The sequence below is a fragment of the Psammomys obesus genome, unplaced genomic scaffold, assembly GCF_907164565.1.
Source record: "Psammomys obesus unplaced genomic scaffold, mPsaObe1.curated_primary_1811, whole genome shotgun sequence".
Lineage (NCBI taxonomy): Eukaryota > Metazoa > Chordata > Mammalia > Rodentia > Muridae > Psammomys > Psammomys obesus.
In genome coordinates this window covers 5,256,138-5,323,596 of record NW_026596095.1, presented here as the reverse complement: position 1 = coordinate 5,323,596, position 67,459 = coordinate 5,256,138, and the positions used below count along the sequence as shown (strand labels likewise).

The following is a 67,459-nucleotide window of genomic DNA, read 5'->3' as shown; positions in this document are numbered from 1 at the left end:
TGTGTGTGTGTGTGTGTGTGTGTGTGTGTGTGTGTGTGTGTGTGTGTGAACTCACATGTGCTAGTGCAGTGTGTGCATGTGAGTGGGTCTGTGTGGTCTGATTCTATCTTCCATAGAACTTAAGGAGGTAGAAAAAGACGGCGGGTAGGCAGGTTGGGAAAGGGTGTTGCCAGGTAGAGCCAACCCACTCCATGACGCTCTAAAGATCAAAAACAAACAGGGACTGCCCCATTTCTGTCAGTTGTTGTCTTAAATATAATTTACCCAGGAACCTCTCCTTGTCCTCCCCAATTATAGCAATCCCTTCTCCATGAGCCCCACCTTTTGGCTTCTCTTTAGACTTATTTTTCTTCTATCATCTTCTACACCTAGAATGTCTTGACTTTTATACTCATCCCTTCTCCTCCTTGAAGGGCAAGAAATTAGTTGCTTTTTGTGCTTATTGCTAACAGCCCACGCCCAGGCGGTTCTCGCGTGTAGTAAGCAGTCAGTAATTACTGCAGGAACAATGGTAGCGGAGAGCTGGTGTAGGCTCGCAGCCTCCTCGCTGTGTGCCCATCTTACGCAGGTCCACTGCTCTCAAGTTCTTTGAATCCTTCCCATAGTCATGTGGAGTTTCCAAGGAAACTGCAGTGCTCAGCAGCTGCTCTTATCTAGTTTGTTAGATTTCCTTTGCTTCTGCTCACAGTATTTCACTTTGAGGAAATAATTTCCAGAATTCAAGGCAACAGTACAGTTCTCTTCAGTGGCTTTTTGGGAATTGTAGTCTCTGAATAGAATACAGGTAAGAAAACACCAGGATCTTATCACAAAAGAAAGCCCTTCCATTTCCTGTTGATACAAAACTATAGCTTATGTCAGGAACCAATCTGAGGAGGGGGACAATATTCTTCCAGCTTTATACAGGTGAACCCAGTTAATTGATGTAAGATGATAAAATATCAGTTAAGTTATTGCTTGTTTCTCAATGAATAAAAAGTTCACAATGTTAATTAAAAAAAACAGTTGTTTTCAGTTTTGCATATTTGCATTATATTATTACTTATTTTCATTTTCATAGGTATGCTTTCTGAAAAATGTAATAAGTGATGTATCAGGGTTGTCCAGATTCCTTTAACCCTGAAGTGAAATGGGCATGCAGAGGTTCTTATCATCTGTTAATAAGGTTAAAGGGGTAAAAACTGCATCTTAGACCTAGATAGATTTTCTACCAATTTGAATACTACTCAGAGTAAACATATTGAAAATTTATCAAAGAAAACGTGTTGAAGAAATAAAATATTTTCCTTGATGATAAATGTTAACAAAGATATGGAGAAAAGAAGAGCCTTTTTTCAGTGCTGATAGGGATGTAAACTGGAAGAGCCTCTGTAGAAACCATTACGGGAATTACTAGAAAAACTGAAAATAGAACTAAATGATCCTATATATCACTCCTCAGTGTATGCCACTGCAGGGTAGTACCAGATAGTCTTGATGTGAGTGAAAGTTCCTGCGCAGAACTATACCTTACATTCTTACATTTTTTCTCTCTCTTTTTTTTAATTTTTATTTTTTTAATATTCAGCACAGGTTATTTACTTTGTAAGCCGTAGCCCCCTCCCTCCTTCCTTCCCAATCCCACCCTCCCTCTCTCATTTCCTCCCTGTCCCTTTCCAAGTCCACTGCTAGGAGAGGACCTCCTCCCCTTCCATCTGACCTTAGCTTATCAGGTATCTTCAGTACTGGCTGCAATGTCCTCCGTGTGGCCTAGCAAGACTGTTTCTCCCTCGGGGGTGGGGGGAAGTAAAGGAGGCAGTCCTTGAGTTCATGTCAGAAATAGTTCCACATTCTTACTTTGAACCTTCTCCAAGGCTATGTTAACTTCAGTGGAACACTATAGGTCCAGATTCTAATTGCGATTTATACTGAGTTCTTTCTAGCACACATCCCCGGCTCCCAAGCAGCCCTTCTTTGCCCATCTCTGTTCTGAGTTAATGTCCTTGTGAATAACATTAAAACCTTTTGGAATATATTAACTTAACAAAATCCTGGCTTCTACCAACCAAAAGCTCTAATTCACCTGATAATATCTGTGATTTCCTAGTTTTGCTCTAATATATCTTGTGTTTCTACCCATGCATTTAAAAGTAAATTGATTTACAACTTCCTTAGTTATTTTTCTATAAAACTTTTGTCAATTTCCTACTGTGTTAAAATGTGCAATTTTGAGCAACCTGAGTCTGTGTTCTTGGGCTATGGTTGGCTCCACAGTAAACTGTACCTTATGAGCTTTAAAGTGAGAGGTGTGCGGTAATACTGATATCTTTCACCCATGTTTTCTGCTGTAGTCAGTACTCAGTGGTGACGTTATGCAATCAGTATCGGTGAGTACAAGAATGGATAAAGGGAGTGTGGTATGTAGATCCAATGGAGTGTTATACTCCATAAAACGAAGAAATTATGTCATTTGCAAGAAAATGGATGAAACTGGAGATCATCATATATAACAAAATAAGCCAGACTTAGAAAGACAAACACTGCATCTTTTTATAGGTACAGAACCCATATTTAAAATTATGTATGCATTTAAGACTATAAACATATGTGTACATGTGTTATTTATAGGTATGTGTGATGTCTTCACAAAACTAGAAATGGGGTCAAGAAAAAGAAGGAAGAGATAGAAAACAGGTAGGTAGAAAAATACAGAGGACCCATTACTTTATATACCAAGCAAATAAGAATAAGAATAAAAGGTAAAAAATTAAAGACTGCTAGCTGACCGTGGTAGTATACATCTGCGATGCCAGTACTCAGGAGACTGGAGACCAGAGATCAAAGATTTGAGGCCACTGAGCCTTGTAAAGTGAATTGTCAGCCAGTTGTAGGCTATGTAGAAAAAAAAAAAAACAACTTTATTTCAGATTATTTTTCATGCAATTATTTATTTATTTCCCGAAAGTTCACATATTACCTACAAAAACACTTGGTAAGGAATAGTCAATTGTTTATAAAAAAAAAAAATCAGAATGTGAATTTTGGAGGAATAAGAAAATGCACCTGATTTGAAAACATTACCCCATTTCCATGGTAGTTAGGCCTTTGCCCTGTTTTAGATAGGGAGGGAAGCTAGTGACTAAATCAACTCAAAGTACGAAATGAAAACTAAAATATGTACTTATATTGTGTGTGTGCGTGTTTATGTGTCCTGAATGCACTTTTAGGATTGTTACAAAGCTGTTGGACAATTAAAGGTTAATTACTAGACCAAAATTAAAAGAGGAGTAAGAGCCCAGGCTGGTACTTGTACAAGTACTATAGTAGTTGTAGGGCATGGAATGATACTAGAATTCAGACCTATCTGATGAGATTTCTTAGGCAGCAAAGACAGACTCATGGCATCCAGTGAGGCTTACCACCCCTCTTCTCCCAAATCTAAGCAGCAGAAGACTATATCCCCAGGATAACTTTGAACCAGAAATAGAATGCCCTTGCATGCCACTGCAGACCTATTTTAAATTAATTGCCTGCCTAAGAAATCTCAACTTGTAATTCAGCTGAGGTGATTTCAAGTGAGTGGCGCTGCCCTGCAAAGGGAGGAACAGTACTTTCACGTGGCACAGTTTATCTTAAACCTACACTTCAAGATGTGTGTCAAAAACAACACCGCTTCTACTCCAGTCACTAACACACTGAAAGAACAGTCAGCTCTGTCAAGGCCGAAGGCACGAGCCAAAACAAACAACTGGACTCTCTCCAGGATCTCAAATGATGGAATTACTGGAGGCAGATTATACAGCATCTGTATTTTCAAAATTTAATAAATAGATAGATAATGAAATTATTAAGGAAATAAAACTGTCATGTTTCTCTGACAATATGAAGAACACTATGGGTAAGTCATGACGGCAATGGTGTCCATGGGAAAGTGGGTGAGTGCATTTGTGTGTGCCTGCGCGTGTGTATGTGGACCACAGAGCACATTTTTTCTCTTCTTCACACAGGATGCCTTTTAAAAACGGAATAGAGATATGTTACTTTATTTTAGGGTTTTTTGGTAGGAGAAAGGTTTAGGTTTCTGGGTAGGGGGAGACAGGCTCTCCCTAGTTAGTCTAAATTGTCCTGAACTCACTCAGAATCCTCCTGCCTTAGCTTGCTGAGTGGCAGGGTTGCAGGAATGCACGTACCACCCTGAATGTTTTTTTTCCACTGCTTATAATGCCATCAGCACTCACCTGGAGACCCACAACCACCTATAACTCCAGGTCTGGGGATCCAGTACCCATTTCTGACCTCCACATCAGGCGCACACACACAGTGCACATACATGCATGCAATCAAACCACTCAAACATACAAAATAATATAAATAAATCTTTTTTAATTTTAACGTTTTAAAAATTCTTTAAAATTTATGTTATCCCAAATTTCATTAAATATGCAAAGATTTATATAAACTGGAATGTAGGTACTTTTTTCTTGTGTATCGTTGTATATTTATGTTTGACTATATGTGCATATATATCAAAATATATATTTTTAAATTACACTGTTATAAGAGCCAATGGGAAAAACATTTTTATTTTTACCAAATCAAATCCTCTTTCTCTCTGATCATTACAGCAGTTGGTTTCAGTGTTCAAATGACATTAAGACCAAGGTGCCATCTGCTTTTCCTGAAATATTGGTTAATTTTCTCTGATTAGCATGCCATTTTTACATAACTTTCAAAGAACTCATCACAGATTGAGCAAATTAAAGATATTTGTATAATGTGGCTTTTGCCATTTTATGACATTTTAAGACTTAAAGAGTCTTTCTGAATAATATTTGCAAAGGCAAATAGATGCCTGAAATTTAAATGTCACATTAAACATATCACTCTATTCACTTTACAGAGTATTAGAGAATATTTTTATTTCCATAAATAAATAAACTTTGATAAATATCTTAGACTGTGTTTTGTGTCCGTGTTGTTCCCATGTGTCTGAAGGGCTGTCAGGAATTCACTGGGTTCATCGAATTCGTACCCACGCACTGTGACAAGAAAACCCAAACTCTAGACATCATGGTTTAATTAGAAGCTGTAGAAGAATCCAATCACGACAGATTTGTTAGAAACTGAAGAGGAGGGAATATTGAGGATTCATTCTGGAAACAGTGAGATCAACCGTATGGGTGCTGCGTGCATTCAGGCTAAAATTCAGAATTAGTGAGGGCTTTGAAAGTGGATATGCCAATTCTTGTGAGCCTTGTGATCTGACTTTGTCACTGGCAACAAAATAGCCATGGCCAGCACAGGGAGGAGGGAGTGGGCTAGGGTGCCAACGACTTGGTCTGTAGGATGGTCCTCAAAAGACTCCTCAATATGACCCCAAGTCCCCAATTGCTTACTTGTTGCTTAAAGTGTTTCACTTTGAAAGCCAGAAAATACAGCATAGGAAAGCTTTTTTTCCCCTTGTGGCAATTTTGGTCCATTTATAGACACATTCTAGTCCTCTGTGGTCCAAGGCAGGTTAACACAGGCCTGATGGGACTCCCTCGCTGATGTGGATGGTCTGTAGTAGCAAGAATTTTTCATTAGCTCGAAACTCTATGACTTTTTCTTTCCACTTCTTTGGAATCAAACCTGCTTGAAATCCTCCCCTGAGGAAGGTGGAGCCTATTAAAACACATTCAGATTCATTCTCAACACCCACCATGCCAGGGAGTTTCAATGCAGAGCTCCATAGTTAACCTTTCATGACTACTCAGATACTCCATCTTTGGACTGGGGTCATTTTGCTGGTTAGATTTTTCTCAACTTGACATAAACTATGTGTCCTCTGGGAAGCAAAGTAGGCTTTTCAGTTGAGAAGATAGCCAGATCAGACTGGTCTGTAGACAAGTCCTTGGGGCAGCTTCTTGATTAAGGATTGGTGTGAGGGTCCAGCCCACTCTGGGAATGGTAGCCCTCAACAGTTGGTCCTGGAGTATAGAACACGCATGGACTTGATCTAGGCCCCCTATATATCCGTAGCCTGTGGGTCACTTGGCCAACATGTGGGTCTCCTAGAAAGGGGAAACGGGGCTGCCTCTGACATGGTCTCTGCTGCTTTTTGATCACTTGCCCCTGGCAGGGCTGCCTTGCCAGGCCACAGGGGAAGAAGATGCATTCAGTCCTAATGCGACTTGGTGTGCTGGTATGGGTTGGTGGCAGGGAGGCTCCCCTTATCTGAGGAGTAGGGGAGGTGGACAGGGAGGAGAGGGAGGAAAGGTGGGACTCTTGCCTTTAATCAAGCTCCAGGCACAGGTCTGAGGGACAGCCTTGTCATCATTCCTCCCGCAGTTTGTAGGTGGCACCACATTCAGCAATGATATGTAACGTGCATTAAGGCTTATTTAAAAGCACATCACACAATGGGTTGAGCCTGGAAATCAGATGGCACCAACCGTTAATGCCTCATACCTTACTCCAATAGAAAAACCCTAAAATTTCCATAATGCTATCTACATTTGTAAGTTTTATACAATGTGCCTTATAGAGGCGAGACATTCTTGCTGATGAGTGGCAGGAATTCAAAGAACTGTAGCGTGTAAAAATTACTGAGGGATGAGTTTACTGATGCATGCAGCTAAGCCTCAGGGGTAATTGTGTTGGCACTCTGCTTGTAAATAATTGAATTCAGGAGCTAAATCTATGCAGTATCACACACCTCTTATCCGTCCTTCCAGATTAATGAGTTTTCTTTGTTTTTTTCTTTCTTTCTGTTATATGCTTTCTTCTTTTGGTAAAGAAAATATGACCAACAGTCAACTTAGTTGTTATATTTGTATAGCCTTATCACCAAAAATAGAGGAATGCTCTTCCCTCCTGATGCTGTTTGTTTATGAAGCTTGTGAGAGGCTTCTCTGGTAGACTTCCACTGGTTTTATAGCCTCTCTGAACAATTAGCTTTTGGGACTCCTATTAGAAGTCTCATTCAGTTCAGTATTCCCTTATTAGCTCCGTGAAGTCAGACAACGTTCCCATTTTCTGAGACCGAATATTAGTATAAATTTGGGAGCAAGTTCTCTCAATTCAAAAATGTTTTTCAGCCAAAGGTTTACTCGATTACAAATGAATTATACAGAGTTTTTTGTGGGTGTGTGTCAATGAGTCTGAAGTGATGAGAACACCGCTTTCCCATTTGCAGAAATACACCAGAGATCCTCACCAATGTGAAACTACTGTATCTGTTCAGTCAAATCTGTGTAGCTTTGGTCTACATGAGCTCTCCATGAAAAAGATTTTTTTCAACTATTAATAAATACCCATCAGTGGAATAACTACAGAAAAATGATGGCAGAGTAAAGTTTTAAGTATTTGATGTATTGTATTAGTAAACCATGATTCTATTTTGTTATGAAATTAAGAGATAAATGATGTTAAGATTTATGTTGCTTCATATGTTTTCAGGAGACCTTCTGGTCTGTGGCCATCCTGCCTCACAAGGACTACTAACACACTCAGCATAAAGAGAAGTGGATGAGTGTCAGAAAAACTTAAGAACCCCTGCTTTTCATTACTGTTTCATGCCCATAAGGATATTTCATTAATTCTTTTCAAAAAAGCACCTGGATTCCTTCCTTGCTTTTTCTTAAAACTGGTTATTGATGCATACATTTTTTAATAATTTTTATTTTTTATATTAATTACAGGTTATTTACTTTGTATCCCAGCTGTAGCCCCCTCCCTCATTCCCTCCCAACCCCACCATCCCTCCCTCATCTCCTCTCTGTCCCTTTCCAAGTCCACTGATAGGGGAGGACCTCCTCCCCTTCCATCTGACCCTATCTTATCAGGTCTCTTCAGGACTGCCATGTCCTCCTCTGTAGTCTAGCAAAACTGTTCCTCCCTCGGGGGGTGTCAAGAGCCAGCCATTGAGTTCATGTCAGAAATAGTCCCTGTTTCCCTTACTAGAGAACCCACTTGGATACTGAGCTACCATGGGCTATATCCGAGTAGGGATTCTAGGTTATATCCACACATGGTCCTTGGTTGGAGAAACAGTCTCATAAAAGACCCTTGTGCTCTGATATATTTGGTCTTTGTGGAGCTCCTGTCCTCTCCAGGTCTTACTGACTCCCCCTTCTTTCATATGATTCCCTGCACTCTGCTGAAGGTTTGGTTATGAATGTTAATATCTGCTTTGATACACTGCTAGGTAGAGTCTTTCAGAAGCCCTCTGTGGTAAGCTCCTGTCTTGTTACTTGTTTGCTCCTACATCCAATGTCCATCCCATTTGTCTCTCTAAGTGAGGCTTGATCATCTTACCCCAGGTCCTCTTTCTTGTTTATCATCTTTAGGTGTATAGATTTCAGTATATTTATCCTATCTTGTGGGTCTAAATAAGTGAGTATATACCATGTGTGTCTTTCTGCTTTTTGGGATACTTTCAGGATGATCGTTTCTAGGTCCCACCATTTGCCTGCAAATTTCATGATTTCCTCATTTTTAATTGCTGAGTACTATTCCATTGTGTAAAAGTACCACAATTTCTGTATCCATTCCTCAGTTGATGGACATCTGGGTTGTTTCCAGGTTCTGGCTATTACAAATAAAGCTGCTACAAATATGGTTAAGCAAATGTCCTTGTTGTGTACTTGGGCATCTTTTGGATATATGCCTCGGAGTGGTATAGCTGGATCTTGAGGAATCACTATTCCTAATTGTCTGAGAATGTGCCAGATTGATTTCCAAAGTGGTTGTACAAGTTTGCATTCCCACCAGCAATGGAGGAGGGTTCCCCTTTCTCCACAACCTCTCCAGCATGTGTTGTCACTTCAGTTTTTTTATCTTAGCCATTCTGATGGATGTAAGGTGAAGTCTCACGGTCGTTTTGATTTGCATCTCCCTGATGGCTAAGGACATTGAACATTTCTTTAAGTGTTTTTCTGCCATTCTACAACCTCTACAGAGGTTGTTCTCTGTTTAACTCTGTTCCCCATTTTTTAATTGGATTACTTTATTTGTTGCTTTTTAACTTCTTGAGTTGTTTATATATACTAGATATTAGCCCTCTGTTAGATGTAGGGTTGGTGAAGATCCTTTCCCAGTCTGTAGGCTGTCATTTTGTTTTGATAACAGTGTCTTTTGCTTTACAGAAGCTTTTCAGTTTCATGAGGTCCCATTTATTTATTGTTGATCTTAGAGCTTGTGTTGTTGGTTTTCTGTTCAGGAAGTAGTCTCCTGTGCCAATGAGCTCTAGGGTCTTCCCCACTTTTTCTTCTAACCGATCTAATGTGTCTGCTTTTATATTGAGGTCTTTGATCCACTTGGACTTTAGTTTTGTGCAGGGTGATAAATATGGATCTATTTTCGTTTTTCTGCATATAGACATCCAGTTGGACCAGCACCATTTGTTGAAGATGCTGTCTTTTTTCCATTGAATGGTTTTGGCTTCTTTATCAAAACTCAAGTTTCCATAGGTGTGTGGGCTTATTTCTGGGTCTTCAATTCAATTTCATTGATCCACTATTCTGTTTCTATGCCAATACCATGCAGTTTTTATTACTATTGCTCTGTAGTACAGCTTGAGATCTGGGATGCAGATACCTCCAGATGATCTGTTGTTGTATAGGATCGTTTTGGAAATTCTGGGTTTTTTGTTTCTCCATATGAAGTTGAGAATTTTTCTTTCAAGGTCTGTAAAGAATTGTGATGGTATTTTGATAGGAATTTCATTGAATCTGTAGATTCATTTTGGCAGAATGGCCATTTTCACCTTGTTAATCCTACCAATCCATGAGCACGGGAGATCTTTCCATCTTCTCATATCTTCTTCAATTTCATCAGAGACTTGAAGTTTTTCTCAAACAGGTCTTTCACTTGCTTAGTTAGAGTCACCCCAAGGTACTTTATGTTATTAGTGGCTATTGTGAAGAGTGTTGTTTCCCTAATTTCTTTCTTGGCCCTTTTGTGTTTGGTATACAGGAGGGCTTCTGATTTTTTTTTTTTGAGATGATTTTGTATCCAGCCACTCTGCTGAAGGTGTTTATCAGCTGAAGGAGTTCTCTGGTTGAATTTTTGGGGTCTCTCATGTATACTATCATATCATCTGCAAATAGTGATACTTTCACTTCTTCCTTTCTGATTTGTATCCTCTTGATCTCCTTTAGTTGTCTTATTGCTCTAGCTATGACTTCAAGTACTTTGTTGAAGAGATATGGAGAGAATGGGCAGCCTTGCCTTTTCCCTGGTTTCAGTGGGATTGATTTAAGTTTCTCTCCATTGAGTTTGATGTTGGAAATAGGTTTGCTGTATATTGCCTTTACTATGTTTAGATATGTGCCTTGTATCCCTGATCTCTCCAAGACTTTAAACATGAATGGGTGTTGGACTTTGTCAGATACTTTTTCGGCATCTAAGGAGATAATGATGTGGTTTTTCTCCTTCAGTTTGTTTATGTGGTGGATCACATTGATGGATTTCCGTATGTTGAACCACCCTTGCATACCTGGGATGAAGCCTACTTGATCATGGTGGATGATATCTTTGATGTGTTCTTGGATTCAGTTTGCAAGGATTTTATTGAGTATTTTACATCAATGTTCATAAGAGAGATAGGTCTGAACTTCTCTTTTTTGTTGGGTCTTTGTGTGGTTTAGGTATCAAGGTGAATGTGGCTTCATAGAATGAGTTTGGTAATGTTCCTTCTGTTTCTATTTTGTGGAATAGTTTGAAGAGAATTGGAGTTAGCTCTTCTCTGAAAGTCTGGTAGAATTCTGTGCTGAAACCATCTGGCCCTGGGCTTTTTTTGGAAGGGAGACTTTTGATGATTGCTTATATTTCCTTGGGGGATATGGAACTATTCAATCTTTCTACCTGATCTTGACTTAGTTTAGGTAGATGGAACCTATCAAGAAAATTGTCCATTTCATTTAGAGTTTCAAAATTTGTGGTGTATAGGCTTTTGTAATAAGACCGAATGATTGTTTGGATTTCCTCAGTGTCTGTAGTTATGTCCCCTTTTTCATTTCTGATTTTGCTGATTTGGATAGTTTCTCTCGATGCATACATTTTTAAACTATATTATTTATGTTTCTTAATGCCTCTTCCTCCCTTCTCCACCTCAATCCCTTCCAATATCCCAATACTGGGTGAGAGAGAAAGGAGGTCAGTGGAGAGAAGGGCCGTAGGTCTCTTAGGCTACTTCCTGCTGGTTAGCATCTTTGGGTTCCTTGAGTCAAGTCCAATCCTCATATCAGGTTATCTCCAACTTCTTCACATCCAACTGCATCAACAGCCACCAAGAGCAGCAGCGGGGAAGCACTAGCATTTTTCTTTCTTGGAGCCCTCCCCACCAACACTCTCTGGCCTCTGGCCTTTATTCCCTCTCCAGGGTTCTCAGATTTAAACTACCTACAGCTGGCAAAAAAGCCCCTCTCAGAGCACACATGAGGCAAATAGTTTGCTGCTGTGGACAATCTGAATCAATCCCATACCCTACACCTGAGATCAAAACCATGTTTACATCCACAACAGGTTATAATACATAATGATTATCACCATGACAATCAAGCAAAGTAATCACATAAATTATAATTCGGTGTGCAAATAAAATAATAGTGCCAGCCCACAATAAGAGTTACAAAGTTAAGAAATCTCCAGGTGGGAAGATGTTTGGAAAGGCTACATGTACACAAGGATATACAGAGATTAAAGGAAATAAATGACAAGTACAGTATAGAAATTATTTTAAATTTCCACAATCTGAATACAACCCTGGAAATCTTCATAGGGAAAGTGAATCTTCAGTAGGATTTAGGACAATTTGCAAAACAACATTTCAGAGAAGATGTGATGGCTGGAGCCTGGGAAGTGGAAAGGGGCTACAGATAGACTGTATTGCAGCACATTTCTCAGCATCTCCAAAGTGATGCTGGGAACTTTCATGCAGGACTAATTATAATGCAACCTCTAACTGCCAACCCATGGATAATTACTGAAAGACGGAGAGAACGGGAGTCACACTGAGCTAATTAAGATAATTTCTCAGTTGCAGATGTCAGACCCTTTTCACACCTCTTGTGAGAGTTAAAAATGCTCATAAAGAATGGGGGGGTTGGAGAAGTATTTGTCCCAAGAGAATAAAAAATTATGAGGCCCTAAATTAATCAAAAACTGTTCCTTCAGAATCGTTATGTAGTTCCTCTGTTAACTAATCACTGTGACAATTCTGATATGACAAACCTGTGGCACATGGTCAAATATATTTATGTCAGCTATAAATGCAGCCCAACACATTTGTAAAGAACAATATCTTATCACAATGCCAAAAGTTTTGAAACCCTACTAGAGAATAGACATTATGGAACTTATACATTCAATGAAGATTCAATAAGATTTTGACATATACAAAATATTATGCCAATGTTTCAAAAAGAAAAATGAATTGAACATTTTTCATATTTAAAAGAAATAAGGCAAAAATGGAACAGGATCTATCAAAGATGGGTAAAGAAAACCCTAAATATCCCAGAGGTATGAAAGAACAACAACAACAACAACAAAGTCTATAAGGAAGTTGATATGGATTTGAAAGTTAGAAAGAAAGGAAAAAAGATGAAAGGCTTTATTTCAAGACAATAAGGTGTATTCATCACCACTGCTTGCAAACAGAGAATAGGTGATAAGATGCAAAGTAGGTGAGGACTAGGCTATGGATGATCTTACATACCAAGCTTCTGACTTTAAGTGCAATTTCATAGGCAATCTAAAGTCATGGAGTATTATACTGTGTTGTATTGTATTGTGTTGTATTTTACTGTATTGTATTTGTGTTTGCGCGCGCGCACGCGTGTGTGTGTGTGTGTGTGTGTGTGTGTGTGTAATGTGACTGTGAGCCCATGTGTATGAAGGTGTACAAGTTTGTGTACGCACATGTATGTGGAGGTCAAAGATCAATTATGAGCATATTACTCTGTCATGCTTCACCCTACTTTAAAAAAAAAAAGTCTCTTAAGTGAACCCAAAGCTCACTGATTGCTAGCCTCATAGACTGGCTGGCCGTGGAAGTTCTGGGGATCTGGCTGTGTTGGCATCTCTGCATGCTGCCATGCCTAGCTCTTATGTTTGCTCTGAAGATCTGAACTCAGTTCCTCAGACTTATACAACAAATGGTTTACCCACTGAGTTTTCTCCTCAGCCCCTTCTTAAACATTTTTTATGAAGGAGCAGCCTGTTCATTACTAGACCTTGGGTAAATTTTCCTGGTGCCACATTACAAGCTTGCTCAGAAAAGGAAAAATTTTAAATCAGGGCAATTAAATAAGTAACTCTTATAAAATCATGGAGATGATGACAAATCAAAATGACAAGAGAAGAAATGGAAACAAGGAGTTAGACAAAAGAAAAATGGCATTGATAATTTTTCTAACTATTTCTTTTAATTTGAAATATAAGACTATATATGATGAAAACAATATTTCATAATCAAGTTCCAGACTGTATTTTTAAGCAAAAACGATAGTGGTGTTTGGTGGCAGGAGTCACTCAGAACTGCAGGGAGTGGGTAGAGTCATCCATGTGACGTTTGAGTGCATTTCTGAGAGGACGGCCTGTGGGAATATTTTGCTTTAGAGAATATGTAAACCCAGCACACATATGGCTCAAAGAAGCTTATCAGAGGGAAGGACACACATCTTCAGAAGGAGAGCTGTGTGTGGTGGCTGATACAGGGGAATCTAGTGAAAGAACTTCACAAGCAAGTGAAAGAGCTTGAAGGTAGATTTCTAGGGACAAAACAAGATGCCTTATTTTAATTTTGTATTTTTTGTTAATTTCATATATCAGAAATAAAATTGCATCAATTTGACTCCTCCTTTTCTTTTTCATTCCAATTCTTCCTATGTCCCAATTCCCTTTAAAACTCACAATCTCTTTATTGTTGTTACACACACATACACTCATATACTTAATATTTTCACTCATAAAGTAATTTGTTATATTACATATATAACATATAAGATACATACAATATATATACATAATATATGTCACATATAGTTATATATACTTATAGATAATACCTATATGTACCCACCTTTTCTCAACAGCCACTGACCTATTTATTGTAGTGCTTTATCTAGAGTTGAGTCTCACAAAATTTCTCCCTTCCATGGTGTCATTGTACCAGAAACCAAGTTTTAATTGATACCCATGGAATTGTGAAGAGAATAATACACAAGGACAATGATTCGTTGCAAAATCAAAAGATTTGTAGAGTAAATATGAGAGACAAGAATGATGGGATGTTTTGACGGGCTGCTATGACCATTTAATACTTTAATTAGCTTTTGTTTGCTCCTCTCCAGTAAGCTATATGAGAAACATTTGCATAATGTAGCAATGAAGGAAAAAAGGCAATTTATGTGCTTGTGTTTCTCAACACTTTCACTCATGAAATTGTAAATTAACATAACACTTAAGTTCAAACTAAAAGAAAATTAGGGCCAGCTAAAAACTCGTTCTTACAAACCACCTACAACACTGAGGCCACCAGGAAACATTCTTAACTTAAGAACTATGCTCTACACATTGTCACTGTATGAATAACTCACGTCTAGGAAGGATATTGAAAGTTGCTTGAGGTGTGCTAATTGGAGGTCTTCATCAAAATAGCAGTGAAGAAGCAGTTTAATATGCTTCCCAGAACTTGAATGTTTTCAGTGAAAATCTTGCTCCACTGAAAAAGGGCACTCACTGAAAAATCAGCTCTCTGACATTTCAAGACATATTCAAGAATATTTCACAGCACCAATAACCCAGAAAAAAAAATCCCCCAAAATACACTTGACATCATTATTCAGTCTGTCAGCTTTCTCAGCTAACAAAGAAAAAAGTAGTTTCTGCATTAGTTCTGGATGCCCATAGTCAAGCACAAACCACATTCCCATTCTTTTTTTTTAATTTTGTATTAATTACACTTTATTCATTTTGTATCCCCCCATAAGCCCCTGTCTCCTCCCCTCCCGATCCCACCCTCCCTCCCCTTTCTGGGTGCATGCCACTCCCCAAGTCCACTGATAGGTGTAAGAAGTGGGAAATAGTAAGAGCTGGAGGGGACGGGAACTCCACAAGGAGAGCAACAAAACAAGATAATTTGAACACAGGGAACTTCCCACATTCCCATTCTTAATAAACATTCTCCTTGGAGTGTTTGTGTGGCATTTATCTGTAAGGTCATCAAGTTTATTTATTTATTTATTAACTTATTAACTTATTTATTTATTTATTTATTTATTTATTAACTTAATTCAGCAATATCATTTCCAAGGCATCAACCTACTTGAAGCACTTGAAAAGACTGTGTGAGAATTCATTGCCTTTTTCTAAAAGACAAAGTCTTCAACAGAGCTCATTATATAGCTTTGTAGGTGCTGATAAGAGAAAGGACTGGGAGATGGAAATGGACACCCTAATGAAGTGTTGGGGAGGGACATTTTAACTCAGCAACTCAGTTTCCTCATCTAAAAGTTAAAGCATCATATGGGTGAAATAGTAGATCAACTATTAAAGTAGTACTAAGTTCTAAAATGAAATAAAGGAATATGAAAGGGAAAAAATGGGATTGCAGAGATGGGTAAACAGTTAAGAATGGCTGCTCTGCTCTCCTGGAGGGCTTGAGTTCAGTTCCCAGCAACCACATGGTGGCTTACAACTGTCTATACTGGGGCTCGATGACCTTTTTCTGGTATGTAGCCATATATAGAGACAAAGCATTCATAAAGGTAAAATAAATAAACAAACAAACATTTAAAAGGAGGAAAAGAAGAAAGAAGAAGAAGAAAGGAGTGGAAGCCTTGACCTGTGACTGTTACCTAGTATAAAGAAAATTTACCACGTACCTAAATTTGGAGCAGAAGCATGAAGTGGAGTTTATGAACTGTGTGCATAAACAAATAGGTACAGTAAGATCAAGGTTTTGAAGCTAGACTGGGATGCCCTCACCATCAGGCCCAGGACTCAGTGAAGTCCAACAATCAGAATGACCCTCAAGATTCAGGATAAAATAAAGAACTCGGGGGTTTGAGGGCATGGTGGGAAATGAGTGATTGTTTTTCAGAAGTCCTTATGAGGGTTAAGAAGGGAAGACTTGAAGATTGTAGCGCAAAATTGCTTTTTCTTCTGCCAGTCAACACAAGACATGGTGGCAGCTGTGGAGGAGGACAGGTACTCCTTTTTGAAGACCAGAATATTCTTTTTCCGTAGCTTCCAGTTCTCTGAGTGAGGTAAAGTCAGCTGACTCTGTGGCCTTTGAGAAGTTAGAAGGTATGCATGGAACCATGACCAACTAAAAAGGAAACAGTTAGGATTGTGAGGTGGGGAGGCTTAAAGCTATGGCCCCAAGATCACGTGTTGGGTTTTTATCCTGCTGTAGTTAGCTGTTTGGAGAAACATCTACCTGGGGATAGAGTTTCCTTACCTGAGTAGGGTGCATAAGTGGCAAGAAATGAGCAACTGCACTGCAGGGCTCTGAAACCTAATCCTGGTAGAATGAGTAGGGCCAAGACGCTGAATGGGTAGCGAAACATGAGTGTTAGCAATGTAGCCCCTTGCAAACTCCACTGGAGCAGCAGTGAAACAAAACAGCTGAAAAGAAGGCTGGGGATTCGGAGTCACGTGGTTGGCAGGGAGCCGGCGGAGGTGCTAGAACAGATAGTCACAGAAGTGGCTGATCATCCGCATGCGTTGCTTTGTGTTCACGGAGTTTTTCTTCCGCAAAAAGAATCGCAAAGTTGAGAGCAACCGTGGACCCTGCCAACCCGGTGGAGTCCCGCTTCCATGGCTGTTAGGGAATAGGAGTGAGGTTAACATTTTCTGGGCTCTAGGGCCAATGAGGATGCCCGGTTCACCCCGACTCTTCAGATGCAAGAAACCCTCACTTTGCTTCCCAGCTTCCCTCAGTGCTTCCCTGGCAGTTATCTCCCTAGAGACCCGCAGGCAGAGCTGTCACACTTGGGTAGCAGCCAGCTCCCAGTGAGTCCCCTCCATGGCCTACTTGTCAGTGTGAAGTCCGAGTTTTAATTCCGCACAGGAGGTGATCTCTTTTATTGCCACGGACAGGGGTGCTGAGCAGGCTTCTGCTCTCCAGGAAGCCAAGAGGAGCCCCAGGTAGGTGATCGCCTGAGACCAGGTGCCCAGGCTCCTCAGTCTAGCTTCTGCACAAACCGGGAGTGCTTCCCCCACTTTTCCCTATTTTTGACGTCAGGCTCCTGCAGCTGGCAGAGGAGCCTCTCGGTGGAGAGCCCAGGGAGAGTGACAGGGAGGGGAAGCCATCGCAGCAACAGCTTGGAGGAGGCGGCTGCCTAGCCCTTGCAAGCACAACCCCGGGCTTAAAGCAGGACCTAAGAAGGAGACCTGCGGCTCCGGGAACCGCGGGCTTACTGCAAAGAGGGGCGGGGAGAAGGCGGGGGCGCTGCATGCAGCGCGCTGGCTCCAGCGGTGCCCGCGGGGAATGTGACATCACAGGCGCCGGGCGCTTGTGGCTGGAGCAGGCAGCTCGCCTCCGCCGCGCGGTGCACACCTCGCCCGGGGGAGGACGCGGAGCCCCGGCAGGCGGCCGGGATGTCGGCGAAGGAGAGGCCAAAGGGCAAAGTGATCAAGGACAGCGTCACTCTCCTGCCCTGTTTTTATTTCGTTGAGGTGAGTTGGCCCAGCGCCCTGGCATAATGCAGATCATTCCGGACAGCGAATTCGGGTCCTGGGTAGGGCTGGCGACCACACCGGAGCACCAGGGCGGAGTGCGCCTCTCTGCCCTCCCCAAATGCTGGACCCTCTCCTTTCCCCCACAGGTTTTTCTCCAGAGCTCCCCTGGGTCCGCCTGAGAACACCTGCCAGCACAGGCTGGCTGTCACTAGGGGTGGCTTGTTGGGTGGCCTTCCTGGAAGAGATACCTGTGAGAGTATGAGTCTAGTTTCCAGCCCTGTAGCGCCAGCGTCCATCAGTGCCCCGGAGGGGCCATGATGCCTGTATTTTGGAATTTGTGTTTTTCAATTTGCTGACTGTATCTAGAACTCTGTGAGCTTTTGGTGGGTATTCACATGCATATAGCTGTGCCTGGGGTATAGGAACAGAGATGTGGTGTTACATTGGTGGCTTTTATTAACCCTCCAAAACCCATCTCCTACTACAGTTGCTATGGTACTTCGTCTGCTTCTAAAATTGGGTCATTTCTAGATGGCAGTCATCAGTCTACTAGCCCTTTGCCATGGTGTGTGGGTGTGTGCACGGATGCATACATATATTCCTATATATGTATATAGCTCAGTGCAGATGCATGCCTAAACGTGTCTGACATCATGTGGGTTCGCATTATCTGCATCCGTGCTTTTATTCTGACTTGAGCAGCATTACAGTTAAGCAATTTACATGGGTTGCACTCATCATGAATCTCTATGACTTACCTAATGCAGCATTTGAGGGAGGAACAGTTAATGGGAGGGGTGTAAAGATTGACAGGTACAGGATTCCATGTACTGTGATCCATTGCATTCGGAAGACATTTTTTTTTTAAGCAAAGGGTTTGCTAAATTACAGGTGGAGAGGGGATGTGTTGCATACATTTAGGAAAATCTAACAGTTTTCAGTGTAAAACCGTTCCATGTAATTACATCTCAGGTTGAATAGAGAATTTTAAACTATTGCTGCACTATGAATAGCCTTCCTTCGTTGTCTTTTCAGCCAAACATGGAGGCTCCCACTTCCAAGCACAGAGCAGATTCTGTATTTGTTGACTGAGAGGATTTATCTGGGTTGGGGAAGAGCTACTGTCTTGAAACTTGTCCTGTCTTGAAACTAAGCCTGTCCTTAGAGAATACTATATATCTGGAAGTTCCTTTTATGAACCATATGTTTTTAAATGATTTCAGTTTTAAGAGAGATGTCTGTGACCTGCCTAAGTTTCAGAGAAATGACCTGTGACCCCTTTAGCTAGGACCTATAGGAAAGAAGCAGAGTGAGAGACAGAGAGAAGAGAACCCTATTTGCTTAAAATCATTGTTTCATTTATTGTCCTTTTTTTTAACAAGAAAACTTGAGGCTATCACATAGGTGATTGAAAAATGTGGGCCCAGAAGGTTCCATGAACAGAATAAAGGAGTAGAAAACTGGGATTCCTGCCTCCCAGAACAGTGGCTAGACCACTTGTGGCATTGCTAGTCTGTTTTAGTGGTGTTTCTTGATAAAGCATTTTTAATCACATCTAAATCTATTATATTTATTGGGGAGAAATTAATGATTTTTAGGGTCTGTCTCTAAGACATACTCACCTAAGGTCAGCTGGAAGCTGACAACACCAGAAGACAGCTGTATGGCTTCTAGGAACACTTCCTGAGTGGAGGTACAAGCAAAAGAACTGAATTGACCCTTAAGGAATCCAAGCACAGACTCTTAAGGAACCTCTCATGGAATACATGTCCTGTGACCTAGGATTTTAAAAGAAAAAAATTTATTTTTAATTCATGGGAATGGTGTCTCCAGGAACAAACATCTTACAAGTGTTACTTGTTTTCTGGGAGTATAGATCATTACTTTCACTTTGATCCACTCCAACACCCCCTATGAATTTATTTCAAGACAAGTTACAGAAAGATCACTTGAAGATAATCACTGAGTTTGTTATAAGACTTGGTTTTGTTTTTACTTTCTTCTTTTGTTTTTTGTTTGTTTGTGTTTTGAAATGTGGTGCCATGCAGCCTAAGCTTGCTTTAAACTAACTAGTAGCAAGACTGGCCTTGAGTTCCTGACCCTTCTGCCTGTCTACCTTCGATATACTGGGATGACAGGAGTTGATTACTGTGCCTGCTTCGTAGAGTTTAAATGAGCATCTATTTCACTGTATTTGAGGGTAATAGACTTCTAATAGAGACGTACAAAATTGGATTGCAAATTATCTCCCTGAAACTTAAATGCATGATGAACCCCTAAAGAGACTGCAGATGATGGGAGAAAGCATCAGTCTTCCAGCTATTTAGGAGTTGGCAGGAAACACCACCCAGATCCTTAGGAATGACTCATTCTGTAGCTAGTGGGATGAATCTTTGCAGGATGAGTCTCTATTACAAGATGAATAAACGGAGCTTGAATTAACATGTCAATAAAAGGCACTAGAAAAGTGACACTTGGCTTTGGGACATAGTTCCCCAAGATCCAAGAATTATGATAGATTGGCAAAATAAAAATAAATCTCCTTCCATCACATATCAGCATAGATATTATAATTGAAGTAACATACAAAGTATGAAAGGACCAGTATTCAGGGAAAAAAAAAATATTGAGGTCTTCTGATAGAGGGAACAAAGCTGTCTTTCTTGAAGACATTTGGACCATTTTAAATTGCTGTTCACAGTACTGATGGGACACAAAGAAACTTAATTGGTAAATTTTTGCTGGGACCACAGAGGGTTAAAAATCAACCTAGATGCAATTCTGGCAAGAAAATAGCAACATTTGGTTGATTGGGAACAAAATGGACCTTAAAGATAGATTGACCTGATTCAAACATCACCTGTGCCATGCAGTGGGTAATTTTGACCATGTTAGCTCTCTAATTGCACATTTCCTTCTCTATGTTAAAAATCACGTAGTCTCAATATGAATATTCACATACTCATATGTAATAGAACGTAAGATGCCTGTTTCTTAGCTATAGAATATACTCTGTGACTAAAGCATCATATCAGTGTTAAGGAGGGTACATTGTGCTGTTTCATTTCCTCTTTTACAACTGACCTTGACCTGAAGTGGATCTCTCACTGCTAGGTTGGACAAGGTCCACTTCATTAGTTCACAATGTTATCCAGAAGTCATCTCCTCCCAACTTTCTAGAAGGCAATTGAGTTTCACAATTTCCCTGGACTCAGTCTGCAATGTTGGTCATGGGTAGGGACAGTGGAGCTCTCCTAGCTTTGTATAGGAAATATGACCTTTATTTATAAATCCTTTAGAAGAACATGCACCTTCTTGCTCAGTCTTCAGTGTTTCTGTTTTAGAAGGAAGCCAATGAATCAGTGAGATGGCTCAAGCCCAATGACCTGATGTCAATCCATGGTGCCAACATGGCAGAAAGGTTAGAAGCCACATGCTACCCTTTGACCTCTAAATTATAATATACAACATACATACATACATATATACACAATGAGTAAATAAATGTAATTTTTCAATAAGAGAGGTCATCTAGATTTTTAAAATAGAAATTAAATAACACAGCCAAGTTTATAAAGCAAAGGTTGGGGCAGAATGGGTACCAACTCAGACTTACTCTACTTACTGAGAGAATATACAGACAGGAAAAGTTACCCACTCTGTTTCCCTCTACTAAAAACAAAAAGAAGGCTCTTGGGGGCTGGAGTGGAATGATCACTTGAATCCACGAGTTTGAGATCAGGCAGAACAACAATTCTGAGACCCTGACTCAAAAAGCAAGCAAGCGCATAAACAAGCAACAACAAAAGGGGGAGATGTGGTGAGAGGTGAGCCTGTTGTCAAAGGCGAGAGAGCTCTCTGGAGGAAGACAAGCTTCCTCAGCTCAGCTGTCCTCAGCTGGAAGACACCCAACACGAAGTGTGCACTCTTCATGCTGTCTCACTAACCAGCAGCTGGGGTCCCCAGGCTACACAAGGAGCAGGGAGGCTCTGGCCCGCTTACTCTAGTAAAGTACCTCTATGATCCTGCGGGCACAAGTCACAATGTTCAGCTTCAAAGTTCCAGCAATCCTGTCCTGGTTTGCGGCCACACCCAACAGTGAGTTGATGGGCAGAATGTTTGGGGTTTTGTTGTTGTTGTTTTGTTTTCCTTTCATCTTTGGTTTAGCTGAATAGGAGGTTCATGGTTGACAGTAACATCCTGTGACAGTTTGCAAGACAAGATGACTTCTAGAAAGGCACCCTACTTTATGAATTTGTTGGATAATTCGGTTTTTCACTGTTCAGTGGGAAAAAAGAAAGATCAGCCATGGAAGGTCCCTCAACAAGCACATAGCTAATGCAATATTATATTCAACCAAAAGTAAACCAACATTCTCTTGAATTTTAATTTGCAAAGACCTCTCCAAGTGATAGCTGTATCATCTATGTTTGTAATTGTACCTGAGAGCAAAGCTAGCATTAGGTGAAGGCTTTCCAGGTTTAATCAGCCAGTATTGCATCCAATGAGTCTGGTAGTTTGGGTGGACCCTTTATGTTAAGCTCAATAACAATCCTCCTGCACAAAGGCTTATAATTTCTTCTCATTAGTCATATTGCTCAAAGATCATTCAACATATAATATAAACACATAATAAATTGTTTATAAAGTCTTCAAAATGAAGATTATGAAAATAAAATAAACAGGTGACAGATTTATTTTTATTTAAACATTGTCCAATTTTTTAGCATACTTTTCAATAGTGAGATAATACCTGTGAAAGTAGAATCAATGTTTAATATGTATTCATATATTTTTAAGGAGATTTCCTCAAAGCAAAGACTGAAAACTTTAGTTTTATGTAAATTCAGACACATACTCAGAACTCTGCATGCAGACACATAGAGGCATTGAAAGTGTGAGAAAAATCATGTTTCTCCACTTGGCATATAAAAGAGAATCAGAAACATTACATAACACCTGCTTTTTAACCTAAAATTAAATGAAATTATTTCTTTTGTGAAAGTTTTCAAAAGAAATTTCTGCTTTAACTTTAACTAGCATGAACCCACAACATTTCTGTGTTCCATATCAGTTTTTCAAGTTTATGTAGCTTATTTGATCTTCCTGTGCAATATGGTTTATTTTCTTTTACAAGAACATTAATATCAGCTAGAAAAATAGCATCACAACATTTCAGCATTTCCATGTACCAAGATAGTAACTGTGAATTTCCCCTCCTTTTCTGGATCAGAGAGAGATAGTCTTCTCAAAAACTACTCTAAACCCTGCCAAGTGAGATGAGATGGCAAATCGCCCCTCCCCCGCCGGTTACAATCCACAAATTGATGAGAGAGAGAGAGAGAGAGAGAGAGAGAGGAAAGAATAGATTTCTAAATTCTAGACATAGAGTTAAATGAGGACACTCCTGCAACACCAAGAACTAAGCATATAGCCTTCTGTCAGTGACGTCTCTCTTCTCTGCCTAGGCACAATCTCTGTCTTTTCTCCAAGAGTAAAATCGCTTCTTCATTTTTATACCAGGAAAATATTAGTTCACTTCTATCAACATCAAGGAGAGTTATAATGGTAGTGTTGTTGATGATGGTGGTGGCAATGACCTTAGCCATAATAATAACGAAGGATGGTGAATTTCAAGCGTTCTTCATGTGGCAGAAGTTCTGGCTACCTTATTCCTCGTCCTCAGACCCATCACAGTAAGGAAGTAATTTGTTCTTGTTTGTTTTGTTTTTGTTTTTGGATTGTGTGACAGAATCTCAATTTATAGCCCAAGCTTGGCTCAAATTTTAATCCTCTGGTTTTAGCCTCCCAAGTTCTGGGATTATGCCTGGCCTCAAATAAGGCATTATTATCTCTGCTTTTAAAAGTCAGAAAATTGTAGCTCAAATAGATAAATATCTTTACCAGAGACATTACAAGCAATGGAAGAAGCCAGTATTTGAGTACAGGCCCATTTTGCTCACACACTGTGACTGCATGTTGCGCCTTGCATGCTTCCAGGATTGATGCTGGATTAAGTGACAAATCAAAATAGACACACCTCTCTTTGATCTGGCTCGCTTCATCAGATTGGAGGTCTGGTCGAGATTTTGTCAGCTCTGAAGAATAGAAGTTTTCTGTGCATTTAACTAGTGAATTCGGTTTGCTGGTTCTGTTTTTCTGTTTGGTGATAAGTGGCTCCCTTCTGGCATGGATATTTTGAACCTATAATGATTGCGCACTTGCAAAAAATGTTTCATTTAGGCCAGAAATTAATGAGGAGCTATGTGCAGGAAGGAAGGGAAGACATGGAACTGAGAGTTTAAGGAGGTGGAATGGATAGAATAGGTTCACAAAGTGATAGAGCTGGGTAAATGCCACTTAGTAAGTAGAAACAAAGGGAGGCCAAGCCAAGTAGGGTTAGGAGGGAGATCTTAGGAAAATTGGAGGTTAGGGGTGAATGCCTACAAGCTTATAGGAGATCCAACCTGTGCACGAACCTTGGAGACCTCTTTAGGCATTCAGGTTGTCTAAGATGAGTTGCATCTGAGGCAAATATTATGCTGCAAATGTATTTCAAATGTCAGTTACAGAACAAGTACTCCTTCGGTGCATATGTGTATATACTACAGTGTACAAAAGCCTAGGCACTCTCTCAAGCAAACACTCTCGTACAAAATACAAAATTATAAATCCTTATTACAGAATTAACTCCATAATCCAAAAACATCTGGCCTGACTCGAAACTTTCAGGTACAAGAAAAATGTTTTAAAAAGTTAGAGTTTAACTAAAGGTATGTATTGACCATATCGGACCAAGAATAGGACCAAGGTTTTCTGAGTTCCATTGCAGTGCTCTTTTCTAGTGACTATATTTCTAGAATTATTTTATTAAGTATATTTTATTTTAAGAATTTGATGCGCAAATATAATGAGCTTTGATTAGGTCCGTCCCCACATCCCACCCCAGTTCCTCCTAGTCACTTTCCACAGCTCCTTCCCAACTTCATATCATCTCTCTTTATAAAAACAAGAATAACATACTGAGTTCAGTTAGTGTTTTCCATATGGAGCACAGGCAACCTACTAGGGGCTACAACTATGAAGAAAACTGACTAATCCTCCCTAGGTGGCCATCAACAGTCAATATTTCCTCAGTTAGGACCTTGTGAGCTCCTACATCTGTGCTGGGATTTTGATTGACTTGAACTTTGAGCAGGTACCCACAACTGCTGGGAGCTCACGACAGAGTGGCCCTGTAATGTCTAGAAGGCGCTGTTTCTCAATAGTCCTTTCCAACTTCTGGTTCTTAAAACCTTTCTGCCTCTCCTTCCACTATGTTCCCACTCTGTGTAAAAGAGTGTTCTGGTCTGAATAATAACAGCTCATGCAGGTCTTTCTAACTCAGCATGTAGACGTTTGTGCCCATTTCCCAGTGTCTTTTATGGCATCATATCAAACAGCACGTTAGAGCAGTCATAACCGGATCTTTTCCTTTCCTGAACTGTTATCCTTTTATTTGTTTATTTTTTGATGGAGCGTACTTGCATCCAAAGATAAAAATACTAAAAAAGTACATTTTCCCATCCCATTGCCAAACTGTTCACATATAATTTCACAGTTTCTTCACTTGATATCAGTGGAGTCTTGTACAAAGGGGAAAGGAAACACTGGAGGAAATAAGAATACGATCTTTAAAATATTTATAAAATACCTGAATTTCCCACTATTCATTAATATAATTTTAATTATGTGTGGTTGTCTCATGTAATTCTCAAACAAAGGTTAAGAGCAGATATTAACTCTCATTTACTAGTAAACTTTCATTTATATAGTCTGGCACAGAGAAGTCTAGGGATTCAGTTTAAAACACAACTATTAGGGGAATGAAGAGATGACTCAGAAGTTGAAACATTTTCCCAAAAGTGTGAAGAACAGGATTGGACTCTCAGACGCCCAAATAAATGTCAAGTGGGAATGGCGAGCAACTTACATGGAATTCCCTGGAGCAAGCGGGTTAGCAACGCTTGCCACATTAGTGAGCTCTGTGTTTGATTGAGAGTCTGTATCAGGGAGTGAGGTGCAAGAGCAATGGAAGATGATTCTCAACAGCAACCTCCGGTTTCCACATGCAAACACACCCTGTGTGTTAATCCACACAGGCACATGCATACATACATGCATCTCCCTCTCACTCTTTTTCTCTCCTCTCTCTCTCTCTCTCTCTCTCTCTCTCTCTCACACACACACACACACACACACACACACACACACACACACGAAAAAGAAAGAAAGAAAATGGACCAGAGGTCCTATCATCATATGATAAGGAAGTAGAAATTTCGTATTTAAATTGTGAGGGCTATGAGCCTCTCTGTTCTCTAAGGTACCTTGTAGAATCAGTTAGAACTGAAATTACAGATAACTATGCAAAGGAATGATTTCTTTCTGGTCAAGTGGGTTTAGAAATGTTGAATGCCAAGGGAAAAAATGTTAATTGTGACATAATTAATGTTGAGGTGTGTGTGTGTGTGTGTTTTTCCCCTCTGTGAGTAATTAGACCCTGAAACAATTGGCACTGAGGTCCATTACCGTTTGCTTGGTTGTTTTTAAATCAGGGGAAAAAAATGTCAATCAACATAGGAGAAAGGCTAATAGCTTGCTTGTTGTAACAAAATGGGCTCTGACTATTTTAAAGTTGAACAACCCGTTAGGCCTACTACTGAGAAAAATAAATATGAGTAATTAAAATCAATTCAGTTTTAGTAAGTAAAGAAAAATATCAGTATAATTAACAGACAAATATTGCTTAAGGTGGGAACAATGGAAATATGTGAGAACACATTGTCACAATTTAATACCACACCAAAAGCCTGTGCTTAGAGACTGGTCACAGGTAACCTGCCACCTCACAGGGTTCTGGCTTCAGACACTGGCTTCTCAGACATGGAGTCCCAACAGAGCCAATTATACTCTGTTAAATAAGAAATGTCAAAATGATGTTCCGGGGTTGATTTATTTTGTAATTTCATGACCATCTAACCACCCATTAAATACATTATTTACTGATTGCTTATCATGTTCCTCTTGGTTAGTTTGGATGGAAACGATATCTAAGCATTACTGAAGGGTTTCCTACTGGGAAGGAAATTTTCAGTTAATTGTTATTGAGTAAATGAAATAAAATAATGCTAATTGTGGAAACATTTGATTTTTCATTTTTTCCCCCTAGTACTGGACTCAAACCCAGGTTCTTGTATAAATCTGTGCAAACACTCTACCACACAGCTACATCTCCAGCCCATAGCCTTTTAGTAACTGTCATATTTACTTTGTGGAGACATTGTTACCTGTAAGGTAAATTACAGTGAATTCTATAGCAGGAACATTGCCCTGTCTTCTAGATTATTGGAAGACTGGAGATTGGTGTCAATGTCTGTGGTTTACAATAAACCCTCATTTTAAAACCATACTTAGGCTTATTTTATCATTTATGAGAAAATCCTACCGACTATTTGTTTAACATAGAGAGAGAAAACTAGAACATTTGGTAGATGTCTGTATTGTTTCTCTTTTGAAACAAAAACCAACAATTGAAAGTGAAAACACTGCTCTCTCTCTTTTTCTCTCTCTGAGTATATGCTCACCTTCCTTTTAATTAGAATATGTCAAGAAATATTTGCTCAACACTACCCAGCAGATGGTATAAAAACATATTTAATTTTAAAGTTTTAAATTATTTTTTAAAATTAATTTTAAAGTCCCATATTTAATTTTAAAGTTCCTCAGTGATTTGGAGAGAGGATGGGACACTGGTGGATGTTTCTAAGAAAGGACACAGCAACTATAAATATGAACTCAGGAGTCAAATGGCTTGAATTTGCAATCCAGCTACCAAGCAGAATACCTTTACCAAAAAAAAAAAAAATCATGTAATTTCCCTGTGCTCTGTTCTTTTATCCATAAGACATCTGTAATAGTAGCATCATCTTAAATAAATGAGCCATGGAGATTTTCTGAACTCAGTATGCAAAGTACTTTACATAGTACCTGTCAAATATCAGGAGCATTATATTGCTATCAGCACCATATTTTTGAAAGTCAGCTGTATGTTACAGGGAAAGAGAAATTATGCCCATATGAAAGGATTTACAAAGCAATTACTTTCAACACATGAAATACTGGTCCCCAGCCTCAGGTCTTCATCTCTAATTTGGTTTCAAGAACAAAATTATTTCCAAGACAATGCACATACTTCAATGTCTAATCATGTATGAGAAGCCAATCTTCAGTGCCTGGGGTTAAGGCTGATGCTTTTACAAAATCCAGCCCCCAAGCTTCGTGCTAGATCAATATTCAAGTAATAAAAGCAGCCACTAAGAATTATATAAAGCTTTGCTATTAAATCAGTGAGTGGTTGTAATTAGTCTTATTAGAGTTACAGAAATGTAGTTTATATTCAGGCATAATGACACAGAACAGATTTTCCTCCATTACATGTAACATATATATATGTATATAGGTATGGTGGCTATTTCCTATTAACCTATTGGGAGGATCCAATTTAAGCTTCTTGTGTTCTTGAATACTAGGAAAATTGTTAGAGCTCAAAAAATAGAAATATTTCTGTTGGTGTATATGTATGGTCATGTTCCTTCAGATCATCAACAGAGGAAGAAACTTATTCTATATGGGGCACCATCAATGTATCAGGGATAAAGAAGTAAACATAACAGAGTCTCTGCTCTAAAAACCCTGCTGTTTGAATAGGAAAGATAGGCAAATGGGCAATTTCTGTCACAAATAATGAATGATGATGGCTGTGATCCAGGCATCCTCAGGACATCACAGTGAGGCGGCAGGAAACCAGAAGCTCTAAAAGCCAGAAAACTTTCAGAGCCTTCAGTGTGCCCAATTTCTGATATATTGAAAGAATTCACTAAGGAACGTAAACATGGAGACAAAGCCAGCCCTCACCCTAAGTTCTTAAGATATCACCAAAACAAATAAAAATAAGGACGGCTTTGGAGAAGCTACACAAAGAACCTATTAGACCTGGGAATAGTTTCTTAATAGGACTGCGGTTTCGAAAAAGTGTCAAGCATCCCCCATTCTTGCTTTTGCTCAAGCGCCTTGCACACATGGCTCCCTCTAACCTTCTGTCATTTGAGCTGACATGGTCGTTGACTTCTTTTCCTGAAAAGCATTAGGCTAGTGCCAGATGGCCATATGTGACAGAGCAGCAGTAAGATGCAATGGGGGCACAGGATTCCAGGAATTTAACAGAGCAGGATCCAATTATTGGCCTTACCAAGCAGGCATCAAACTCACTGTTGAACGTATCTGGGGCAGAGTCTTTATCCTAAAATATACCATGAGATTCCCAGTGAAGTAACTGAAATTAAATCAGACAAGTAGGAGGAAACATCTAAATAAAAATCAGCGTCCGCATCTCTCTAAGTGTGTCTATGCTCAATATGCTCAATAAATTCCAATTTAAGTCAAAGTGCAATGGTATCTAAAAGTCTATTAAGATCAGCTCAGTACCTTACATGAGTGCCTTAGACCTGACCATAAGCTAAACACTGTAAACAAACTATATTCTACTTCCTTTGAGAGTAACCTCCTGGTCTCTTTCAATTAAATCCCCCAAGCATTTAGTGAACATCTCCAAAACACTGATTTATATAATGATCTGACATTCCGAATCCTGATCTTAGGATGAGACTAGTAAGATACAAATATCTATAACCAAAGGCAAATGAACAAGTGTTTAATGAAGCTATATATGAAATGTAGGAAATGGGCACCTCAGCTCTGAACAGAGAACAGAAAAAATTGCAGAGGGGGAAAAGATATGAAACAATATTTGTTTTGTTTTGTTTTTTTAATTAAAAGTGTCGCGTAATGCAAAGATTTACAAGATGTCACTTTTGAGATATGAGCACTATAGGAAACTGACACACGTTTGCAGAGCGTATGGCATGTAGACATGGGTCAACATGTTAAAACAACAGTCATGAGTGTCATTGCAAAAAGTCCTCACATGCTTCGCTATTACCAGGGTGCTGGTTAAGGTGCGAGTTCTATGAAAATCAGCCTGTTAGCACTGGTAGAGGAAGGGGAAAAAAGAAACACACTGTGAAAAAGTAACAGAGACAGGAAAACTTAATGCTTTTATTTAGGGTGGTGATGACTGAACGAAGTAGGAGGAAATACTCATTCAACCTGCTCTTTTATTGAGACCAAAAATGTCGGCGTGCTCTTATAACCTGTTTTTAAGGTTCTTTATTACTCCAGATATGTTACAATGAAGACAAAACTGATTTTATAAATCGTAAAACTTCATACTGTATTTTTTATACTATTATTGTCAATATTTTGAGGAAATGTCTGTATTGTTTACACAAAAAAAAAATGCCAAAGAATGTGATTAAATTTTGTATAACAGGGGCATGAAAATGTCTTCATCACAGTGCATTGGCAACTTTTTCAGCAACCTTAATAAAACTCTTTTGACCTATTAATATTTTTCCTTATTTAAATTCTCATCGAAATTTCACATTTTGTGCATGTGTTCATGTGTGTGTATGAACATCCGTGTGCATATATGTGGGACCTAGACTTGTATATTGAGCTTGTTCCTCATTCTCCACTTCATTATTTTCCTTCCCCCACCCCCTTCTGTGTTTTTGTGTGACTGAATGTACGCATGCAGGTATAAGTGTTTTTCAGCACTTGTGGGAAGGTCAAAAGGTAGCCTTGAGTTTGGAACCTTGGCCAGCTGGCCTGAGAACATCTGGGGATTCTCCTGTTTCTGCCTCCTATCTTTCTGTTAGATCACTGGGATTACAGAGGTGGCTACTGCAGTCAGCTTTCCTGTGGGTTCTGTGTGGTTTTACAAGGATCACAGAGATTGTCAATGGTGATCCTCATGCTTGCTCAGTAAGTGCTTTAATCTGACAAGCAATCTCCCCAGCTTCTCCTCTTTGCTTTTTGAATCAGGTTCTCTCATGAGCCAGGAGGTAGATAGTGCATCTCAAAGGCAGGAGATACTCCTAGCTATTCTTTCCACTGCACTGGGATTACAGCAAAGGCCACACTTGAATATTTTTCATATAGGTGCTAGGGATCAAATTCAGATCTTCATACTTGCACCAAACACTTCATCCACGAAGCCGTTGCCCCAGCCCTAAATTCCTCATTGTTTATGATTTGGGGCTATCTGTCAAAATAGCTCTTAAATTTCCTAGTTCAGAGCTGTTGTTATCTAAAAAATCTTCCTTTGAACAATTTGCATAATTATGTTCTTTGACTTCTTGTGGCATTCCTCATAGCAAAACCAATATAACTTTGAATTTGTTTGTGCAAGTATAGTTCCTCCAAAACGAGGATGCTTCTTACGCTTAAACAATCCTGTGGCCCTGGCTGGAGCTCCCTCCTTCCTTCTCATAACTTTTACCACCCAGATAGCACATTACAGTCCTTAAAGAATGAAGAAACATCTCACTTTGAATAGTTGTGAGAGAGAATCAATGATCACTCTCTCTCAGGTTTCTACAACGTTCTTCTCAGGGAATGGTCCTGTTGGCCTTACTTGGATTGCAAATCCCTGAAGCCAACCTTTCTCCCTTCTTCAGTGATGAGCCACTGAATTCCTGTTATGTCTGGACAACTACACCCATAATCAGTGAGCTCTCTACAGCTATAGTTCTGTGACACATGACAACTATATCCTCTGCTGGCTGGATAGATAAGTCTACCCTGCGTTCACGGGAATTCAAGTCACTTGAATTTGATGGTTCTTCCCTCCCCGTGTAGTTTGAACTGTACACTTAAACAAGTGTCTTACATCCACTATATACGGATTCACATTTTGCCAAGTTTTCAAGGGCATTCAAAGTTTCACTCTTTTTCTATTTTAGAACTCCTGCAGTCTATCCTCCATCCCATATCCACAATGACCTTGGTAAAAGAGATTTGGGGTTCCTCTGTACCACTGTTTCATCTCTCCAAATGTTTCCAGTTTTACTTTGTGTAAAATCCCAGCTCCTGCCCTTGACTCTAATTCTCTGCCAAGCCCACCTCTCTGAAATCATCATACATTACTTTTTCCAGTTTCATACATCTAAGCTAGGCCTTATCTAAGGTAGAGAGAATTCAGGAGCTTAAATACTACCACTTTCTTCTTTAGACAATGTAATATTTTCCAAGGCTCTTTCTTAATTTTTATCCACCTTTCTCTATGAGAAAGAATATTGTTAGATCAAGATCTCTGTTTAATTAAAACCTGCACGATGGCCATGTGAGTGTGCGGGCTCTCAATAGATAATTATGAAAGGAAACAGTAAGCAAAGTGTGCGACTATGCTGTGTGTGTTGACTGACCATTATAAAGATGGTGCCACTGCCCTAAGAGGATCTTCCAGGATTCTGAATCCACCGTGGCCATGAAGTAGGCCCAAGACAGAAACCAACACGTGTTTTACCAGGTGGAGAGCAAAGTGGATGCTCCCCTGTGGGGAGGAATTGTGTCCTTATTACCAGCATGCTAGAAGCAAGAAAGCAACCTGTCCCAGATAAGATGCCATGGTGAGTTTCATAAATATGTCACCAAAACTGATACTAACCATAGATTTTGATTTTTAAAACTGTTAGGAGAAAAAAATCAGCATTACACAGCCAATGTGATCTCTTAAAATACCTTTCTTTTCCTTGGCTTTGTTCTCCAACAGTTAACATTATATTTTCCTTTAAATTGCTCTGTCATTTTCACTGACAAGTTCCTTAGTGCATGGTAATTGTAAGAATTGGTCTATTCTTTTTTTAAAACAACTTTTCTACTCTTTGGGTAATTCCCCTCCTATGTATGACTTCAGAAAGTGGGTTGGCTCACACTTTTTTCTTAGCTATATCACAATTTAAGAAATAAAATATCTATACTTGTCTATGTTATATAGACAATTTTAAATCTTCAAGATCTCATTTTAAATGCTATCAAAGTCTGTTTCCTATCACACGCATATAAACTTCTACATATGTGTGCTCAAATTAGCACATCTCACCTGTTAACTTTCTTGCATTCAAACAGAACTTCTGTTGCTAAGCATCTCAAAGATGAAAAGATACTTTTGGAGACAAGTATGACAGGAAAAAAACACTGTGATTTAATTCACTGTACTTGAGTGGGAAAAGACCAAAAAAAAAATGAAAATGACAGAAACTAAATGACATTTTAAGAAAAAAAAAATGGAGACACTAACATCATAGGGATAGAAAATTATTCCTAATTTTGAAAACAAGTAAAGGTTTTGAAACAAGCTTCTACTAAAACACAGATAACTATAATATAGCTACAAAATTTGGCTAATATAAGAAAGACAAAAAGGCTTAAATATTTGTAATAGAAATTATTTTAATTCACATGTTAACTTGTTGTCTGTGGGTGTTTATGTGTGTGCATCTATTTGGAAGACATTATGATATTAGAAACTATAAGAAGGCAATATAGAAAGTAAGATTAGACTACAGCTTGAAGATTTTAGTTTGGGAAAGCATCAAACTTATTATATAGCATATTAATACAAAATAGCCAGCATGCAACAACTTCCTTTAAAATGTGCTAGGAGATTAGGGTGAGAGTCAGGAAGTATAATGCTAACATTAAAAGATCACATTGGGCAATTTTAAACAATGGCCAGCCCTTATCTGCAGAGGATTCATTTTAGGAAATTCTGAATCTACCTTACCTCTTTATAAGAGCCCTGTATGCATAATTCTTTGTACACAGTCTTATGATAAGGTTTAACTTGGGAATTAGGCATAGTGAGACATTAGCAACACTAATAAAAATTGGGACATAGTATACAATTTGTTGTAAGCGTTTGCATATTTATCCCTACATTTTCTGCTTTTTAAGTCATGGTTAGCAAAATTTATGGACAGAAAAAAAATGTGTGTAAAAGGACCAAAGTAAACCAATCTCTGCTCCAGATACTGTGTCATCTTGTTTGCAATAACTCATTTTATCCTGTCAACTGACTGGCAGTGATGGGTGTTCCCAATGTAGCTAACTTCATAGATAAGAAAACTGAAATTTAAAATTATTTCCAAGGTCATCTCAGATATAAATGAACATACTGGAACCAGAACCTCTTAGTAGCTTGAAAGCCATCCAAATCTTCTGGTTCTACTGCACTGGCAAACTTCTCAGTGTTCATTCCCATTTTCCCATGTGCACACACTGAGAAAAATTCATTCTTTGGCTATGTCTTCACCATCACATCTGAACATAGTCTACGTGTAAAGTAACCATCCACAAAAGTCCAATGGGGAATGTCTCTGCTCCAAGGAAGAATAACTTCATTTTCAGATTGGTTATATTGATAAAACTGTACTCACCTTTCTTCAGGAGACATTAAGGAGGCACCTTATAAATTTATGGGAATTTAAAAAAAAATGGATCATCAAATGTTAAATGGATGGACACTGAAGACTGCAAATCCAACTCCCATATGCAAAAGGCATATAGAAAATGTGAGAAATTTTCCAGAAAAAAAGAAAGAAAGTGCATGGAGAAATCTGGTGACGAGTAGAATAGTTAGGATTCAAATGAATAGAAAAAAATCTTTCCAAGTTTAAAGAAGTCACATATATAAGATAAAGTCTGTTGAGACTAATTAATGAATATTTTAACTAAAAAGTAATAAATACAGAACAACTATAAGCTAACAATAATCCTTGAAATTGATGCTAGTTATATTTCATTATATAAACCATTTATTTCTGTTTAATTTTTGGAAAAGACTATAAAATAGTGTTCAATACTTAAGATTTTGGAATGATCTTGGTTCAAACTCTAACTCGGCAACTTGCTGTTATAACTACTTATCACTTGCAAAAAAAAAAAAAAATGAGGACGACAATACCTATCCACTGTCCTGGCAATATGCAAATCAGATGAGTTAAAATTCAAGACCCGGCCATACCACTCCTAGGCATATATCCAAAAGAGGCTCAAGTACACAAAAAGGACATTTGCTCAACCATGTTAGTAGCAGCTTTATTTGTAATAGCCAGAAGCTGGAAACAGCCCACATGCCCCTCAACTGAAGAATGGATACAGAAATTGTTGTACATCTACACAGTGGAATATTACCCAGCAATGAAAAATAAGGAAATCATGAAATTTGCAGGTAAATGGTGGGACCTGGAAAGGATCATCCTGAGTGAGCTGTCTCAGAAGCAGAAAGACACACATGGTATATACTCACTCATATAGACATATAATATAGGATAAACCTACTAAAATCTGTACATCTAAAGAAACTAATCAAGAGAGAGGACCCTGACTAAAATGCTCAATCCCCATCCCAAAAGGCAAAGAGGGTGGACACCAGAAGAAGAAGAAAACAGGAAACAAGTTAGGAACCTGCCACAGAGGGCCTCTGAAAGGTTTTGCCCTGTAGACTATCAAAGCAGATGCTGAGACTTATGACCAACTGTTGGGCAGAGTGCATGAAATCTTATGTAAGAAGTGGGAAATAGTAAGATCTGGAGAGGACAGGAACCCCACAAGGAGAGCAACAGAACCAGAAAATTTGAACACAGGGGTCTTCCCAGAGACTCATACTCCAACCAAGTACCAGGCATGGAGATAACCTAGAACCCCTGCACAGATGTAGCCCACGGCAATTTAGTGTTCAAGTGGGTTACACAGTAATGGGAAGAAGGACTGCCTCTGACATAAACTGATTGGCCTGCTCTTTGATCACCTCCCCTTGAGGGGGGAGCAGTCTTACCAGGCCACAGAAGATGAAAATACAGCCACTCCTGATGAGATTTGATAGACTAAGATCAGAAGGAAGGAGAGGGGGACCTCCCCTCTCAGTGGACTTGGGGAGGGGCATGCATGAAGAAGGGGGAAGGAAAGTGGGATTGGGAGGGGAGGAGGGAGGGGCTTATGGGGGATACAAAGTGAATAAAGTGTAATTAATAAAAAAATAAAATAAAATACTACCAGTGGAGAAAAAAATTAATGAAGTAATTTCCAAAACAGAAAATTATCTGGCATATAGTAAGTGATAAATTTGCTAAATTAAAGATAAAAATACATTGATGTAGATTAAAACAGACATTTCTGTCACTCAGAAATACCAGAAAGAGCAGCTTTATGGATCAAGATGTAAAATTACTATTCCTGTAATAGTAGATTAAAATATTTTAATAGATAATAATAATAATAACAATAATAATAATAGATTGTGTGAAGAAATAGCCAGCTATTTAGAGTAATCCAATAATAATGGAAAGAAAAAACATAAATATTTTGGTGTAATGTTTGTTCTATGAAAACAACTCACTTGAAAACCAGAAAGACAAAACCAGATATATAATCACCATCCATCACTAATTTTTCCAGTAAACCCAGTGCCTACTTCACTGTGAGAGAGAGAGAGAGAGAGAAACTTCTTGGAAATAGAAAGTGTGATTCTATCTTCATATTTAAAAAAAAATAACTAGAAAACACTACTGGTTAAAAATATTCTCATTAAAAAAAATCTTTTTGGTTTAGTTATGTAAATATTCTGTATTCGACGAACAGCAAAACCTTAAACCGAAGAAGGGGGTCATGTGAGGAGGGATGTTTGTGGAAGCGAGAGACTGGCATTGTGTGTCTTCTTCAATTACTCCTCATTGGTTTTTTTTTTATTATTATTATTCTCATTAGTTACATTTTGTTAATTCTGTATCCCAGCTGCATCCCTCATTCCCTCCCCAATCCCACCCTCCCTCCCTCATCTCCTCCCTGCCCCTTTCCAAGTCCACTGATAGGGGAGGACCTCCTCCCCTTTCATATGACTCCATTTTGTCAGGTATTTTCAGGACTGGCTGCAAAGTCCTCCTCTGTGGCCTAACAGGACTGCTCCTCCCTTGGGAGGTGGGGAGGTCAAACAGCCTGCCATTGAGTTCCTGTTAGAAATAGTCCTTGTTCCCCTCACTATGGGAAAGCAATTGATTACTGAGCTATCCTCATTGTTTTTGAGCTGGGTCTTCTCTCTGAAAATGGACTGAGTTGATTCTGCTGAACTATCTGGCCAATACACTTTAGGAGTGCTCTTCTCTCTCCTTCCCAAACTCTGGGATTAAGGGTGTTTATCGGATGGATGCTGGGGATCAGGCTCAGATCCTTATATATGCATAACAAGCAGTTTACTGCCCACGCCATCTTCCCAACACCAAACTAAACATTTTTGAACAATACATAAGTCTGTATTGTTAGACTTTAACAGATCTGCTAATGAGTAAAGAATTCACGTTTCCTTGCTAACTGAGAGTGGGTCCCTCTCTAAGCATCTGCCATGTTCTCTATGACACCTAACGCTTGTGTAGTTGAGAACCTGGAGCATTATAGGTTGAATGAAAGAATATATTCACAAATTATACAAAACAAAAGGTCTTAGAAGCTACAGTGTAATTAATTTAAGAGTAGACAAACTGATGGCCACTGAAATTAAAATCTCAGATAAACAATGAGTAACTCGAAATTGCAATTAATGACTGCAATCCAAAATTCTTATTTCACTGGTTGGCATGCACTTTTTTTTATTTTCTATATCTGATAATGCCAATCTACTTATTGTAATACATTAAAGTTTACACATTTATTCAGTTGGTCATTAATTGATAAGCTTTTATTGGCCATTAAAAACTACTAAATGTTGTATTGGTTGTTAAAATGTTCTAGTAATAGTTTTATGCTCCAGGGACTCAGCAATAAATAACCTTGTTAGATTCTCGATTCCTTAAGTGTTTATTTCAGTAATAATTTATTAGGTTAGTTGTTAATTTTGCTGACATCTCGTTAAAGTGCCAAGTAATTTTGATTAGTAAGTGTTATTGAGAAAAATCAAGAGAGTGACAAAGTTGAGGGGGAATCAAAAACCATCATGGTTGGAGGGTGCAGGACAGTACTATTAACGATGCAGACATGCCCTTCATGAAAAGAGCTAGGAAAAGGACGTGAAAGGAAGGAGCCGCCCACACAAAGGACCTTGGGCGGGAGTAAATTTGACCCCCAGAGGGCAAGTGTGGAGAACCATCTGAGTGTAGTCAGCGTTGAGTTGGGGGATGGTAGAAGCGTGACACTAGAAGGGCCAGGGGCTGAAACAAAGGCCAGATGTTGCAGGAAGTTCCATCCCACGAGGCAGCACTTGCCTGTCGTTCTTGTTAGACATTTGGATTTGGTTCAGGCGAGAATGACAACCGACAGGGTGCCTAAGGTGAGAAGTGAAATGAATTGGAGTATTTCCAGAAGTCTCCTTGCAATGGTACTGGGAGTGGGGAGAGGGAGAGAGGATTGGTACGTGAAGAGAAAGGTGGACACAGTAGGCAGAGGGTGACAGACTGAGAGCAGCCTGGTAAAGTAGATGAACAACAGGAGGCATACTCTGAGTGTCAACTCCACAGCACTTTATGAATGTATTGTACTCTGGCTCACAGAAGGGCCATGAGAGAAGGGGAAAATTCCACCAGTTTCAAACTTCAAGATGTACTGGTTCCATTTGTCCTATTTACAAAAATAGATTGTCTTCTGTGTCTTTCACCCTCAGTTGCCTATATTGGCATCATCGGTGGTTAGCCTCTACTTTCTGGAACTCACAGATGTCTTCAAACCTGTGCACTCTGGATTCAGTTGCTATGACAGGAGTCTCAGCATGCCATACATTGAGCCAACCCAGGAGGCCATTCCATTCCTCATGTTGCTTAGCTTGGCTTTTGCTGGACCTGCAATTACGGTAAGAATTGAACCTCAAAATTGCATTGTTCAGTCTCAAAAAACAAAAGATGACCCAGTTTGTATAGTATGTGTGCTAATGAAAAACAAAGAAAGAAATAAAAGAGTGAAATTTAACCAGTGAGTCACTGGTAAAAGTATTTATTCATTAAGCTATCTTACAGAGTCCCTTGGAAAATGCCTAATTGTTTTGTTCCCTATCAGGACCATTTATCACACGATGCTTCTTCTCCTGACACTGTTGCTTGTACTGGGGACAGTGACATTGGCCTTGTCACAATGTTTCTACTTCTATTGACTCCCTTCTGATCACAAACTCTCAATAGAAAACTTAGGGATGTTTCCCAGGGTATTAGTTCGGGCCTGAAGACCTGAGAAATCGAAGGAGCTCCACCACCCTCTCACTGAGCAGACCTGGGGAGCAAGGGGCCACTGCCTTCCATGGGGCATTTCTGAATGGCCTCCACCCTTAATGCTTCTTAGTATAAAGAGAAGCAAATCAGGAACTGCTTATTACTGGGGGTGTTGTTTATTCCTTGAAGGCTTCCAACTCATCTGATTTTTTTTCTTCCACAGTGGTTTCATAGACCCCAAGGGAACAACTCAGTGTTGACAGGAGCATTGGCATTGCTGATGAATGAAAGAATCCTATACTCCTCCCTCTCCAAATATACTTAATTCTTCTAGCTTTGTTCTGATGTCATTTTTCTTTCTGTTTTTAAGGCCTTCACTCTAAACAAGTGTTTTTCTCGGCATCCATTCTGTGGCAAGCAGAGACATTAAAGGATCATAATCCTGTCTATACTGTTACTACAACCTGAACTTCTACCTCCTTCCCATTCATAAAAGTGAAAATTAACAGACTCTAATCTCTGACCATCAAAAACACTGGTTTTCTTTTCATCTTTGTAACTGCATAAACATATCACAAAACTGGGATCTTCCTGGCACGTAGGAAGACAAGATATAGCTTCACTTGGCTAGATTTTGGAGCAGACTGGTGTAAGTAGAGGGTTAACTATAGAACAGAGAACCTAGCATATCCCCATGTCTCCTTTGAAGTAATAACATTGGAGAGTATTAGTCAGAAAGAATACTTAGTTAATTCAGTATTGAATGATACGAGATAAATTTTGCTCTATCGTTTCTGTTCCCTATTGACTTTAAAGTGAGTTATTGCACCAGGTGATACTTATGTTTGGCTTATTTTCAAAATTCCTTGAAGAACAGTATATCAAAATTTTATATGAAAATAAACAGTAATTACAATGATATGTGTACCACATTACCTAAACAACTAAATATAACTAAGGGAGCTATAATTTTAAGCATTTTGTAAAACAAATAATAAGATTTTAATGAGAACTGAGAAGCTTACCCAGAAACATCTAACCCTAGCCATTGCCCAATCCTAAGTACATTCATAATCATTACAGTGACATGACCTACTCTATCTGAGGGACTATTACTCTCCTGAAACCCTAATTTCCTCAACTCTACATATGTAAGATCACTAACTTTCACAATTTAATTTAGAAATATATTAGGGACAAATATTTGACATATTTTTGATAAATAAAAGTCACAAATCAAATCTTGTTTGTATTATAAGTAACAACTCAGAATTCCAGAGTAGTTAGCACAATAAAAACACAAATCCCTGTGTTCAAATTTTCTGGAAATTTTGAACACAGCGGTCTTTCCAAAGACTCATACTCCAACCAAGTACCAGGCATGAAGAAAACCTAGAATCCCTGCACAGATGTAGCCCATGGCAGTTCAGTGTCCAAGTGGATTCCATAGTAATGGGAACAGGGACTGCCTCCGACATAATCTGATTGGCCTGCTCTTTGATCACCTCCCCCTGAGGGGGGAGCAGCCTTACCAGGCCACAGAAGATGACAATGCAGCCATTCCTGATGAGATCTGATAGACTAAGATCAGAAGGAAGGAGAGGGGGACCTCCCTTATCAGTGAACTTGGGGAGGGGCATGCGTGAAGAAGGGGGAGGGAAGGTGGGATTAGGAGGGAAGAAGGGAGGGGCTTATGGGGGGATACAAAGTGAATAAAGTGTAACTAATAAAAGTTTAAAAAAAGAAAAAGACAGAAATATTAAAAAATCTCATATTTTCAGGCATGATGCTTAAAATAAGGATAACTAAGAAGTGGCTCTTCCCTTGGAGGGTCCTAGATTAAGGAGAGACAGTCCAATGAATGAGTAGCACATAATTCAATAAAGCTACTCTAAGGAGGATGACAAGGTACTAAGGGAATGACATAGAAGGTAATGCAATTCGTGTTAGGGTATAGTAAGAGAATTAAAAAAGAAAAAAACTCCCCGAATGGAAAGGTACCTAAATAACAACAAACTCCTTCACTGATGTTATATTGCTTAAAGTCCCACAGCAAACTCCACTGTTTATATCTTAAAATGCTCCTGATACTGCAGTACGGTTCTTTATCTCCTGTAAACGTGTACTCTGAAAGCTTAACCCTGGGAAAGACTACCCAAGTATCTAGACTTTTCCTGTCATCTGCATTCTCCAATAGGCTAGCCACTCACCATGTGCCTTTTTCAAGGCTAATTATATTTAGGTTAAAAATTTTAATATAGTACTATTAACATTAAATATTTGATTCAGTGCCTACATTTCCAGTTCTTAGCACCTACAAGTGAGTGGTAGCTAACATCTTAGCCAATACAGGACAAACCCTAGAGAAATGTGTGCAGAATGACTATCCTCAATGTACTTCTATACCCTGACCTTTCCTCCTGCTAAATTAAAAATCATTTAACTGACCAAATCTGTTTGTCAAATGTTCCTTGTTTGTCAAATGTTCCTTATCCTAACTCTATACTTACTTAATTTCTCTAAGGTATTTTGGGATTGATGTCAAGAGTCTCAGAGTTAAAGCAGAATCGGTCTCTATAGTTGACTGAACTGAATCCCTTTGTGTGATGTGCAAAAGGCTAAAGGCACATTGCTGTAATCAGATTGAAATTCTGAGATTTTTTTCACACCTTTGACCAATGTGCAGGAGTAGACAAGATCCAGCCAGGCCTCTTTATGGTGCCTCATTGGTTTTTTTGGTGGTGGTGGTGGTGGTGGTGGTGGTGGTGGTGGTGGTGGTTTTAACGCTTGTTAAATTCCCAGAAGAAATTGCTTACGCATCTGAAGTGTTGATAAAAACACATCTTCTCTCTGTGGAATAGGTGATGTGTGAGGGGGTGGCGCATAATTTACAAGTGTTAGTGTTTGGGTATAGTGATACTCTCGCTGACACCATGTGGCCTTTGCAGATCATGGTGGGAGAAGGGATTCTATACTGCTGCCTCTCCAAAAGAAGAAACGGAGCTGGATTGGAGCCCAACATCAACGCGGGGGGTTGCAACTTCAACTCCTTCCTCAGAAGAGCCGTCAGATTTGTTGGTGGGTGTGAGGAGCCGAAAAGAAAGGAAATATTTTTCCTCACAGAAATGCTATGTCTAATTACAGATATTAAGCCCTTAAAGCTGTAATTTAGATGTATACGTTCAGTATGTGGTGAGTTTTACATTATACGTGAAACTTTAAAAGAAAAACAGAATATACTCTCTGTCATTATTTAGAGTCATGGCCCCGGTCTTGTGTGCTAGCATGTCACACATTTCAGGGCATTTTGCCAAAATTTGGCTCAAGCATAAATTTACTTTAAGATAGTTTCACAAAGTGTAAGTTTTAAGTTTTTATTTTTATTTTCCCAGAGCAGAAGGAAACAGTAGAGGCAGGAGGAAGGAGCAGAGACAATGTCCATGTAGCCCTGAATGGCCTCCAATTACTGTGTTACTGAGACTGGCCTTGAACTCCTCAGCCTCCTGCTTCTGTCTCCCAGGTGCTAGAATTACAGGTGTTTGGCACCATGCCGTATATTTTTTTAAAGAAGTATAAGTGTCAGAAGGCCATCATTAATGCTTCAGAAATTAATTTATTCACATAAGAGAGTCTGTTTCTTGGTGGTTTTTATCCAGAAGTCACAGGGCATAGAAATGTTACCATAGACCAGTGTATCATGGTTACTTTTTGTTGGTTAGAGTCACCTATTCATCCCTCTCCTTTACCTTAAATTTTTTATTAAGTCTATAAGAAAATTACAGGCCTTACTAGGCAGTGTCTGAATCATACTAATTCCTAAATCAAAATTAGCATGGGACCATATTAATGTAGTCTTTTACCTTTTTTCCTTCGGATTTAAGCAGTCATCTACAATACCAGAAACCAACCTAAATGTTTTATATTCATTCCCATAAGGCAATATAAGGTTATTTTTACATTATATTGTTATTACCTTGTTATTTTATTATATTGATATATTATATTATTTTACCTTATATTATTTCACCTTATATGTGATAGCATGTCAGCAAAAAGAAATTGGCAGCTTCATGTAATATTTCATAAATAATTAAATTAAGTCTTTTCTCCCAGGACCAAAAAAAAAAAAAAAAAAAAAATGCTGACTCTAAATCATTCCCCAAATTCTGCTCTTTGAAGTTATCTTCTTATCATCATATTGATATGGTTAAAAAAAAAAAAGCAGTCTTCTTAGAAACATTTGAAACAAAGTAATAGAACTCAAAGAGCCAGAGCCGAACACAGAGATATATTTCCATAATATAATTCTATGAATTATATTCTATAGAATATAGAATATAATTATATAGAATATAATTCTATGGACAAAGAGGTGTGTATTATGAAATGCTGTCAGCAACCTCGTCTTCCCTGAGCCTGGATAATCCCATTTTTTAAAGATAAAAATAAATTGATTCCTTTATTATTCAGTCTTTACCCAGGCCATGCAAGTCTCATATCACACTGCCAGTTCTTTGTGTTCAACAGACAGTGATCTATTTACACACTCTTAAAATTGAATCCCAGGACAGCTGGAGAGATGGCTAAGTAGTTATGAGAGCTTGCTGCTCTTCCAGAGAACTGGAGTTAGGTTCTGAGCACCCATATTTGGTAGCTTACAACAGCCTGTAACTCCAGTTCTGGGAAGTCTGACACCTTTCCCAATCTCCATGAGCATTCTCTCACTATTGTGCATACTCACACACCTACGCAAAAATTAAAAAAAAAAAAAGAACAGGCCTTATTCATGCTTCTAGGAACTGGAACACAGAGATCAGCTTTCTGTGTCATACATCCCTGGTGTCATCCAAAAAGGAACTAGGGCTGTGGCAGTGTGTTCAACCAGCTCTCGGTCTAGGGGTGGTTAAGGGGTGCCTCTCAGAATGACTGCTGTGAGTAACTCATGTATCAGAATCCAAGCAATTGAGCCAGAATAAAAATGCAGGGGGCCAGACAGCCCAGGAGAGGTAGGCAAGTTCTAGATCAGATATATCTTAGAAGAAATTACTCACAAGATGAGCCAATCAAGAGATTCAAACAGGCCTAGAGTTTGGTCCCAGGAGATAAAATTGGAATTTTGGCAGGATATATAACATCATGACCAAATAAGGCAGCTCCCACAGCTACCCAGGCTAGAACTACTGCTGGTTATTAGGACAAAGCCTGCTTTCCTCCTTCTTTGCTTAATTGGCATTGTTAGCAGGGCTGTGCTTCATAGAGAACGAGAATATGGATTCTGAGGGGTTAGTACCTATGCCTAGAATTATAGACCATAATGAGGAAAAGAATCCCAACAACACAGAAATGCTCAGAACTTTGACATTAGTTTTTTTTAATTTGTTGTGTACATTTTATTACAAATTTAGATAACTTTAAATTTGAATTTGTTCTTTGACAGTCTTATACATAGATTTAATGCATACTGACTTCTCTCACCTCCTGCTTTGCTTTTTTTTTTAATCAGTTACATTTTATTAACTCTGTATCCCAGCTGTATCCCGCTCCCTCATTTCCTCCCAATCCCACCCTCCCTCCCTCATCTCCACCGTGCCCCTTTCCAAGTCCACTGATAGGGGGGACCTCCTCCCCATTCATCTGATCCTGTTTTATCAGGTATCTTCAGGACTGGCTGCAAAGCTCTCCTCTGTGGCCTAACAGGACTGCTCCTCCCTTGGGGGGTGGGGAGGTCAAAGAGCCAGTCATTGAGTTCCTGTTAGAAATAGTCCTTGTTCCCCTTACTATGGGAAACCAATTGGTTACTGAGCTACCACAGGCTATATCCGAGCAGAGGTTCTAGGTTATATCCATACATGGTCCTTGGTTGAATGTCAGTCTCAGAAAAGTCCCTGTGCCCAGATATATTTGGTTCTTGTGGAGCTCCTATCCTTTCCCCATCATACTAACTCCCCTTCTTTCATATAATTCCCTGTACTCTGCCGAAGGTTTGGTCATGAGTCTTTGTATCTGCTTTGAAAACACTGCTAGTTATCTCCTTCCCATCCTGGTCAAATCTTCCTCCTCCTAAAAGTTCTTTTTCACATTACTGAACTATTTAGCTACTGATGGATCTGGGGCAGGAGTAGTCACTGTCTTAGTTGTAAATTTTTCAGGTTCCATTGAACAGTTCCAAACCTATGACCATACAGATGTAGCCTGAATAAATTTGATTGATCACAAAACAAAATGAATTTAAAAGTTTTTTTTTTAATTCTATTGCATTTTTTCACAGCCTGTTCCTTTCTAATCATTCCTCAGCTTTCCCTAGGTAGATGACAAGTGATCTCTGGTACATCATGTTAAGAATTGACTTTAGACACTGGAAACATGTATCATCAAATAAAAGCACCCACTACTTTTGCTGAGGATCCGTGTTGTTTTTAGCACCCACATCAGGCCACTCACAACTGCTTGTCACTCGATCTCTCAACATCTGGCACATTCTTCTGTGCTTTGTAGGCACCTGTACTCACAGGTGCACAGACCTACATACAGGCACACTTGATTAAAAACAAATATTTACATGTAAAAGATGTACTCCCAGTTAACAAGAGTTACTATAGTACAGTTACTACTTGAGCGATTCAAAATGTTACTATGTTGCCCTTAAATATCAGCTTAGAAGTTTGGAAAATGTCTATATTATCTGCCAAAATTATCTTAGAGAAAATGACAGCATATTATACAGTCAATGTATGCGTGTGCAGTAAAGATGATTAACACTAACAGAAGCTCAGCTTTGGCCATCAACTCAGTAACAGTGTTTTCCATTTCCCTTCTAGGTGTCCACGTGTTTGGACTGTGCTCCACGGCTCTCATTACAGATATCATACAGCTGTCCACAGGATATCAGGCACCGTACTTTCTGACTGTGTGCAAGCCAAACTATACCTCTCTGAATGTATCCTGCAAAGAAAATTCCTACATCGTGGAAGATATTTGTTCAGGATCTGACCTTACAGTTATCAACAGTGGCAGGTTGAAAAAAACAGAGCTTTAAAACTATTCCATGCTATTATTCGTATAATGCTGTCATTGCACCATCTACACATGCCATTTTCAGTCACAACAGTTTTTATTTACTTATATTCTCAAGGCAACAATCTCTTCAGTGACTGAAACACAGAGATCTGCTAATGACTTGCTCCAAATCCTTCTCTTAAAGTCTCGGAATTTTATTTCACATTCTGGTTACAAGCCCACCCTTCACTGAACTCATATTTTGTGTTCTACCACAGTTGGTTTACGGTATTAATGATCCATTACTGCCGACAGTCAATATGCATATTAGACTCATGTCAAATACCCAACATCTGTGTTATATCGCTTCTTTATCTTTTATTTTAAAAATTACATAAATTTTGCTCTTCTCAAGTTTACAAAGGAGTAACATCTCTTTTCTTTGAATGAACACAGAAATGTTAAACAGCTCCTGACTTTACATTTCAGAAAGTTAAGAACATGAAAACCCAAGAAACTACTAGTACATTTTTTTTTTCAATTAACAAAATAAAATAAACTTATTAGACAAGAGACCGTTCCTGAGATATTAAAAATAAAGTAAGTGAAAAGATGCAAAACACTGAATAATTATTATGAAAACTGGATTTGTTATTTAGTGACTTCTCAAGAAAGCAAATTCCTATGAACCATTCAGTAATCTTGAATCTATGGTGAAGAACTGTGGCCTGTTTTCTTTCTCAATTCTTCTATATATTCTTGTTTGTGTTGATTAGCAAGTATCAAATAATTATAAAAACAATAATATATTACTCTTCTCCTATTGAAAGAAATTTCTAATCCCTTTGTGTGTGTGTGTGTGTGTGTGTGTGTGTGTGTGTGTATGTGTGTCCTTTTCTGTGTGTGAGAAAATTCTCTGTTGTTTTAGAGGTAAGTCATATCTTAGTGAGCTAAGCGGAGAAACAGTTCGTTAAAACTGGACTTTTCTTATATATTTTACAGCCTAAAAATACATTAAGATCTACTGGTATGGGAAAATAATTTCATCATTTAATGAAATGAAACTATCTTGGAGCATTAAAAAAAAAGGTTTAAAATAGCAAAACCCAAATTTTATGAATTTTCACAATGAGCTGATACAGTTGTAAACAAAGAGTACTTATGCTTCCCAAACCATTTCAGAGTTCATCTCACATGTTCCTTTGCCAACCTGATACTTATTTTATATTTTGTTTCATTTTAACTTTTACTAAAAGTACATCACCATATTCTTTAATGCTAATGATGACCAGCAGTGCTCCTGAGGATAGTAAATCACTCTGCTTTTCTCAGTAAACTAAACATAAATTAAGGTTATTGCTTCTTGCTTTGTGCCTTTGAGTATAAAATCTTATGCTGAGCTGTTGAGGTTGCTGGTAGCACATTCAAGCTAAAATGCATAACCTGGCTGTCTTCCTTCGGCAGAAAGTCATTCCCGTCCCAACACGCGACCCTCGCTGCCTTTGCTGCTGTGTATGTGTCAGTAAGTATGGTTTCCTCGTTGTTAAATTGTGACCTGTAGAAAAGCTGAGGAAAGAGTGTTTTCTTCAGGAGACTAATTAGATCGTAATTTAGTTCTGCCTCCCTTTAATACAACAGCATCTAAAGCAATTATCATATGCTACTTTAAAAAAAAAAGGTATAATCAAAGAATTTTTTTCACAGAGAGTCAGAATACTTGTTTAACCTTGGGCCATTTTAATGCAATACTTGGAGGGAAGATATTTATGAAATACACAAATATAAAAGAAACCAAAACCAAAGGGCTTTTATTAATGGTACAAAAGCACAGGCAAGAACGTAGCTTTCAGTATTTACGTAACAATGGTGAGTTCTAGGTCACTGTCAATTTGGTAAGTGTTAGGGCCCTTGTGTTTGGTTGACACCACAGCCTATGTATTCTTTTATGAAACAAGTGAACCAAAACTTTGTGGTAAATAAGAGGGAGATTAGGACTCACTGGCCAAACCTATATTGCCTCAGTGTTTTTCAAACTTTCCTGCAATTAAATGAGAGCTCAGGTGATTATTTTGAGTGTCATCAATACATCACCGTCCTTGGCAAGCTGAGAACTTTGCCCTGACCAGGGGAATGGGAGAAAGTTTAGCAGAGTGTGTCAGTCCGACTTTTGAGTTGAACTTTTTGTTTGCTTGGACTTCTCTGACACGATGGCCTTGCTAGCACACTTAACCCACTTCTCTCCTTTTAAAGATGTACTTCAATTCCACATTAACCGATTCCTCTAAGCTCCTGAAACCTCTCTTGGTCTTCACATTTATCATCTGCGGAATCATCTGTGGGCTAACAAGGATAACTCAGTATAAGAACCATCCAGTCGATGTCTATTGTGGCTTTTTAATAGGAGGAGGAATCGCACTGTATTTGGTAAATAACATTATTATTATTTGGTGAAGTACAGTTTAAGATGGAAAGGTATGCATAGAATAATTTGTACAATAAGCTATTCATGATGTATTTTATATTCATGAGAAAAAATCTTAGGGTGCATCTTCATTCTAAGCCAAATTATACTCTACTTCCAATAATGTGATTTAGTGACTTCTTCTTATAAGCCAGAATTGATTTGAGAATTATCGTATTTCATTTTTTAAGAAACACACAGAGAGATATACCATGCACATTGAAATTTTACGCATAAGGAAAGTGGAGAAAAGTAAAAGGAGGGATGCTATAATTTTCCCAACAACACAAATGTAGCACTTTCCTGATTTTTTTAATCATTATCTCTCAAACATGCTAAATATCTTCAAGAAAAGTATCTGCATTATAAGTAAATTGGTAGTGCCTATTGAACTCAGTCATGCATTCACACTTTCATCTATCTTACTTATTCATTATCTGTCTATTGCCATCCTCCATAAAACAAAGGAAAACAAGATGCACCCCTCAGGATCTCACCGTGTAAGAATAGGCCATCAGAACCAATGGTTACAACATGCTTAATGATGGATGTGGTTCCTTGCATATGGGAAACTGCTAAAGGAACAGCAAGTAGCATTTCTAGAAACGATATGATTTTTAAGAAGAATATTTTCTTAAGGATAAGAGAGTAGAAAGCACATTCAAGGGGAAGAGATTATCATTCCAAAAGATAAACACAAGGAAGAGCAACCTGGACAGAAGGGAAGAATTAACAGCCAAGTTTGCAGTTTGTAGAACTAGATATTTGATGGCCACGTTAGTAGAGCAGGTAAATAATCAAGCTAATATATGGCTGAAGAGAATGACATTGAGGGGTTCATGATGACTCCAAAGGCACTTAAATAGTTATGTCTGAAGGACAGAGGGCCATGAGTCCTTCGGAAGCCAGGGACATTACTTATAAACATATCATTGTAGTTAGTCAAGGGATGCAAAATGGCCAGGTCACAGCATGAAAAAGAGCCAAGAATAACGAATATGCAGGTGACAGACAGGAACAGACAACAAAAAGGAAACTAAGAGGGGCAGAAATAAAAGTCAGTTGCCCATAGCCAGAGTCCTCAGTCACGTGATCTCAGTGCTTCTAAGAATGGAATTAAAAATAAAAGATAAAAAAAAAATCATGAAAAAGAAATATTTCTGCTGAAGTGTGCAATGATTTCCTCTTTTATAAAAAAAAAAAAAAGCAGAGCCAGTGATGAAACTTTAAATTTTCCTCTTACGCGCTTTCTTCAGCAGAGAGGAAAGTGAGCACATTACAGTCAGCCGGTAATAACAGCACACATGCCAGGGTATTACTGCTGACTGGCAAAAGAAAGGGAAAAGAGCTTCTCACTCCTTCGTTCATGCGTTTCCATCCCACCTGTGTGAAATCATTGGTACCTGGACATTCACGTGAGCTTGACAACCAACCCAAAGGCTGTGGGGATGAAGTTCAACACTCCCTAGCCACTCAGAAATGTGATTCTTTACCTATAGAATGAAGATATTAAAGTAGAAGTGTAGCTCAGTCGTAGAGCACACAAGCTCTTGGTTAGATTCCCAGTACCACAAAAGTTAACTGGCTAACTGATTAAAAATAATAACAGCTTGTTCCGTATTTCTTTCAAAATAAGAATCAAATAACGATATTACCATCATGAGAACTGAATATTACACAGTAGGGTCAGAACTTTACGTTTAGTGGCTGATTTCCCTAAACTTACAAAGGTAATAGAACATTTGTAATTAATAGAACATTAGGAAGTCTGGGTGGCAAGAGCATGGGTAGACAGTATTTCAAAGAACAGACTGATAGGATAGCCAGGCAGAGTTCACTCCTGTAACCTTAAGAGAGTGAAGCAGGAGAAATGCAAATTTAAGGCCAGCCTGATCTACCTAACAAAACCTCAAAAAACTCAGTCTAAATATGATATGTGCCTAAAATCCTAGCCCTTGAGAGGCAGAGACAGGTAACAGCTGCAGGTTTGGGGCCTCGCCTACATAACATATTCCAGGCCAAGTGGGTCGACCTAGCGAAATCCTGTCTACACACAGGCAGAAGGTGGGGGAGCGTGTGTTCTATTTGAAACATTATGATTCCTAAGCAAATGCTGCTCCTCAGTGTGCAAACATGCTATGAAATACTAAAACCATGAAACTGCATTACTTAGACTTAAAAAGTAGACCCGGCCACCTTCAATTGAAATTATCTCACAGGCAAACACTGCTTTGCCATCTTATCTCTGAAAATCCAGCAGACGTTAGATCTCCTGTAATTAGGGTAACAATTTTGAAACAGAAACTTAACCTTTTCCAAATCTAAAACAAATGAAAAATGATGGACTAAATATAAAGACTAAATTAAAAAATAATGGCTTACATTTGGTATAAAGCAGTCATTTAATCCAACCTTCCCACTTGAAGGTCAAGTTTAAAGGAGACAGGCAAGGCTAAAGGCAGTGTGATTTCCAATACCGTATATGTCTCCTGCCCTCACTTCCGAACCCCACAGCATTTTTATGAATGATCCATTGTTCTATATTTCCCTGCAGCTCCCTGTTTGCCATCAGAAAGTAAGATTGAAAATGGAAGGGAACATAAAGCATTCAAGCTTCTCAGGCTGTCACTCAAAAAGAAGCTACTGAGTTCAGAAAAAAAAATGAATTGGAAAGCAGAAACATGTCTTTACTTCTCTCATTTTCTATCTTTGCTTTTCAAAACACAGACAGTGTGCCAACGTCTTCTGGTCCATCCCAGTTAGTTCTGAGCAGTTAGTTCAATGAGCTAGATAGTTACAAGACTCTGCCCCGCCCGGGTAATTGTACTTTTCATCGTTTTTATTGGTCCGTGGTGGCTTATGCAGTGTCTGCCTCAGTTATGTGTTCTAAGAGAACCATGATTAATAGCGCCTTCTAGTATGTGATACCTGTATTTTTGTCCTTGAACACCAGGGCCTGTATGCCGTGGGGAATTTTCTGCCTAGTGAAGACAGTATGCTGCAGCATAGAGATGCCCTCAGGTCACTGACAGACCTCAATCAAGACCCCAGCAGGGTTTTATCAGCTAAAAATGGTAGCAGCAGCGATGGAATTGCTCACACAGAGGGCATCCTCAACCGAAACCACAGGGATGCGAGCTCCTTAACAAATCTCAAGAGGGCCAACGCTGATGTAGAAATCATCACTCCCAGGAGCCCTATGGGGAAGGAGAGCATGGTGACCTTCAGCAACACGCTGCCCAGAGCCAACACCCCCTCCGTGGAAGACCCAGTGAGAAGAAACGCTAGCATCCACGCCTCCATGGATTCTGCCCGGTCCAAGCAGCTTCTTACCCAGTGGAAGAGCAAGAACGAGAGTCGCAAGATGTCCCTGCAAGTTATGGACACTGAGCCCGAAGGGCAATCACCACCCAGGTCCATAGAAATGAGGTCCAGCTCAGAGCCCTCAAGAGTTGGGGTGAATGGAGACCATCACGTCCCTGGCAATCAGTACCTCAAGATCCAGCCTGGCACGGTCCCCGGATGCAACAACAGCATGCCTGGTGGGCCGCGTGTGTCCATCCAGTCCCGCCCCGGCTCCTCCCAACTGGTGCACATCCCCGAGGAGACCCAGGAAAACATAAGCACCTCGCCCAAGAGCAGCTCTGCCCGGGCCAAGTGGCTGAAAGCTGCCGAGAAGACAGTGGCCTGTAACCGGAGCAACAACCAGCCGCGCATCATGCAAGTCATCGCCATGTCCAAGCAGCAGGGCGTGCTGCAGAGCAGCCCCAAGAACGCTGAGGGTAGCACGGTGACCTGCACAGGCTCCATCCGCTACAAAACCCTGACAGACCACGAGCCGGGCGGCATCGTGCGGGTGGAGGCCCACCCCGAGAACAACAGGCCCATCATCCAGATCCCGTCCACCGAGGGCGAAGGCAGCGGCTCGTGGAAGTGGAAAGCTCCGGAGAAGAGCAGCCTGCGCCAAACCTACGAGCTCAACGACCTCAACCGGGACTCGGAGAGCTGCGAGTCCCTCAAAGACAGCTTTGGTTCCGGAGATCGCAAGAGAAGCAACATCGACAGCAACGAACACCACCACCACGGCATCACCACCATCCGAGTGACGCCGGTGGAGGGCAGCGAGATAGGCTCAGAGACGCTGTCTGTGTCCTCCTCCCGCGACTCCACCCTGCGCAGGAAGGGCAACATTATCCTGATCCCCGAAAGAAGCAACAGCCCTGAAAACACAAGAAACATCTTCTACAAAGGAACCTCTCCCACTCGGGCTTATAAGGATTGAGCGATGGCCCGTCTTGCCATCATTTCGGTGACACACACACACACACACACACACACACACACACACCCCAAGACCACACGTTTATCCTACCTGGGCTCTTTTGTTTTTTGGGTTTGGGGCTTCTTCCTTTTTTCTTTCTCTTTCCTTTTTTTTTTTTTTTTTTCTGGAGGATTTGGAACGCCTTTTTGCCCAACTAAGTTGTTCACCATCAGCCTGGAACTCTCACCGAACTACCACATAAACTGTGGCGATTTTACACCAAGGGAAAGGAAAAGCACAAAGCAAGATCCAAGCTAATATCATCATCCAAACAGTTCTTAAGACCTGTCACTGAGGCTTCGCAGCAGGCAGTGTATCGAGACAAAGCAGATCCCTTCGATGTATAGTATTTGACTTTCTGAATGTGCCAACTTTGGAATTTTTTTTTTCATTGTAATTAGCTGTGGGGAATCCAACACACACAGGTTCCCCCAACAACAGAGGCCATGCGGTATTATATATTATTCATTTTCGCAGACTCTGCACCAGAAGCGCAGACTGGGCGGTGCTGATTATCATAAGTGCATATACCTTGTAAACTCTCAAACTCTACTGGCTGTGAAATAGTGGTGTGCAGGCCCTCGTCGGAGAAATGCTACTTTATTCAGAAGATGCCGGCTACCTTTGTGTTAGAATAGACCGTCGTGGCTTCCCTGTAGCAGCTCTCTCACAGTCAACAAGAAAAAAAAAAGAAGAAGAGAAACTGGAAAGGGTTCTGTGCATTTCATTTCTTTGGAAAATGTTTGTTTTTTTTTTTTTCGACATCTGAAAGTCCTTAGAATGTTTTCAGTGAAAGAGGATAACTAGGTCTCTGCATCATTCTTCTGCTTTTTATTTAAGTATTGGTAATGCTGATTTCTGGCATTTTTAGTGAGTGTATTTGCATACTTAAACACATTGTTTTAGAGAATATTTTAAAATTACTGTGATTATATTTTCGATTTTATGGCTTCTCCTTACTTTATTACTTTTTTTTGAGGTTAAACATATGTTCTTCTATTTTAAGAAAGCAAAAGTGACTATTTACATTCCTTGTGCAAAATACACTGCTGTGAAGTCATAAACCTGAGCCAATGGTTGAAACTGTGGGTTCCGTTGCCAGATACATTGGTCAAGTTCAAGATGTCTCCAACACGATGGCATAGTTAACACCTTACTTACATCAGTAAGTAATCCCAACACTCCATTTTGTTCCAGGGCATTTTGTTTCTGCATTGTTTTGATTATCAATTGGAGCCACAGAGGGGTGAGCCTGACTCTCCCCTGGCAACCGTAGGAATCTAGAAAAAGGCTAATTGATAAATAGAAGTGTCTAAATTAAGAAAGTTTATCTCCAAAATATCAGTCTAGACACAGGCAATCGGCAGTTTTGGCTGCCTGTCTGGAATCTAAAACTCTGAGCCTAAATCAAAGGAAACCATACTATTGATAGCAAGAAGATAACAACAAAATATTTTGAAGTGTTTTTTTTCCAAGTTAGACATATAAAAAGTGGAGAGATATTTAGTTCTTGAAATTTGGTATTAAACTTTTCTTATGCTGTATCTTAAGAATTATAATGTATACTTGATGATTGCCAAGAGGGAAGAAAAGCGAACAGCAGAGCTGGTTGATCTGAACTCAGTGCAGTTTTCAATGGGAACAACAGCTGTCCAGCAAGGAGTCATATCATCCATTATCAGCGTCTACATTCAAAGGGCAGAGCTTTTTAGAACACTCAACCTCCCAAGGCACTAGGAATTTAGCTGAAACCAGCAGAATTGAAAACTCTGGCAATAAAATACAGACTCAACCGTAACCCTTCTGGCAATTTCCTTCTCAGAGAAGGAGGTGGGAGTTAAATGTTGCCTTCCCCACGTCTTATGCCACCACTGTCACAATGTCCCCGCTGGCCTGGCCAGTTCCTAGAGGGAAGGGTGGACTGGTTTTAGTACTCTGAAGAAAAACCAAGCTGCAGTATTTGAGGTGCAGTATGTTATTTCCTAATCTTTCCTATTTCTTAACAAAAAGATTTTAAAGTACTTCTCTAGTCATTGAGTTTTTGTTCTTTACATACTATTGATATATTCTTTTTCTACTCAAAGTGCCAAAGGCTACAGTTTTTAATGACTTAACAAATTGTACCACATTGTTAAGGAAATATAATGATAGACGCTAGAATTCAGACCTCTGCATGTATATTTGATAACACATCTTTTGTAAAAAATAAATAATTACAAAAATTTGTTTACATTCCACTGGTACCTTAATTTAAAATAAATCAGACTAACAGGTGGTATATCTTCTTAGTGTTCTATTTATTTTATTTGCTAATGAGAGCACTTCTTCTTTTGTTAGGCTGTGCTTTATTGATAAAGTATTGAATAAAGAGAGTTAATTATCTTTTTAAAGTAAATAAAATTATGAATATATAATATATATGAAGTATTGTGTTATGCAATGTTTTCCAAACTGATAAAGTTTGTAAAGTGCTATAAATGTATTTTGTTAAGTACAGATCAAAGCTATCGTGTGAGTATATTGTGCTAACATCATAGAAATAAAGATTAGATTTCTTCATCAAAACTGGAATATCGGGTTTTTCTTTCAGACAGGATAGGAATTGATAATAACTTGGAAAAAAGCTAAGGAAAAGTTTACATATGTAATATATATATTATATATATAATATATATGTAATATATACATATATATGTAATATATACATATTACATATGTAATATATATATACATACATACACATTGTGTGTGTGTGTGTGGGTGTGTGGGTGTGTGTATGTGTGTGTGTGTTGGCTAAACTCATGAGAAGAAAGAGTATTGCATAAAGGAAATTTGTCCAGATACAAGTTTCCTTGTTTGGAAATTTAATTTCAGAAGTCTAGAAAGATGTTGCATGGATGACAACATTCGTTTCTCTTCTATAGGAACTGAGCTCAGTTTCTAGCACCCACAGCAAGTGACTCACAGCTGCCTGTAACTAGACTCTCTCTCTCATCTTGCCTCTTTGATCACCTGTACACATACACACAAACAGTTAAATAAAAATAGATCTTTTTTAAATAAAAAATTTTATTATAGGATATATTTTATACTTAGGCATACTTTTCCACACTTCAATACGATAATATATTAGGAGCAGCCTTGCTAGGCCACAGAGGAGGACATTGCAGCCAGTCCTGAAGAGACCTGATAAACTAAGGTCAGATGGAAGGGGAGGAGAACCTCTCCTATCAATGGACTTGGAGAGGGACAGGGAGGAGATGAGGGAGGGAGGGTGGGATTGGGAGGGAATGAGAGAGGGGGCTACAGCTGGGATACAAAGTAAATAACCTGTATTTAATATAAAAAAATAAAAATTAAAAAATAAAAAAATGAAACATGAAAGTCAAGTAGTCTTCTCAATGATTGCTTTTCATGCCATTGTGAGAAAAATGCAGCTTTTCTTTAAAGAGTGCTTAACAGTTAACTCAGTTTTCATTCAAACTATTGGTGCCCACTCCCTGACTTTACTGATTATTTATTTCCTTAGACACTTTTAGCACAAGGTTTGAGACTACAACCAAGATTTATTCTGTGATTCAATGGTCTTCAGGTACTATGCTGTCTGAACACAAAATGGCAGGTATCTAGAAATACCACTAAGCTTATGTACTGCTGCTTAGACAATAGCCTTGCAGCCTACTATGAAATTATAGAAACATTCTGGTTTTACAGACATTACTTTCAGACCACAACGTGTGTCTCATAACGACTTAAATTTGGTTTTAAACTCCTTTGATTCTTGAATCTTTCAATTTCTAAATCAGCTATACATCTATTTGACCCTTTCTGAAGAATATACAAAAACACTTTCTAAGTTTCTATGGGTTAGCAGTACTGTTTTACTTGGGAAATAAAACTACTGATGTGGAAATAGAAAATGAACTATTCAAGCAAAATGTCTAATTAATACTGTCCCTTTCACCACAGGGTTAAAATAAATGAGCAAGTGTAGGCTGCCGAGAGCCTGTGTCAGTCACTTTGCCATATTCGGAATAGCGCTTCCTCAAGATCCAGCTATACCACTGCTAGGCATCTACCCAACATATGTGCAAGTTTACAACAGAGACATTTGCTCAGCCATGTTCATAGCATCTTTAGTCCTAATAGTCAGAATCCAGAAACAACCCAGATGTCCCTCAATGGAGGAATGGATACAGAAATTGTGGTAGACAACGGAAGGGGGAGAAAACAGGGAACAGGATAGGAGCTTACCATAGACGGCCTCTGAAAGACGCTGCATAGCAGGGTCTTCTGCTTCCGAGGTCTGTCCTGTTTGCCCTTATGAATGAGGATTAAGCATCTTCCCTAGGGTCCTCCTTGTTGTTTAGCTATAGATTTTAGTATGTTTATCCTATATTATATGGCTAATATTCACTTATAATCATTCATAATCTACCTATGGGCCTTAACTATATCACATTGCTGCAAAAGAAGCTAATAGATGTATTTTCTAGACAGGAAGCCTGGCCACAACTAAAATTCTGTCTTCTCCAAGTAGGCAAACAGTAGAAATGGTTCCAGGAGCTGTTTAAGTCCTCTTTATTCTTAAAGGCTACATCTCAATCTTAGCTCTAAGACCTGAGAAATCACTACTTCTGAAAACAATCTCGAGAGTCATGCATGTTTCACACATGAAGAAACAGAATATGTGGGAAGAAACTTATTTGTCTACACAAGTGTCACGTGTTGGGTGGGACCTTGGGGACAGGGACATGGTCTTTGGATGGCTCTTTAGTCCCTCTCCGGTCATTACTTCATCCCTCACATTGAGCAATAAATTTTGTCCCTCATGTGTTTTGACTGAATCTTTAAATACAAGTACCAACACATTTCTTCAAAGAAGAGTTTCTCCACTGCCTCTTTTATGAGAATGCTAGTAAATCTCTGTTGGACATAAGCAGTGTATTTGCTTGATCATGTGATTTATATCATCAAATGTTTAGATGAATGAGGCATTTAGTTTTTACTCACACACTATATTGAAAAGTCCTTAGGGGTTGAACCTCCACAGGGGTTCAAATGGTAGAAGAATAACTGAGTTGAACACTATGAATAAAGAAAGCAATGAAGTTACTAAATGATATCGTCTTTTCTATACAGGAAGGGAATTTGAAGTGCAAAAACAGAGGTTAGACAAGAGAGATGGTTCCATGGCTAAGAGCACTTGCTGCACTTGCACGAGATCTGAGTTCAGTTTCCGACACCCATCATAAGTGGCTCACAACAACCTGAAAATCTAGCTGTGGGGAATTTAACACCATCTTTTGGTCTCCATGGACACAGACACCAGTATACACATATACACATATGCACACACACATGCAACACAAACACAACACAAACATATTTTTAATTTATTACATGTAAATTAAAAACAGGAAAATAAAGGTTAAAACGTGTTTTCTGCATATGATTTAGCACTGGAGTTCCACCGCTTTCAAAAATCCACCTCCAAACTTTGAAAGTGAAATTGCACTATTTGTATTTTTCTCTTTCTTTCTCATCTGAAGTGTATTTTAAAAGTGTTTGCGTAGTATAAATCAGAGTTCTTGGAACAGGCAGTCTTCTTACAGTGCTTATGATTTAGCTTCAGTTGTTTGTTCAAATGTTCCCACCTCCGCAGTCAGCTTCATGGAGGAGGTGAGTAGAAGTAAACAGAACCTTCTCACTCTACTGTGTAAAACACCACACCTAGAAGGTTTAGAAAATCCTTTGAAATCAAGCAGCCAAGATTATTCTTTAAGCTCAAAATTGGACAGCCGAGGGCAGAACCTACTGGCTTTTCTATAGTGGCCTAGTAAGGCTGCTCCCCCCTCAGGGGAAGGTGATCAAAGAGCTGGCCACTGAGTTCATGTCAAAGACAGTCCCTGTTCCCCTTACTACGGTGCCCATTTGGACACTGAGCTGCCATGGGCTACATCTGAGAAGGGGTTCTAGGTTATCTCCATTCATGGAACTTGGCTGGACTATCAGTCTCAGAAAAGACATCTGGGCCCAGATTTCTTGGATCTGTTGTTCTCCTCATGAGGTCCTGTCCCCTCCATGTATATCTCCCCCTTTTTTCATAAGACTCCCTGCACTCTGCCCAAAGTTTGGATCTGAGTCTCAGCATCTGCTTTGATACCCTGCTGAGAAGATTACTTCAGAGGCCCTCTGTGATAGGCTCCTGTCCTGTTCCCTGTTTTCTTCCTCTTCTGATGTCTGTTCTGTTTGGCTTTCTGAGTGAGGATTGATCATCTTACCCAGGGCCCTCCTTCTTGCTTAGCTTCTTTAGGTGTTCAGATTTTAGTATGTTTATCCTAGATTATATGTTTAACATCCACTTATGAGTGAGTATATACCATGTGTGTCTTTCTGCTTCTGGGATACCTCACTCGGGATGATCTTTTCTAGTTCCTACCATTTGCCTGCAAATTTCATGACTTCCTAGTTTTCAATTGCTGAGTAGTATTCCATTGTGTAAATGTGCCACAATATTTCTTAAATACTGGAGCACTCTGGTTTGTCTCAGAACTCCTATAGTCAGGGTAGTTATAGGAACAGAATGAAAAACTATGAGTGAAACATTTACAATGCTTCATAGTTTTTACTATACACAGCATAAGTGTTAGTGTTTATCCTTATGTGTATTATTGGGCATAGATGTGTGCGCATGCCTGTGTTTACAGGTGTGTGTACACAGGTGTGCATGCATATATGATGTACATGCATGTTGGTCATAGTGGACAGAGGTTGGTGCCCACCATCCTTCTTAACTGCTTTCTACAATACTTTTGAGGAGACAGCGTTTCTTGCTAAACCCAGAGGAAACTGATTTGATTAGTCTGTCCTGTAAGCCCAAGGGATCCTACTGTCTCCATCTCCCTAGTCTTTGAATTACAGCCACTTAACATTGTGTGTTAGGAGGTGGAAGAAGAAGTGTGTGTGTGTGTGTGTGTGTGTGTGTGTGTGTGTGTGTGTGTGTGAACTCAGGTCTGTATGCTTGTATGGTAAGCACTTTATTGACTAAGCCTTCTCCTAGTCCAATTCTTATTTTATTTTACTTTAGATTCATTTAATTTTTTAATGCATGAGTGCTTGCCTGCATGTCTGTGTGTTCAATATGTGTATGCCTGGTGACTGGAGCTCAGAACAAGGTGTGGGAACTGAAGTTATAAAGAGCTGTGAGATGCCATGTGAGCACTGGGAATCGAACATGGGCCCTCTGAAACAGGTTCAGTGTTGCTCTCAACATCCAAACCATCTATTAAGTGATTTTTCAGATCTCTAGTCCTCTCCTCTCCCAAGATGCCTGGGCTCAATAATATGACTGCCTTGTTGATTTATATCTCTGCTTAGACATCTATAATTATCTCAGATTTCATACTTTCGAAATAGACTTCTTGGTCTGATTTCTATGCTGAAATTTGTTTTTCCCTCATAGTCATAGCAACATCCCACACCCACCATAGCTGCTGAAAAGTTCCTATTACCATCCTCCCCCGGACTAAATCCTATCTGCTCTGCTCTCAACGACATGCCAACGATGCTCTCTTTCCCCTGTTACACCCCAAAACAAGTTTGGCTAATTAATTAACTAATATAAATTATTCGATCTTATAAGATTCATAGTACAAATATATTTCTCGTGTTAAGTCTTTCACTATCTCATCACAGTGTTGAAGAGTGCCATTCAGAGCTCTTGGGAAGCCTTCAGGTGTTTTATTGAGGAAGCCACCAAGCTGTGTGCGTATTAGAATCAGAGTCCCTCACAGGACAGTTCTGACAAGCGCTGCCCACTTTCTTACAAATTAAGCATCTTCCAACCAGTGAACAAGTTATAATGGGGTTGCTGATATTCAACTCATCAAAACACAGATATAAAGTGCAACTGACCCTTACATACATGTACAGAGGAAGAACCAACTTCCTTTCATTATTGTAGTCTGCAGACTTTAAGGCACATCGTCTAGGAGAACGTCAAGGTGGTATATATCAATATTGCTCCTTTTCAGTCATTTTTTTGGTATAGAATAATCATCCCGGGATAAAGGCTGTGAGAACAGGGGAAATAGAACTCATTCAGATGACAATCAGTTTTAATAGCCATTCACAAGAGTGAGAGTACTCAAGGTCCTCTGAGCCACAGTCTGGGGTCTCTTTTCATGGAGGCTAAAGTAAGTGTCTGGTTGCCTAGTAATGTACTTGGATGTTTTTTTATTTTATTTTTATTAAGTTTTTTATGATATATTTTACTCACCTCCAGATTCTATCAACCCAACTTTGTTCTCTCCCAACTTCTATGTTCTCTCTCATTCTCTATAAAATAAACAAAAACCAAGAAATGTAAACAAAAAAAAAAAACACAAAAACAAAATTCAAAATAAGAAAAAGATTGATAAGGCAAAAAAAAAAATGCCCAAAAAGCAAAATGAAGTACAAAGTCTACAAAAATAAGATTGACTTTGTTTTGTGTTCGCCAACTACTCCTGGGCACGGGCCTGCCCTGAGGTATAGTTAGTTTATCCATTGAGACTCCACCGGAGAAAGTAATGTTTTCTTTGCCAGTAGATATTAACCAATTCTTGGTTAGAACAGGAAGTCTAGGTCTTCTTCCCACTCTCAGTGCTGAGACCCAATCTGGGTTGAACCTGACCTTGAGCATGTCCTCTCAGTGTCTGTGAACACATGCATGCATCCATCCTGTGGAATCTGGGAGACGCTGGGAAACTCTCTATTCTTTCGAACCTTCACAATCTCTTTTGCAAGGCCAACACCTGCAGGATCTCCACTATTGCTGGATAACCTCGAATTAAGACAGGCACTGAGAAAAATAGCTGATTCTAATCATACTATTAAAAATATGTACATTGCAGTGAAAAGTGAACTTACTAGAACATATCTTAGAACTTTCCAGAAATCAGTTTTCAAAGATAAACTTCTAAATCCAATATAAACTTTTATCTCGGTACAAATAAGCAATTATTTGTAGAAAAACAAACATAGGGATACCCTTAAATATGCACAAAACTAGATTTTAAGGGCGTTCAGTTAAACAGGTATACTCAGTCAGGGTCTCAGCAGGTTACGAATGGCACTCTTCCGGGATTTAACTAAAGATGAGTTACAGAGGTGTGGACAGAGTTAACAGTCAAGGGAACAGGTTAAAACACGATGGGGGCCACGCTGTGGCAAATGACAAGGCGAACTGGAGTAATAGATGGATGATAGCTGCTGTCTCCAGACAGTGGAGGAGGAAGAGCAGAACATGCAGTGAGCCTCCTCCTTTGAGAGAGAGATTAATGGGCTTTCCTGCTCTTTGTCCTGATGTGGATGAAGAGAGCTATCTCCTCTCAAACTCCGCCCAACGTCAACTCCAGCAGTCTTTGCTCTTGTGCTCCAGAAGGAGAAGAATCATACTGAGGCTTAGGTATGAGCCAGTAGTCAGAGCTTGTCTCAGTAGATGAGAAGGGGAAAGCAAAAAGTAAGAGTGAAGGGCAGCCTGAGCCTAGCAACGAGAGCAAGACACTGGCCCTGGGATCTTGGGCCACCATTTCTTCTCTTTGCCAACCTCTGGAGCCTTTTTGAGTGCTCTCCTTCCTAGAATAGACAGAGCTTTTATTGGAAGCCAATCTTACCCACAATTCAGTCTACCACACTTAGTTTCAAGAATGTGTATAAAGGCGTATAAAGTTAAGAGTTTACTAGGGGAATGGGTAACAGAGCCTTGCGCATGCTCCTGGGTTGCACTGGGGAGGGTTCCACAGGAGCAGCTTGGAGCCCGCCAAGACCTACTGTGTTTTTCTCAGAATTCTGTCCTCCTCTTCCTTAATTTGATGATTTCATCTGCAAGCTCCTATGTGTTCCCATCCTTGCTGTTTTAACCTAAACATTTGGTTTTTGTTTTGTTTTGTTTTGTTTTGTTTTGTTTTGTTTTGTTTCAGAATGGGAAAAGTTATTTTTATTTCTTGTAACTACACATTTGATAGATGTCTAATGTGAAAATATATAACATAATTAAAAATCTTGGTACAGGTCTAAACAGAGAATTTTTTAATTTTTTTATTTTTATTTTTTTATTACTAGTTACATTTTATTAACTCATAGAAACAGGAATGTGGAACAATGGAACCGAATAGAAGACCCAGAAATAAGCCCACACACCTATGAATACTTGATTTTTGACAAAGAAGCCAAAATTTTCAATGGAAAAAAGACAGCATCTTCAACAAATGGTGCTGGTCCAACTGGATGTCTACATGCAGAAAAATGAAAATAGATACATATTTATCACCCTGCACAAAACTAAAGTTCAAGTGGATCAAAGACCTCAACATAAAACCAGATACTCTAAATCTGTTAGAAGAAAAAGTGGGGAAGAGCCTAGAACTCATTGGCACAGGAGAAAACTTCCTGAAGAGAACACCATCAGCACAGGCCCTAAGAGCAGCAATCAATAAATGGGACCTCATGAAACTGAAGCGCTTCTGTAAAGCAAAAGACACTGTCATCAGAACAAAACGATAGCCTACAAATTGGGAAAGGATCTTCACCAACCCAACATCTGACAGAGGGCTGATATCTGGAATATATAAAGAACTAAAGAAGTTAAAAGGCAATAATTCAAGCAACCCAATTGAAAAATGGGGTATGGAGCTAAATAGAGAATTCTCTGTAGAAGAATATAGAATGGCAGAGAAACACATAAGGAGATGTTCAACATTTCTAGCCATCAAAGAGATGCAAATCAAAACGACCCTGAGATTTCACCTTACACCCATCAGAATGGCTAAGATCAAAAACTCAAGAGACAACACATGCTGGAGAGGCTGTGGAGAAAGGGGAACCCTCTTCCATTGTTGGTGGGAATGTAAACTGGTACAACCAATATGGAAATCAATCTGCTGCTTTCCCAGAAAATTAGGAATAGTACTACCTCAGGACCCAGCTATACCACTCCTAGGCATATATCCAAAAGATGTTCAAGTACACAACAAGGACATTTGCTTAACCATGTTTGTAGCAGCTTTATTTGTAATAGCCAGAACGTGGAAACAACCCAGATGTCCATCAATGGAGGAATGGATACAGAAATTGTGGTACTTTTACACAATGGAATACTACTCAGCAATTAAAAACAAGGAAATCATGAATTTTGCAGGCAAATGGTGGGATCTAGAAAAAAAATCATCCTGAGTGAGATATCCCAGGAGCAGAAAGAGACACATCATATATACTCACTAATAAGTGGGTACTAGACCTATAAGATAAGATAAACATACTAAAATATGTATACCTAAAAAAGATAAACAAGAAAGAGGTCCAGGGGTAAGATGATCAATCCTCATCTAGAAAGACAAAGGGGATGGACATTGGAAATAGGAGAAAACAAGTAACAGAACAGTAGCCTACCACAGAAGGCACCTGAAAGGCTCGACCTAGCAGTGTATCAAAGCAGATGCTGAGACCCATAACCAAGCCTACAGCAGAGTGTAGGGAATCATATGAAGGAAGGAGGAATTAGTATAACCTAGAGGGGACAGGCAGCCCCACAAGGTCCAAATATATCTGAGCACAGTGGTCTTCTATGAGACTGATACTCCAAACAAGGACCGTGCATGGATATAACCTACAACCCCTGCTCAGACATAGCCCCTGGTAGCTCAGTATCCAAGTGGGTTCTCTAGTAAGGGGGACAAGAATTATTTCTGACATGAACTCATGTGCTTCCCCTCCTCCCTGAAGGAGGAGCAGCCTTGCTAGGCCACAGATAAGGACATTGCAACCATTCTGAAAATACCTGATTAAGCTAGGGCCAGAAGGAAGGAGAGGAGGACAGACACCCCCTCTCAGTGGACTTGGAAGGGGGCAGGGAGGAGATGAGGGAGGGAGGGAAGGATTGGGAAGGAAAGAGGGAGAGGGCTACAGCTGGGATACAAGTGAATGTATAAAATTATTTAAAAATAAAAAAGTATTAAACATTTATTTTAACCACAGTAGCCTGACTGTATGCTGTGTAGTTTGCTGTTTTGTTAACAGCTCTTATGAAATGAGATTTGTGTCTTCAAAGTTCATGTGCTGAGGACCTAATCTCTGATTTTCAGAAAATGACAATATGTAGAGGCAGAGTCTTTGCAAAGATAGTGAATTTACACGGGATAGAGTAAACCCTAATGCAATATAACGGCAGAAAATTTGAACACAGACTTATACAAAGGAGGGAATTAAGTGAAAAATTCAGAAAGTAAATTTCCACCTCCAATTCAAAGAGAAAGACTTAAGGCAAGTTGTTCTGCTACAGCCCTCAGAAGAAATCAGAAATTTTGATTTTAACCTCCATATGAAAACTGTACTCTAAACGCAACAATCAATAAATGAGACCTCATAACAAAACAACAGCCTACAGACTGGGAAAGGATCTTCACCAACCCTATATCAGACAGAGGGCTGATATCCAGAATATATAAAGAACTTAAGTTAAACAGCAACAAGTCAAGCAATCCAATTAAAAAATGGGGTACAGAGCTAAACAGATTATTCTCTGTAGAGGAATATAGAATGGCAGAGAAACACTTGAAGAGATGCTCAACGTCCTTAGCTATCAGAGAGATGCAAATCAAAACAACCCTGAGATTTCACCTTACACCCATCAAAATGGCGAAAATCAAAAACTCAAATGACAACACATGCTGGAGAGATTGTTAAGAAAGTGGAACCCTCTTCCATTGCTGGTGGGAATGTAAACTGGTACAGCCAATATGGAAATCAATCTGGCACTTTCTCAGACAATTAGGAATAGTGCTTCCTCAAGACCAGTTATAGAACTCCTAGGCATATATCCAAAAGATGTTCAAGTACACAACAAGGACATTTGCTTAACCATGTTTGTAGCAGCTTTATTTGTAATAGCCAGAGCCTGGAAACAACCCAGATGTCCATCAACAGAGGAATGGATACAGACACTGTGGTATTTTTACACAATGGAATACCACTCAGCAATTAAAAACAAGGAAATCATGAAATTTGCAGGCAAATGGTGGGATCTAGAAAAGATCATCCTGAGTGAGGTATCCCAGAAAGAGAAAGACATACATGGTATACACCCACTTATAATTTGATATTAGACGTATAATATAGGATAATCAAACTAAAATCTGTACCCCTAAGGAAGCTAATCAAAAAGGAGAACAGTGAGTAAGATGCTCAATCTTCATTCAGAAAGGCAAAAGAAATGGCCATCGGAAGAGGGAGAAAGTAGGGAACAGGATAGGAGCCTATCACAGAGGGCCTCTGAAAGACTCTACCCAGCAGGGTATCAAATCATATGCTGAGACTCATACCAAACTTTGAGCAGAGTGCAGGGAATCTTATGAAAGAATGGGGAAATTTAAAAAAAAAAAAAAAAAAAAGACCTGGAAGAAACAGGAGCTCCACAAAGAGAGCAACAGAAGCAAAAAATAAAAAATCTGGGCCTTTTCTGAGACTGATACTCCAAACAAGGACCATGCATGGAGATAACCTAGAACCCTTGCACAGAAGTAGCCCATGGCAGCTCAGTGTCCAAAAGGGTTCCCCAATAATAGGAACTGGAACCATCTCTGACATGAACTCATGGGCTGGCTCTTGGATCACCTCCACCTGAGGTGGGAATAGCCTTACCATCCCACAGAGGAAGACAATGCAGCCAGTCCGGATGAGACCTGATAGACTAGGATCAGATGGAAGGGGAGGAGAACCTTCCTATCATTGGACTGTGGGAGGGGCATAGGAGAAGAATAGGGAGGGAAGATGAGAGAGGGTGGGGATAAGGGAGGGGCTACAGCTGGGATACAAAGTGAATAAACTATAATTAATAAAATAAAATAAAAATTAAAAAAATAAGAAGAACATGCCTAATCTTATTACACAGGGTATCAAGCAGTTCAAGGTGGCTAGATCATGAATCCCCTATCAGTGTCTTCTATAACTAGAGGAGAAACCTTCTGCCACTTTCCAGAAGGTGTGCGAAGTGTTTATGACTGGGCTCTAGAGCAGTAACACCATTTCAGACTATTGTTTCACCTCCTGAGTCTTGCAGGCCAGAGAGGTGTTACCCTCTGGTGCTCTGGAAGAACATGCTATATACTGACCTATTGTGGGATCAAGGAAGTGTTGACAATCAATTTACTTGCTTAGGCTTAAGCCAGTAAGGAACTGTCCTAAAGAACCTAAGGAACTGTGCAAATCTGTCTCCTCCTCTATGGTATTGGGCTCACTTGTTCACCCTACATTCTTTCTCCCTAACAACTGTCCTGGGCATAATTTGTCTAGCTTTAAGCAGGAACAAGGAAGCTGAGAACTTCACACAGAAACAGGAAGAGAAAGAACTGAAATTTGAACATGGTATATCCTTCTGAGTCACTACTCTTTTTTCCCTCCCTGTACAATGTGATTTCTACCTACTTTTGAAATTCCAATATAACTGGAAACATTTCTCTTTTTCCCTTTCCCCTCTTCATATGGCCTACCATATGGCCTTCCCCAGCCTTCTTCAAATTCATGACTTCTTTTTTCATTAATTGTTATTGCATGCATATATGTATACACATATACATACATATTCTTAAATAGAACCTATTCCACTGGTATGATGTTACTTGTATGCTTGTTTTTAGGGTTAATCATTCGACACTAGGCAACCAATTCAGGTGTTACCAGTATTCCCGATAAGGTAAAAATTACACCGCTAAGAATATTTAATGGTTGCTGGAAACTGGGAATAAACATTTTGTTGGTGCAGGATAAAAGTATGACTTTAAAAGGGAGGAAGAGGTGATCTCTGTGACAACAGGATTGTCCTGTGTCATGATCAGAGTGTCTCCCCTCCCCTGTAGTTTTTTT

The 67,459-nt window shown here is 39.3% G+C and overlaps 1 protein-coding gene across 1 annotated transcript; it reads left to right on the top strand.

Moving 5' to 3' along the window:
• The first annotated feature begins 17,396 nt into the window (after positions 1-17,396).
• Plppr4 (phospholipid phosphatase related 4) lies at positions 17,397-54,923 on the top strand. Its single transcript, XM_055628326.1, has 7 exons — positions 17,397-17,649; positions 38,243-38,428; positions 41,729-41,858; positions 45,599-45,794; positions 47,241-47,298; positions 48,027-48,200; positions 51,191-54,923. Exons 1-7 carry the CDS (start codon positions 17,572-17,574, stop codon positions 52,517-52,519), a joined length of 2,151 nt encoding a protein of 716 aa, XP_055484301.1. The 5' UTR covers positions 17,397-17,571; the 3' UTR covers positions 52,520-54,923.
• Positions 54,924-67,459: the final 12,536 nt, after the last annotated feature.

Coding starts and splice junctions, on each gene's coding strand:
- Plppr4 (XM_055628326.1), top strand. CDS start 17,572: ATGTCGGCGAAGGAGAGGCCAAAGGGCAAAGTGATCAAGGACAGCGTC. Junction 41,859..45,598: donor AAGAGCCGTCAGATTTGTTG/GTGGGTGTGAGG, acceptor TTTCCCTTCTAG/GTGTCCACGTGTTTGGACTG. Junction 48,201..51,190: donor GAGGAATCGCACTGTATTTG/GTAAATAACATT, acceptor CTTGAACACCAG/GGCCTGTATGCCGTGGGGAA.